The sequence below is a fragment of the Ranitomeya imitator genome, chromosome 1 (assembly GCF_032444005.1).
Source record: "Ranitomeya imitator isolate aRanImi1 chromosome 1, aRanImi1.pri, whole genome shotgun sequence".
NCBI lineage: Eukaryota > Metazoa > Chordata > Amphibia > Anura > Dendrobatidae > Ranitomeya > Ranitomeya imitator.
In genome coordinates, this window is record NC_091282.1 from 491,927,655 (window position 1) to 491,999,743 (window position 72,089).

The 72,089-nt window shown below is 44.7% G+C and overlaps 1 protein-coding gene and 1 long non-coding RNA gene across 2 annotated transcripts; both read right to left on the bottom strand.

Annotated features, from left to right (window-relative positions):
• Window positions 1-4,783: 4,783 nt before the first annotated feature.
• Window positions 4,784-31,406, bottom strand: LOC138674431 (E3 ubiquitin-protein ligase TRIM32-like). The gene is made up of 3 exons (XM_069762299.1): window positions 31,365-31,406; window positions 30,658-31,197; window positions 4,784-5,213 (listed from the first exon to the last, which is right to left on the bottom strand). Exons 1-3 carry the CDS (start codon window positions 31,404-31,406, stop codon window positions 4,851-4,853), a joined length of 945 nt encoding a protein of 314 aa, XP_069618400.1. The 3' UTR covers window positions 4,784-4,850.
• Window positions 31,407-34,463: 3,057 nt separating this feature from the next.
• Window positions 34,464-56,134, bottom strand: LOC138657900 (uncharacterized). The gene is made up of 3 exons (XR_011317246.1): window positions 55,934-56,134; window positions 37,859-38,018; window positions 34,464-35,501 (listed from the first exon to the last, which is right to left on the bottom strand). It is a non-coding gene; the product is annotated as an uncharacterized lncRNA (long non-coding RNA).
• Window positions 56,135-72,089: the final 15,955 nt, after the last annotated feature.

Sequence of the window (72,089 nt, forward strand, 5' to 3'; positions counted from 1 at the left end):
TAGGATGCTCCGTACAGTCACTTGCCCCATTATAGTGCTGCACAAGTGTTATGGCCCCATAAGATGCTCCATACAGTCACTTGCCCCTTATAATGCTGCACAAGTGTTATGGCCCCATAAGATGATCCATACAGTCACTGCCCCATATAGTGGTGCACAAGTGTTATGGCCCCATAAGATGCTCCGCACAGCCACTTGCCCCTTATAGTGCTGCACAAGTGTTACGGCCCCATAAGATGCTCCGCACAGCCACTTGCCCCTTATAGTGCTGTACAAGTGTTATGGCCCCATAAGATGCTCCGCACAGCCACTTGCCCCTTATAGTGCTGCACAAGTGTTATGGCCCCATAAGATGCTCCGTACAGTCACTTGCCCCATATAGTGCTGCACAAGTGTTATGGCCCCATAAGATGCTCCGTACATTCACTTGCCCCTTATAGTGCTGCACAAGTGTTATGGCCCCATAAGATGCTCCGTACAGTCACTTGCCCCATTATAGTGCTGCACAAGTGTTATGGCCCCATAAGAGGCTCCATACAGTCATTTGCCCCTTATAATGCTGCACAAGTGTTATGGCCCCATAAGATGCTCCGTATAGTCACTTGCCCCTTATAGTGCTGCACAAGTGTTATGGCCCCATAAGATGCTCCGTACAGTCACTTGCCCCATTATAGTGCTACACAAGTGTTATGGCCCCATAAGAGGCTCCATACAGTCACTTGCCCCTTATAATGCTGCAAAAGTGTTATGGCAACATAAGATGCTCCGTACAGTCACTCGCCCCATATAATGCTGCACAAGTGTTATGGCCCCATAAGATGCTCCGTATAGTCACTTGCCCCATATAGTGCTGCACAAGTGTTATGGCCCCATAAGATGCTCCGTATAGTCACTTGCCCCATATAGTGCTGCACAAGTGTTATGGCCCCATAAGATGCTCCATACAGTGACTTGCCCCATATAGTGCTGCACAAGCGTTATGGCCCCATAAGATGCTCCGTATAGTCACTTGCCCCATATGCTTTTGCTGCGATAAAAAAAAAAAATCACATACTCACCTCTCTTCGCTCAGGACCCCGGCACTGGCAATATTTACCTGCTCCTCGTGCGGCTCCGTCTTCGGCACTGACGTTCAGCAGAGGGCGCGAACTGACTACGTCACCACGCCCTCTGACCTGAGCGTCACTGCCAGAGGACGCTGAAGACGGAGCCACACTGGAACGAGGAGAGGTAAATATCGCGCAGCGCTGTGCTCCCCCTCCCCGTATACTCACCTGCTTCTGGCGCTGCGTCCCTGCTTCTTCCATCGCTGCATCTTCTTCCTGTATTGAGCGGTCACAGTTACCGCTCATTACAGAAATGAATATGCGGCTCCACCTCTTTAGGAGGTGGAGCCGCATATTCATTTCTGTAATGAGCAGTACCATGTGACCGCTCAGTGCAGGAAGAATCTGCAGCGCTGGAAGAAGCAGGGACTTGCAGGGACCGCGCCAGGAGTAGGTGAGTATAATTACACACCCCCCCTCCCCTGCCGACCCCCGGGTATGACTCGAGTATAAGCCGAGAGGAGGACTTTCAGCCCCAAAAAATGGGCTGAAAATCTCGGCTTATACTCGAGTATATACGGGTACTACAGAATCTGCCGCCTCCTCTCTTCTGCCGCCTGAGCCAAAGAGCTCAAATCCCCTAATGGTAGCAGCGTCAGTCACAGGCTTAAAGTACATTCAAAATCATACGCGTTTCAACGGTCGTGCCGCCTTAGTCATTGTGATGAATGACTAAGATCAGCTGTCATGGGCCGGAACAGGTGTGGGCTTATTGCTGGAGCCTGTAGCAAACAGTGGAAGGGGTCCAATGTCGGATATATCCGTCATTGAACGTTAAAGGGTTAAAAGGAATCTATCACATCAAAAAACTTAATTTACCTGCAGGTATATGGTTACTCTGCATGTAAGTGGCGTTACAATGCTTAATGTCATCCTAACGATCAGTGCAGCTGTAAGTGGATGTACCAGAACGGGGGTACCAGGGTACAGTTCCGGAACTGTCGGGACTGTCACCAATATTGCACGGGAGAGAGCTTTCTGGCCCGGACCGACCTTTACACTTGCCAACAGGGGCAGGTTGGAGATAAAAAGGATTGCGCGTGGGAGAAAGAGAGGCATTCTGGCAGGAAGACGGAGCGTGCAGCAGGGTGAGGTGCAGGCCTTAATAGCAGAGCCCCTTGTGAGTTTAGGTCCACCTAGTGTAACCCCTGTAAGTGTGTCCACTGCTTGCGAACAGCAGACAGCGGCTCCCCTGACGTCCCCCGTGCCGGGAGGTTACTTACCCGAGAGACCAGTGACTGCCGTGTGTGTGCGGCCTAGCCTTGCACCGGTGACTGAGCCAGGACGTACCGACTTCTACCCCGCCTGCACAGCGGAGCAAAGTCACGCTTCGGTGCTATCGTTTGAAGAACTGAGACCAGTATGAGGAAACCGCGGGTACGGGAACCCGCCTAGTGTGGCAAAGACTCTCTATCTGCATCGAGGAGCCGGACATCCGTCTATCCAGGATTACCCCAAGACATCACGTGCCGCTGTTGTCGGTGCCATTGTTGGAACCTGAGACGCTGCAATCAAGAAGCCGACTGACTGATAAGTTGTACTCTTCCTTTTCCCTTTTTGAACATTCGCCTAATACCTGTTTACCCCATTCTCCCCCTTCCAAGTTCCCTCCCATATCCATTTCCTCCCTGCTTGGAGTTCTCAACTGTTAATAAATTTGTTAACTCTTGTTCGCCTCCTGTCCGTGACGACATCCCGATCTCTGCAAGTCTACACAGCTATTAGGAAAGTGAGAACTTATTTTCTCTCAGGAGACTCTGGTTTTCAGACATTTGGGCATGCACGAAGAGATTACTCACCTTTCTCAGCACTATTAGCACTTTGACAGTGCACATATACAGCAAATAGTCAGTTGAAGTGCCGGGTCATGCTTACAGCCACAGTTCACAGTGTACAGTGAGTGGTTAATGTTCTTTGCACTCCATCATAACTGAAAGCCAATGGTTCTCAGGAGAAATAAAGTACATGTTATTGTGATAGCCAGATTTTCAATAAGGCAACCAGGAAACATTGTAACACTATTTACCTGCAGATTAACCATTCATCTGCAGCTAAATAGCATTTTTGAAGGTGACAGGTTCCCCTTAAAGTGAACCTGTCATGTTAGATAATGCTATTAGTCAACTGAGATAGGGTTATTACCATTGGAATGGTGCGGCTTTACTGAAAGTACGACTACACGACTACATAGAGAAAATTGATATTATTCCTCCTGGGAGCTGATGACTTTCAATCTTTCAGTAATACAGGCCTGAGGATGCAACTACAGTCTATGCTTTTCAGTGCATTCTTGCAGAGCCCGCTGTCATTCAGTGCCGGGGGGTGCCTACAGCTGCCACTCTCGGTACGGTGAGCACCTGTAATTCCCGAGAGAAATAAAGTATATTTTCCCCCAGGTGCTGTGCTTTCAGTATGACGACCTGGTACCTTTCTAAGGCCGGGGTCACACTTGTGAGTTCAATGCAAGAAACTCGCGCGAGTCTCTCGCATCAAGTCCTGGCACTCGGGAACGGAGCATTTAGCTGCATAGAAATACATGCAGCCGCACGCTCTGGTCCCGAGTGCCAGCGGCAGTGTCGGGACTTGATGCAAGTTACTCGCATTGAACTCACAAGTGTGACCCTGGCCTAATGCTATTAACTTGAAGATTAACCCTATATCTGCACGTCAATAGCAGTATCCTTCATGACAGCTTCCCTTTAAACATCCATACAGAGAAACACAGCCATGAGCATGAGCCTTGAAAATGTGTACTACATTTTACATACTCCTTACTTGTTAATAGGTGTTAGTGCTAAATTATATATTCCATTTGCATTATATGTAATTCATTCAGAACTATGAAACATACAGTTCTCACAGAAGTTGTGTTCTAGAAGTTTCCAAAGCAATTGCTTAAAGGCAAACTGTCACCAGAAAAAATGCTATTAACCTACAGACATGTTGTTAATCTGCAGGTTAATAATGTTGCTAACCTGCCCGAGGCCCACACTTACCTGAACGCTGCAGAGAGAAAATTAACTTTATTTTAGCTTTTGGATTTCAGTCACAGGAGTTGTGCCAGTGCAAGTTCAGTCACAGCTCTATATACTCAGAGCAGCATCTGTACATGCTCTCCTGGCCTATACTGACCCTGGCTGTGCATTGGGGCTGGCTGTTAGCACCCTAAAATTATGCAATAGGGCTCCTGTGCCACCTCTGCCAGGCCACAGCAGTCAGAGTACTGGTTGAGTCCGACCGGGGATGTGCGCCAGTCTTTGTCAATTGTGAGGTTAATAATAAAAATAATTAAATGGTTTGTAGAGAATACCACAGCAAGATAATCCTTCACTGAGGAGCTGGGACTCCAAACATTCATCTAACTTGGAATACAGCCAGCAAAGACTGCATGAGCCAGAAACGTATAATTAGCCTTTCCAAAGATGTGATAGGACAAACCAAAATGAGGAAGAGAAAACACCTGCATAGAAGCAACAAAACAAAGCAAAGACAAGAGCATTATCAGCAGTTGGATAGAGACAGCATAGACTGTGGTCCAACAGAGGGAAACCAACCCACAGCCAGAGGTCACTGCTTTGAGTCATGACACTGAACCTGCATTAGAATAACTAGCGCACACTGTAATACCGCACCACTACTGCAGTAGATGAACTGTTTCTTTTTTTTGTTCTTGGGAATTATTTTTCTCTTTTTTTTTATTTTCACCCATTGTTCAAACATTACAATCTCATAATCTACATAATTTTATAACTCTATCCCCTGTTTATATTTGTACATTTTCACACTGTGATTGTAACAATCGGTAACAACCAGAAGACCATTCTTTGCTACTGTGATACCACAGGGACCCTCAAGGTCCTGTGTCACAACCAGTGCAACCAAAGATGAGTCCGGATTAAACATGGTGACATTGTTCTTGCCTTTATCTGCTACAAGAAAATTGCCATTTGCATCCACACAAACTCCAGATGGGTTTAAAAAATTGAAATGGCTGCCATAAGTGGGTCCAATTGTCTTTTTAATTGTACGTTCATTGTCTATAATCTTGAGACAACAACCTGCATGTTGTCCAAATAATTGGCCTTCTGTCACCAGCAAGTCTTCATCCTATGGGAGAAAAAAATATGACAGCATGTTACTATATGGATAACTATTAGGGGGATTCACATGGCTTGAATTTACTGTTCCTGGGCATAGAATGGCTGCGGCTTGCCACCTCTTCATTGGAGAAGGAGGGGTTTATCTTGGAGTTTTGCGGACACTGTTGTCGAGGCCTGTAGATAGACATTGCATGGGGGGAGCACTCGAGTGCCTCATTCGTAGAGTTTGTTGTAAAAACAAACAAACTGTGCATTACGTACCCTTCTGGGTTGCCTTGGTCCTTGTTATATTGCAGCAGCAGTGATGTCACAATGATATTGCTGCAGTGAATCCATGAGCTCAGTGGATCTGCTCATGTACACGTCACAAACTACACAGAGCTGCTGAGCTCGCTGACTGGCTGTAGCAACTTCAATTTGACAGTACTGCAAGTAAGGCTGGTTTCACATTTGCGGTTGTGTCCACGGCGTGTATGCCCCATTTTTCCACATGCATCGTGTATTACTATCTTTAACATTAGGGATGCAGGTGCCTGCGATTGGATGCGTTTTGCTGCGTTTGACAACGCATGCGTTGTTTCGTTGTCTGCGGCTTGGCGCAGTAAATGTTACATGTTGTAATTTCAGAGCCGTGAATTTGCCGCCTAGAAATGTATGCGGTTGTTAGCAGAAGGTATGCGGCGAAAAAACGCATTTCAGTCTATGAGAACACATGCGTTTGTTTGTGTTTGTGAACGCAGGTGTTTTACCACAAGTAAACCTATCTAGACACTGATTTGCCACCTCCCACATACAAACTGATAAAACGAGGGAGTGGGCATTTGCAGTCCACAACTCTGCAGACTGGACGAAGCTGGGAGGAATTTACACTTTGGACAATGTGAGTATCAAAGCCAATGTCTGTATTTTCTTTTTTCTATCTATATGTCCTAATAATTTCTGTCTTCTTTTTCTTGCTGCATGCATCAGAATGTCATCATCTTCTTCTGAGGAGTGTCTTGTGTTGTGAATTCTGTTGTCGAACTCCCTCCTGTGGTCGTGAATGGTTTTTCGGCGAGTTCTGTCCATGGACTCCCTCTGGTGGCTGTGAGTGAAGCTGCTGCTTCTGAGGTTCCTTACACAGGTGACGTGGTTTATCCTTTGGTTGGCTGCTCTATTTAACTCCACTCAGATCGTTACTCCATGCCAGCTGTCAATGTTCCTGCATTGGTTCAGTTCGCTCTTGGATCTTTCTGGTGACCTGTCTTCTCCAGCAGAAGCTAAGTTCCTGATAGTTATTATTTGTTCATTGTTTCCTTGTCCAGCTGGTTATCATGATTTTGTCTTGCTAGCTGGAAGCTCTGGGATGCAGAGTGGCACCTCCGCACCGTGAGTCGGTGCGGAGGTCTTTTTGCACACTCTGCGTGGTCTTTTGTAGTTTTTGTGCTGACCGCAAAGATACCTTTCCTATCCTCTGTCTGTTTAGTAAGTCTGGCCTCCCTTTGCTGAAACCTGTTTCATTTCTGCGTTTGTGACTTTCATCTTTACTCACAGTCAATATATGTGGGGGGCTGCCTTTTCCTTTGGGGAATTTCTCTGAGGCAAGGTAGGTTATATTTTCTATCTCTAGGGCTAGCTAGCTCTTAGGCTGTGAAGAGGCGTCTAGGGAGTGTCAGGAACGCTCCACGGCTATTTCTAGTTGTTGTGATAGGATTAGGGCTTGCGGTCAGCAGAGCTCCCACATCCCAGAGCTTGTCCTGTGCGAGTTTAACTATCAGGTCGTGCCGGGTGCTCCTAACCACCAGGTCCATAACAGTCTTGGGACTGAACAAGGTGGAAATGACAGTGAAGTGAGTACTCACTTCTTCAGATTGGTAAGTATTCTCTGTCACATCTACACGTGACAAATTTTGCTTTTTTCTCTTTTTCAGAACAGTTCTTCAACTGCGGCAGAGGCCGAGCAGAAGCAACATGGACACAGTCATGTGGCAAGGCGGCGTGTAAGTATACCTGACTGATTGTACTCTGTTTATTGTATCCTGACTTTACTATTCTTGACTGTTCATTTCTTTACTTTGCTCTTTCTTTACCTTTTTTTCTTGACTTTGAATATTCATGCCTGTTTTCTGTCTCTGTTTTCTTTCTTTTCCTTATGTTATTGTCTCCAACATTAATGTATTTACATATATTCTAGGTTCCAGAACGGGATGAGGACCTCATTGACAATGACATCCTCATCTCCCTGGTCCATGAGCGAGTGCCGTTGTGGGACACCTGGGTTCCGCAGCACTCGGACAACATGACGATCCGGCGACTATGGAATGAGGTGGCCCAAGCGATGTGGGATGGCAGGGACAATGCCCCAGCTCGGGTCCGCAAGGCATTTCGTAAGTATTGCAATGCGATGTGATGCATCAGTGACCTTGGCCAGATTCAAATAACTGTGTGTGATGAGAGAAACTCCTGAGAGTTTCTCTCATCACACACAGTTGTGTGATCCCGTCCAAAAGTGCATTGTCTAACCATTTTTTTTTTTAAACAGTGCTCAAAGTCAAAACACATTGGCGTTCGATGAAGGATCACTTCAACAAGGACCTTCGTCAAGATAGCCGGGTTCCCAGTGGTTCTGGAGCAGGGATCAGAAAATATAAGCATCACCGCATGCAGGCATTTTTGAGACCGGTCCTTGCTCAGAGGACATAAGTATTTTTGTCTTGCATTGGCTTGTGTTGTATTGCCTAATCTGTATTTTTCAATTCCACAGGAGTTGGCGCTTTTACTATTATAAATGTTTTGTACTAATGTTTTTTTTTGTTCACAGCAGCTGGAGCAGCACTCTTGACCCTGGTTCTGGAGCGGTCCTTCATCCAACAGCCACGGACCCGTCCCAGCCATCCAGCAGCGCAGCAGCAAGTGGGCCTGCAACACAGACTGGAGACCAGCCTCTTTTTTTTGGGCTCTTCCCAGCAGCGGCAGAGGGCCTCGGACAGGTCACTCATGCCCGAGTTTTTGTACTTGAGCTCGATCTTTCATGATGGACTCAATGCGATGGGAGACAGACTGGATAGTGGCTTAAACCATATGAATACACTTATCCAGGATGTCACCAGAAGCCTTGAACAAGTGAAAGCCGACCTCCAGAGGCCAGCACATGATTTTTTTTAACCCTTTATCTACCAATGTCCTTTTTTGGGACACCTAATTTTTTGCTTCTAGCAACTAAGGTTTTATCATTTTTATATTTAGGTCCAATTTTTTGTGTTGTGTTTGTAAAATGAATGTTTTCAAAACAGGAAATCATGTCATTGTAATTTTTAATTGAATATTGGGACGCCCTTTTCTGAAAAATCCATAATTGTAAAAATTTGGCAAATTATGTTTATGATTCTTTAGGACGCAAAATCATTAAAAATCTGTCATTTAAAAAAAAAATTAAATTGCTAATTTGGCAAGTAATGGGTTTATCAAATAGAAAAGCGAATGTCGGAACACCTTACTCCTGATCTCCAGTTTAGTGTCATGCAGGCCTGCAATGCTGCTTACGTGCAGGCTATATAGCAGACTCAGAATTTTCAGCAGCCAGTGGTGGCATTTCCACCTGTGCCAACACTGTCACGCTTGACCTCAATGCCGAGCTCTGCTGCATACCACTCCACGGCCACCACCATTCCAAGCACTGCCGGACACCACTAGAGCGCCACCACCATGCCGAATGCTGTTGGACAGCCCACCGCCACCAGCATGCCAACTGCTGCTCCTGCTTGGACATCCTCCACTGCCACCACCATGCAGCAGCAGCAGCCAGATCAGGACAGGTCAGCCACCATCACCAGGTCCCAGCTGCAGCCGCAGTAGCAGCAGCCAGACCCTGCCATGGCTTTCACCACCACCAGGATGCAGCAGCAGCACCCGGACCCTGGCATGGCCTTCACCACCACCAATATGCAGCAGCAGCAGCAGCCAGACCCTGGCATGGCCTTCACCACCACCAACACCATGCAGCAGCAGCACACGGACAATGACAGGTCGGCCATCAAGAAATGAGCCCACTGAGGCTCCCCAGACCGCAGCACCGATCCTACGAAGGGAAAAAGAAAAAGATGCGGACTATCACTATCCCTCCCCCCTCACCTTCCAATGTGTCTGTGATGTCAGGTTTGTCTCGCCCTAACAGTGTCTCTGCCTTCCCATGCCTCTAGCTCCATCCCTCAACTCCCTGATCCCACTAGTTTAATTGCCTCTTCTCCTGCAACCCTTGCGTCGTCTTCAGCCAGCCAGGCCTCACAGCTACACACCCCCCAGTTCCGTCACTCTACCCCAAGTCGGCGCAGCTAATTTTTTTTAATAAATGTAAATGTTTTTTGCCCCCAATACTGATTAGTTATTTGTGTACACCATGCGCCGAATAAACACACTGTGCCATACACTTTGTTTTTTTGCCACCTCATAGCTCTAGGAGTTAAGTAGAACACTGCAGCTTTGTGTGTTTGGTATGGAGCTATGAGTTGTCAAAAACTATTACTTGTATTTTCTCCATAATCTCTTCAGTCTGCTTGAATTTTGCATTTTCAATCTGTTAAACGAGAGAGTTATGTGACACAAAATACACATGTCTACTTTACATCAGCACAATTTTGGAAACCAAATTTTTTTTTGCTAGGAAGTTATAAGGGGTAAAATTTGACCAGCAATTTCTCAGTTTTACGAAATTTACAAAACCATTTTTTTTAGGGACCACCTCACATTTGAAGTCAGTTTGAGGGGTCTAAATGGCTGAAAATGCCCAAAAGTTACACCATTCTAAAAACTGCACCCCTCAAAATACTCAAAACCACATTCAAGACGTTTATTAACCCTTCAGGTGCTTCACAGCAGCAGAAGCAACATGGTAGGAAAAAATGAACATTTAACTTTTTAGTCACAAAAATGATGTTTTAGCAACAATTTTTTTATTTTCCCAAGGGTAAAAAGAGAAGCTGGATGCCAAAAGTTATTGTACAATTTGCCCTGAGTACGCCAATACCCCATATGGGGGGGGGGGAACCAATGTTTGGGCGCACGATAGGGTTCGGAAGTGAAGGAGCACCATTTGACTTTTTCAATGAAAAATTGGCTCCAATCTTTAGCGGACACCATGTCGCGTTTGGAGAGCCCCTATGTGCCTAAACATTGGAGCTCCCCCACAAGTGACCCCATTTTGGAAACTAGACCCCCAAGGAGCTTATTTAGATGCATAGTGAGCACTTTGAACCCCCAGGTGCTTCACAAATTGATCCATAAAAATGAAAAAGTAATTTTTTTCACAAAAAAATTCTTTTAGCCTCAATTTTTTCATTTTCACTTGGGCAACAGGATAAAATGGATCCTAAAATGTGTTGGGAAATTTCTCTTGAGTACACCGATACCTCATATGTGGTCACAAACTACTGTTTGTGCACATGGCAAGGCTCGCAAGGGAAGGAACGCCATTTGACTTTTGAATGAAAAATTAGCTCCAATCGTTAGCGGACACCATGTCACGTTTGGAGAGCCCCTGCAGGGCTGGACTGGGATTAAAATTAAGCCCTGGCATTTGAAGTTACACAGGCCCACTTGTCACATGGTGACTGTAAAATATCTTTTTACACTTGTAGGCAGGGCCGGTTTTAGGCAAAGTGGGGCCCTAGGCAAAGTTTAAAATGGGGCCCAAAATGCTAACATATTGCACATCACACAAAAGCATTTCCGTTGTATTTACAAGCGCTGAGTTCAGGCCGCTAAATGAGTTTGATCGACAATACTGAAGTTGTTCAACACTTGTTTCCCGGCCTCTTTCCACCGTCTGAGAAAGAATGATGGGACAGAACGATCACTAACAGATCACTAACCGATCCCATACAGTATCATGTTATCAGCAGCACATCTACATACAGTTTACAGCAGCAATGTGCTGCTGAGAACAATGATTTTTGTTCCGGCAAAAACAATCTGAATATGCAGTATTTTACTTGTTTAGTAAAATACACCCCACAGTCCTCCATATAGTATAATACACTCCCTATAGTCCTCCATATATTAAAATACACTGCTCAGTCCTCCACATAGTATAATACACTCCTCATAGTCCTCCATATAGCATAATACACTCCATATACAGTCATGGCCAAAAGTATTAACACCCCTGCAATTCTGTCAGATAATACTCAGTTTCTTCCTGAAAATGATTGCAAACACAAATTCTTTGGTATTATTATCTTCATTTAATTTGTCTTAAATGAAAAAACACAAAAAGAGTTGTCCAAAAGCCAAATTAGATATAATTCCACACCAAATATAAAAAAGGGGGTGGACAAAAGTATTGGCACTGTTTGAAAAATCATGTGATGCTTCCCTAATTTGTGTAATTAACAGCACCTGTAACTTACATGTGGCACCTAACAGGTGTTGGCAATAACTAAATCACACTTGCAGCCAGTTGACACGGATTAAAATTGACTCATCCTCTGTTCTGTGTCCTTGTGTGTATGACATTGAGCATGGAGAAAAGAAAGAAGACCAAAGAACTGTCTGAGGACTTGAGAAACCAAATTGTGAGGAAGCATGAGCAATCTCAAGGCTACAAGTCCATCTCCAAAGACCTAAATGTTCCTGTGTCTACCGTGCGCAGTGTCATCAAGAAGTGTAAAGCCCATGGCACTGTGGGCTAACCTCCCTAGATGTGGACGGAAAAGAAAAATTGACTAGATTTCAGCGCAAGATTGGTGGATGTTGGATAAAGAACCTAGACTAACATCCAAACAAGTTCAAGCTGCCCTGCAGTACGAGGGTACAGCAGTGTCAACCCGTACTATCCGTCGGCGTCTGAATGAAAAGGGACTGTATGGTAGGAGACCCAGGAAAATCCCACTTCTTACCCCGAGACATAAAAAAGCCATGCTGGAGTTTGCCAAAACTTACCTGAAAAAGCCTAAAACGTTTTGGAAGAATGTTCTCTGGTCAGATGAGACAAAAGTAGAGCTTTTTGGGCAAAGGCATCAACATAGACTTTACAGGAGAAAAAAAGAGGCATTCAAAGAAAAGGACACGGTCCCTACAGTCAAACATGGCGGAGGTTCCCTGATGTTTTGGGATTGCTTTGCTGCTTCTGACACTGGACTGCTTGACCGTGTGCATGGCATTATGAAGTCTGAAGACTACCAACAAATTTAGCAGCATAATGTAGGGCCCAGTGTGAGAAAGCTGGGTCTCCCTTAGATGGGTCTTCCAGCAGGACAATGACCCAAAACACACTTCAAAAAGCACTAGAAAATGGTTTGAGAGAAAGCACTGGTGACTTCTAAGTTGGCCAGCAATGAGTCCAGACCTGAATCCCATAGAACACCTGTGGAGAGATCTAAAAATGGCAGTTTGGAGAAGGCACCCTTCAAATATCAGGGACCTGGAGCAGTTTTGTTGTGAATTCCGCTCTTGGGCTCCCTCCGGTGGTTGTAAGTGGCACTTTTGTGGGTTCTGCTCTTGGGCTCCCTCTTGTGGTTTCTGGTGGTATTGCTGCTCCTTGGAGTTAGCTGTCTTCAGCTGCCTCCACTTATCGTCTCTTCTGCTCTGCTATTTAAGTCTGGCTCTATCTTCAGCCAGTGCCACTTGTAAATGGTTCCTGGTTGGATTCACATCTCTTTGGAGTTCCCTGTTATCCTGACCAGTTCAGCTAAGCTAAGTTTTTGCATGCCCTTTTCTGTCCATAGATTGTGGACTTATCCATTCTGTGCTTTCTATGTTTGTCCAGCTTATCAGTGTGAATTATTTCTGTCTTGCTGGAAGCTCTGGGAGGCAGATTTGCCCTCCACACCTTTAGTCAGGTGTGGAGATTTTTTGTAAACTCTCCGTGGATTTTTGTAGTGTTTTATACTGACCGCACAGTATTCCATCCTGTCCTATCTATTTAGTTAGACTGGCCTCCTGTGCTCATCCTGGTTTCATTCTGTGTATGTCTTTTCCCTCTCCACTCACAGTCAGTATTTGTGGGGGGCTAATCTATCCTTTGGGGATTTTCTCTGAGGCAAGATAGCTTTCCTGCTTCTATCTTTAGGGGTAGTTAGCTCTTAGGCTGTGACGAGATGCCTAGGGAGAGTTAGGAGCATTCCACGGCTACTTCTAGTGTTGTGTTGAGCTTAGGGACTGCGGCCAGTACAGTTACCACTTCCTTCAGAGCTCGTTCCATGTTGCTCCTAGACCACCGTATCATAACAGTACAAGTGGCCAAAAATGAATTAAATGCATCTCAAAAGAAGGAAAAGAAAGTTCTGAACCATTTTTTTTCTGTGCTCTAGTTTGTCTTTTTTTTTTTTCTTCTTTTCCTCTTGATATCTGGGTGGTTCACGATATATGCTTTGGCATGGATGTTCAGGGTTTGTTTTCTCGTGTGGATCAACTTGCTGCAAGAGTACAGAGTATCCAGGACTATGTTGTCCAGACTCCGGCTTTAGAGCCCAGAATTCCTACTCCTGATTTGTTTTTTGGGGACAGATCTAAGTTTTTGAACTTTAAAAATAACTGCAAATTGTTTTTTGCTTTGAAACCCCGTTCTTCTGGTGATCCCATTCAGCATGTAAAAATCATCATATCCTTGCTGCGTGGTGACCCTCAAGACCAAGCTTTTTCTCTTGAAACAGGGGATCCGGCATTATTGTATGTAGATGCATTTTTTCAAGCGCTCGGATTATTGTATGACGAACCTAATTCTGTGGATCATGCAGAAAAAACCCTGTTGGCCTTGTGTCAAGGTCAGGAAGCGGCAGAGTTATACTGCCAGAAATTTAGAAAATGGTCTGTGCTCACTAAATGGAATGAAGAGGCTCTGGCTGCTATTTTCAGAAAAGGTCTTTCTGAAACCCTTAAAGATGTTACAGTGGGCTTTCCTACGCCTGCCGGTTTGAGCGAATCTATGTCTCTAGCCATTCAGATTGATCGGCGTCTGCGCGAGCGCAAAGCTGTGCACCATATGGCAGTATCCTCTGAGAATAGTCCTGAACCTATGCAATGTGATAGGATTTTGACTAGAATAGAACGGCAGGAATTCAGACGTCAGAATAGGCTGTGTTTTTACTGTGGTGATTCGGCTCATGTTATCTCTGATTGCCCTAAGCGTACTAAGAGAGTCGCTAGGTCTGTTACCATTAGTACTATACAGCCTAAATTTCTCTTATCTGTTATATGCTCATTGTCGTCCATTTCTGTCATGGCATTTGTGGATTCAGGCGCTGCCCTGAACTTAAAGGACTTAGAATTCGCCAGGCGCTGTGGTTTTTCCTTGCAGCCTTTGCAGAGCCCTATTCCTTTGAGGGGCATTGATGCTACACCCTTGGCCAAGGATAAACCTCAGTACTGGACACAGATGACTATGTACATGGCTCCTGCGCATCAGGAAGATTGCCGTTTTCTGGTGTTGCATAACCTGCATGATGTTGTTGTACTGGGATTTCCATGGTTACAGGAACATAATCCGGTGCTGGATTGGAAAACTATGTCGGTGACTAGTTGGGGTTGTCGAGGAGTACATAGTGACGTTCCTTTGATGTCAATTTCCTCTTCCCCCTCTTCTGAGGTCCCTGAGTTTTTGTCGGATTTCCAGGATGTATTTGATAAGCCCAAGTCCAGTTCCCTTCCTCCGTACAGGGACTGTGATTGTGCTATTAACTTGATTCCTGGTTGTAAGTTCCCTAAGGGCCGACTTTTCAATCTGTCTGTGCCAGAGCATGCTGCCATGCGGAGCTATGTTAAGGAATCTTTGGAGAAGGGGCATATTCGGCCGTCTTCGTCACCATTGGGAGCGGGTTTCTTTTTTGTTGCTAAGAAGGATGGCTCCTTGAGACCCTGTATTGATTATCGTCTTCTTAATAAGATCACGGTCAAATTCCAATACCCCTTGCCTTTGCTTACTGATTTGTTTGCTCAGATTAAGGGGGCTAGTTGGTTTACTAAGATTGACCTCTGAGGGGCATATAATCTTGTTCGTATTAAACAGGGTGATGAATGGAAAACTGCATTTAATACGCCCGAAGGCCATTTTGAATACCTTGTGATGCCATTTGGGCTTTCTAATGCTCCATCTGTGTTCCAGTCTTTCATGCATGATATTTTCCGCAATTATCTTGATAAATTCATGGTCGTATATTTGGATGATATTTTGATTTTTTCCGATGATTGGGAGTCTCATGTGAAGCAGGTCAGGATGGTGTTCCAGATCCTTCGTGATAATGCTTTATTTGTGAAGGGGTGTAAGTGCCTATTCGGAGTTCAGAAGGTCTCTTTTTTGGGTTTTATTTTTTCTCCCTCGTCTATAGAAATGGATCCTGTTAAGGTCCAAGCTATTCATGACTGGATCCAACCCACATCTGTGAAGGGTCTTCAAAAATTTTTGGGTTTTGCTAATTTCTATCGCCGTTTCATTGCCAACTTTTCCAGTGTGGTTAAGCCCCTTACTGATTTGACGAAGAAAAGCGCTGATGTGACGAATTGGTCCTCTGAGGCTGTTGAGGCCTTTCAGGAACTTAAACGCCAATTTACTTCTGCCCCTGTGTTGCGTCAACCAGATGTTTCTCTTCCTTTTCAGGTTGAGGTCGACACTTCTGAGATTGGGGCAGGGGCCGTTTTGTCTCAGAGGGAGTCTGATGGTTCTTTGATGAAACCGTGTGCTTTTTTTTCCAGAAAGTTTTCGCCTGCGGAACGCAATTATGATGTCGGCAATCGGGAGTTGTTGGCTATGAAGTGGGCGTTTGAGGAGTGGCGACATTGGCTTGAGGGAGCTAAACACCGTGTTGTGGTCCTGACCGATCATAAGAATCTGATTTACCTCGAGTCGGCCAAGCGGCTGAATCCTAGACAGGCTCGATGGTCCCTGTTTTTCTCCCGTTTTGATTTTGTGGTCTCGTGTCTTCCGGGATCTAAGAATGTTAAGGCTGATGCTCTCTCTAGGAGTTTTTCGCCTGATTCTCCTGGAGTCCTTGAGCCGGTTGGCATTCTTAAGGAGGGGGTGATTCTTTCTGCTATCTCCCCTGATTTGCGGCGGGTGCTTCAGGAATTTCAGGCTGATAGGCCTGACCGCTGTCCAGTGGGGAAGCTGTTTGTTCCTGATAGATGGACAAGTAAGGTAATTTCTGAGGTTCATTGTTCAGTGTTGGCTGGGCATCCTGGGATTTTTGGTACCAGAGATTTGGTTGCTAGGTCCTTTTGGTGGCCTTCCTTGTCGCGCGATGTGCGTGCTTTTGTGCAGTCCTTTGGGACTTGCGCCCAGGCCAAGCCTTGCTGTTCCCGCGCTAGTGGCTTGCTTTTGCCTTTGCCGGTCCCTGAGAGGCCCTGGACGCATATTTCCATGGATTTTATTTCGGATCTTCCTGTTTCCCAGAAGATGTCTGTTATCTGGGTTGTTTGTGACCGGTTCTCTAAAATGGTCCATCTGGTACCTTTGCCTAAGTTGCCTTCCTCCTCAGATCTGATTCCATTGTTTTTTCAGCATGTGGGGGATTTTCTCTGAGGCAAGATAGCTTTCCTGCTTCTATCTTTAGGGGTAGTTAGCTCTTAGACTGTGACGAGATGCCTAGGGAGAGTTAGGAGCATTCCACGGCTACTTCTAGTGTTGTGTTGAGCTTAGGGACTGCGGTCAGTACAGTTACCACTTCCTTCAGAGCTCGTTCCATGTTGCTCCTAGACCACCGTATCATAACACAGTTTGCCAAAGAAGAATGGTCTAATATTCCAGCAGAGCATTGTAAGAAACTCATTGATGGTTACCGGATGTGGTTGGTCGCAGTTATTTTGGCTAAAGGTTGTGCAACCAAGTATTAGGCGGAGGGTGCCAATACTTTTGTCTGGCCCATTTTTGGAGTTTTGTGTGAAATGATCAATGTTTTGCTTTTTGCTTCATTCTCTTCTGTGTTTTTTCATTTAAGACAAATTAAATGAAGATAATAATACCAAAGAATTTGTGATTGCAATCATTTTCAGGAAGAAACTGAGTATTATCTGACAGAATTGCAGGGGTATGAATACTTTTGGCCATGACTGTAGTATAATGCACCGCCATAGTCATCCATGTAGTACAATTCACTTCCCATAGTATAATGCACCCCATAGTTCTTCATATAGTATAACATATTCCCCATAGTCCTCGATACAGTATAATGCAGCCCACATATAGTATAATGTAGCCACCACGCTACAGAATATAATGCGGCAACCACAGAGTATAATGCAGCCACTCCACAGTATAATGCAGCCACCCCACAGAGTATAATGCAGTCACCCCACAGAGTATAATGTAACTCCATAGAATATAATACAGCCCACCTACCCATAATATAGTATATAACCCAACCTCCCCCATAGAATATAATTTACCCGCACAACAGTATATACCACAGCCACATAGTACATAACATGGCCTCCCCATAGAAGATAATATACTCCCCATAGTATATAGCAAAGCCCGCATAGTATATAGTACAGCCCGCATAGTAGATAACACAGCCAACACAGCAGTATACAGCACAGCCCACACAGTAGTATATACAGCACAGCCCAAACAGTAGTATATACAGCACAGCCCACACAGTAGTATATACAGCACAGCCCACACAGTAGCATATACAGCACAGCCCGCACAGTAGTATATCCAGCACAGCCCGCACAGTGGTATATCCAGCACAGCCCGCACAGTGGTATATCCAGCACAGCCCGCACAGTGGTATATCCAGCACTGCCCGCACAGTGGTATATCCAGCACAGACCGCACAGTGGTATATCCAGCACAGCCCGCACAGTGGTATATCCAGCACAGCCCGCACAGTGGTATATCCAGCACAGCTCGCACAGTGGTATAGCCAGCACAGCCCGCAAAGTGGTATATCCAGCACAGCCCGCACAGTGGTATATACAGCACAGCCCCCACAGTGGTATATCCAGCACAGCCCGCACAGTGGTATATCCAGCACAACCTGCACAGTGGTATAGCCAGCACAGCCCGCACAGTGGTATATCCAGCACAGCCCACATCTCTCCTCCTCAACCCGAGAATGTCCCCACAGTCCAGCAAAAAAAAAAAACAACACTCTCCTCACCTTTCCTCGTGCCCCACGTTGCTTCCTGCTCCTGTCTCAGCGGCTGCAGTCTGCCCGGGACACAGCAGGTGCGCGATGATATGACGTCATCGTGCACCCACAGTGTCAGAGGCAGAGCTGGGAATGATGGGAGAGGGAGCGCTCTCTCCTCCATCATTGCATTCAACTGTAGCGGCATCATAGACGCCGGTATAGTTGAATGCGATGGCAAGGGGGTGAGCCGGCGGCGGCGGGGGGAGGCGGATCGAGCGGCCCACGACTGGCACCAGCTCTTCTGACATTTGCCAGAAGTGCCTGATGGCCAGTTCGGCCCTGAGCCCCTGTGTGCCTAAACATTGAAGAACCCCCACATGTGACCCCATTTTGGAAACTAGACCCCCCAAGGAACTTACCTAGATGCATAGTGAGCACTTTGAACCTCCAAGTGCTTCACAAATTGATCCGTAAAAATGAAAAAGTACTTTTTTTCACAAAAAATTTCTTTTAGCCTCAATTTGTTCATTTCCACGTGGGCAACAGGATAAAATGGATCCTAGAATTTATTGGGCAATTTCTCCTGAGTACACTGATATCTCACATGTGGGGGTAAACCACTCTTTGGGCACACGGCAGGGCTCGGAAGGAAAGGAGCGCCATTTGACTTTTTGATTGAAAAATTAGCTCCAATCGTTAGCGGACACCATGTCGCGTTTGGAGAGCCCCTGTGTGCCTAAACATTGGGGCTCCGCCACATGTGACCCAATTTTGGAAACTAGACCTCCCATGGAACTTATCTAGATATGTGGTGAGCACTTTGAACCCCCAAGTGCTTCACAGAAGTTTACAACACAGAGCCCTGAAAATAAAAAATCATTTTTCTTTCATCAAAAATTATGTTTTAGCAAGCAATTTTTTATTTTCACAAGGGTAACAGGAGAAATTGTACCCCAATAATTGTTGCCCAGTTTGTCCTGAGTATGCCGGTACTCCATATGTGGGAGTAAACCACTGTTTGGGCGCACGTCGGGGCTCGGAAGGGAGGGAGCACCATTTGACTTTTTGAATGCAAGATTGGCTAGAATCAATGGTGGCGCCATGTTGAATTTGGAAACCCCTGATGTGCCCAAACAGTGGAAACCCCTCAATTCTAAATCCAACACTAACCCCAGCACACCCCTAACCCTAATCCCAACTCTAGCCATAACCCTAATCACAACCCAAACCCCAACACACCCGTAACCCTAATCCCAACCCTAATCCCAACCCTAACCACAACCCTAACCCCAAAACACCCCTAACCATAACCATAACCCTAACCACAGCCTAATCTTAACCCTATTTCCAACCCTGGCCCTAATTCCAACCCTAACTCTAATTCCAACCCTAACCCTAAGGCTATGTGCCCACGTTGCGGTTTCGTATGAGATTTTTCCGCACCATTTTTTAAAAATCCGCAGGTAAAAGGCACTGCGTTTTACCTGCGGATTTACCGCGGATTTCCAGTGTTTGTTGTACAGAATCCACACAAACAATTGACATGCTGTGGAAAATACAACACAGCATTTCTGCGCGGTATTTTCCGCACCATGTGCACAGCGGATTTGGTTTTCCATAGGTTTACATGGTACTGTAAACCTGATGGAAAACTGCTACAAATCCGAAGTGGCCAATCCGCTGTGGATCCGCAGCCAAATCCGCACCGTGTGCACATAGCCTAATTCTAACCCTAACCCTAGTTCTAACCCTAATTCTAGCCCTAACCCTAACCCTAGCCCTAGTGGGAAAAAAAATTCTTTATTTTATTATTGTCCCTACCTATGGGGGTGATAAAGGGGGGGTTATTTATTATTTTTTTTATTTTGATAGGTTCTATCACAGTGATCAAAATGTACCTGTAACGAATCTGCCAGCCGGCAGATTCCGCGGGCGCACTGCAAATGCGCCCGCCATTTTGGAAGATGGCGGCACCCATGGAGAAGATGGATGGACACCGGGAGGGACACCGGAGCTCGGTAAGTATGCGGGGGTGGGATTGGACAGCGGGGGGAGATCGGACTGCGGGGGGAGCGGACAGGAGGACGGAGGGGAGCGGAGGACAGCAGATGACAGGATGTAGGATGGAGGGGAGGACATCGGTGGTGGTGGCGGGGGCAGATCGCGGTCTCCAGCCATGGCTGATGCTATTGCAGCATCGGCCATGACTGGATTGTAATATTTCACCAATTTTCATTGGTGAAATATTACTATCGCTCTGATTGAAAGTGAAACATCACTTTTAACAGCCAATCAGAGCGATCATAGCCACGGGGGGCGAAGCTACCCCCCTGGGCTCAAGTACCACTCCCCCTGTCCCTGCAGGTTGGGTGAAATTATAGTTAACCCTTTCACCCGACCTGCAAGAGCGCGATCCGACCATGACGCATATGCTGCATCACAGGTCGGAATGGCACAGGTTTTCATGACGCATACGCTGCGTCAAAGGTCGGGAAGGGGTTTATCTATGTGACGCAGACTGAAGAGACAATAGCGGTAATACAAAGCAGATCTATACTCAACTGGTTATGTGTCATAAATAGTGAGTTCATGATGCACAAATTTCTGCGTCTTGAACTCATTATTTGACACCTGACCTGGTGAGTAGAGAACTGCCTTGTATAACCTCCATTTTCTCTTCAGTCTACGTAATCTATTTCACACAAACTGAAGAAACAATGGAGGTTATACAAGGCATATCTATACTCACCTGAACAGGTGTCAGAAATAATCAATTCATGAGGCTTGGCTTTGTGCATCATGAAGTCATTATTTCTCACACATGAACTCTTGAGTATAGATCTGCTTTGTATTATACCTCCATCGTCTCTTGAGTCTGCGTCCAATAGATACTGCAGAAGAGATTCAGGATGTAATGTCAACTACCTTACCACTAACAACATAAGTGGTTTTTAGAGGAAAGACATAGGAGACTCAGTACAGGTATCAAAACACATTGTTTATTAACAAAAAATATTAGTAACATTTAATACATAACTGGTACAGACCCAAACGCAGCAGCACATTTTACACAATATTAACTTGCCATGCCACACATCCGATGTCAGAAACAAAATAGGCAGCAAATTGGTCCCGCATGTGGGCAACTTCAACAGTTGACTGCAGAGTGTGATGCTGGTAATCTGGCAATGGGTTTGCAACTGGTTCATCCAGTTCAATGTTGGGTCACTCCTAAGCCATTATGTATTTCTGCAGAACCACACAGGCTTTGACAACCTCATCGACTGTCTCCATTTTTAGATTCATGGCTGTCCCAAGAATGCGCCATTTTGATACAAGAATCCCAAAGGTACTCAACTGTTCTTCGGGTCTTGGTCAGTCTGTAGTTATAAATCCTTTTAGTATGGCTTCAGTAGGTTTTCATACATCTGAAAGGCCTCATACCCAACCATAACAAATGGCATTGGTGGGCCTTCAGTGTTGGGGAGAGGTCGTGGCAGGGGAAAATTAAAATTTTTGCCATCCAAACGTCGGCCCATATCCGAGTTCTTGAAAGTCTGGGAGTCATTGCCGCGGCCATAAGCTCCAATGTTCACGGCAATAAAGCGACAGTCCGCATCTGCTATTGCCATTAGCACTACAGAAAAATATTTCTTGTAGTTAAAGTACTGATCTGGCAGGTTTGGTAATCCGTATGTGCTTTCCATCCACCGCTCCCAAACAGTTGGGGAAATTGCACACTCCCCAGAATTTGTCGGCAATTTCCATCCACATGTCCGCGGTGGGTAGGGGGATAAATTCATCCTGGAGAACGTTCCACAAAGCCGCAACTATTCCAGACAAGGTGGAAATTCCAAGCCGGTATTGAAAGTGGAGCGATGATAAGCTCTCTCCGGTAGCCTGGAATCTGAAAGAAAAAAAAAAAACAAAAAAAACAATTCTATTTATGGTAGGGTTTTGATAAACACATAAAGGAAAATGTAAATAATACATGGCAGAACAATTATAATTATGACAGGCATTTGTTTAGAATTATTACGTACCTTAGTGTGACCAGGAGACGTTCCTGTGCAGGAATCTCTCTACGGGGATGTGTGTCCTGTCTCCGTATGGCTCCTTGGACACAACCAAGTAAATCCTGAAAAGTCCCTTGAGACATCCTGGTATATTCCGGGAATTTGTCCGAGTTGGCATTAAGCTCCCATATAGCGTGTGGTAGGATCCACAGCTCTCCCGAAGTTCAATAATGGGGTGTCTCCAAAAACGCCCACGCCATGTTCTCTTTCTTTCTCGATTTCTTTGTTGCTCTCAAGCAAACGCACAGGTAAGAAACAGCTTGATACTTAAATGCCGGTTGAAATAAAAGCTCTCCATGCGAAGTTCCATTATGATACAGGATATAGTAGCAAAAGCTGTTGATTTCAGCAGTACAAGGGTCTATATAAAGATATCCCATAATACACGACCACTGTAGAACCATTGGCGGTGTCTGTTTATCGAGATTTTTCTCCTGTTAAATTATCCACCATGCACACAGAAAATGCAAACGCATGCAAAACTCATGTAAAAGCATGTAAACGTTGCATTTTTTTTAACGCATGCGGTTTATCGTGCGGCATAAACGCTGCGGATTCTACTGCAAGTGTGAAACTAGCCTAACAGAGACTTGGGCAGTAATGGGGACACTGAGATGGACCCTGTAAGGGTAAGTAAAGAAGAGTTTTTGCTCTTTTTTTTTACAACAAATTGTACGTATGAGGTATAGTTTTCTAGAAGAGGACAACCCCTTTAGAGCAGTCTTTAAAAGGAAAACATATAGTCTTTTTACTTTTAAAAGGAACATTATGTTTACTACTTTTATACCTTACCTATTATTTGCTATTTAAAATACTGGTGCCTTTATACATGGCAGATGGGCATTTGGGCCACCTCAAATACTAGGTCCTCCTATAGTAACGTTCCTGTCTATTCCAAACCCTCCCGATAGCTGCTACTTTGTGAAGTAAGGACTATGATATTAACTTTTAATGATTGTATTTCCAATTTTAGAACTTTTCTTTATTATGTCACATTTTGTGAGCAAAATACCAACAGGCATTTTGCTGCCCATCCCAAGTATGAGCTATTCCTTTACAAGTAATTAAACAAAGTTGTTTGCCAAGGTAGAAATGCTACACAAAGCAGATGGTATACAAGACAGGTTGTAACAAGTTTTCACTTTATCAAGTAGGGGCTGGTAAAAACAACAGAAAACTGCAAACCTTTTTAATCTTTCAGTTTGACAACGCCTAAAAGATTCTTTGGTCACACAAGGATAGGTCAATTGCTTTAGTCTGCATGACTAGTAGAATTACCACTTCCCATCACAACTAACCAAATATTGTGCAACAATCTATAATATAACGCTGGGAGCATCACTCTGTCCGAAGCCTTTATAGACTGCGCAGGCGCAAGCGCCGGCGCAGTCTGGGCCTCACAGAGTGACGCTCCCGGGAGATAGCGGTATGCGTTCACACTGAACGCACACCGCGATCTCCAACAGAGAAGCAGGGACCGCCAGGAGGGTGACTATCGGCCATATTCACCTGTCCTGCGTTCCACCGCTGAGCGCCGCCATCTTCCCGGTCTTCGGCCTGTGACCTTCAGTTCAGAGGGCGCGATGACGCGCTTAATGCGCGCCGGCGCCGCCCTCTGACTGAACAGTCACAGCCACAGCCAGGAGACCGGGAAGATGGCGGCGCCCAGCGGTGGAACGGGACAGACAGGTGAATATAGTAAGTGCTGAGGGGCCTGAGCTGGCGGCGATACCGGCACCTGACCCCCACAGCGCGCCGGTGTCCCCGCCTGCTCAGGCCCCCGGATGGGTGCAGCACATGACAGGATGGGGACGCAGGATGGGTGCAGCACATGACAGGATGGGGACGCAGGATGGGGACGCAGGATGGTTGCAGCACATACCAGGATGGGGACGCAGGATGGGGACGCAGGATGGTTGCAGCACATACCAGGATGGGGACGCAGGATGGTTGCAGCACATACCAGGATGGGGACACAGGATGGTTGCAGCACATACCAGGATGGGGACGCAGGATGGGGACGCTGGATGGCTGCAGCACATACCAGGATGGGGACGCAGGATGGTTGCAGCACATACCAGGATGGGGACGCAGGATGGTTGCAGCACATACCAAGATGGGGACGCAGGATGGTTGCAGCACATACCAGGATGGGGAAGCAGGATGGTTGCAGCACATACCAAGATGGGGACGCAGGATGGGGACGCAGGATGGGTGCAGCACATACCAGGATGGGGACGCAGGATGGGTGCAGCACATACCAGGATGGGGACGCAGCACATGACAGGATGGGGACGCAGGATGGGTGCAGCACATGACAGGATGGGGATGCAGGATGGGTGCAGCACATACCAGGATGGGGACGCAGGATGGGTGCAGCACATACCAGGATGGGGACGCAGCACAGGACAGGATGGGGACGCAGGATGGGTGCAGCACATGACAGGATGGGGACGCAGGATGGTTGCAGCACATACCAGGATGGGGACGCAGGATGGTTGCAGCACATACCAGGATGGGGACGCAGGATGGGGACGCAGGATGGTTGCAGCACATACCAGGATGGGGACGCAGGATGGGGACGCTGGATGGGTGCAGCACATACCAGGATGGGGACGCAGGATGGTTGCAGCACATGACAGGATGGGGATGCAGGATGGGTGCAGCACATACCAGGATGGGGACGCAGGATGGGTGCAGCACATACCAGGATGGGGACGCAGCACATGACAGGATGGGGACACAGGATGGGTGCAGCACATGACAGGATGGGGACGCAGGATGGTTGCAGCACATACCAGGATGGGGACGCAGGATGGGTGCAGCACATACCAGGATGGGGACGCAGGATGGGTGCACACATACCAGGATGGGGACGCAGGATGGGTGCAGCACATGACAGCATGGGGACCCAGGATGGGTGCAGCACATGACAGGATGGGGACGCAGGATGGGTGCAGCACATACCAGGATGGGGACGCAGGATGGGTGCAGCACATGACAGGATGGGAATGCAGGATGGGGACGCAGGATGGGTGCAGCACATACCAGGATGGGGACGCAGGATGGGTGCAGCACATGACAGGATGGGGACGCAGGATGGGGACGCAGGATGGGTGCAGCACATGACAGGATGGGGACGCAGGATGGGTGCAGCACATGACAGGATGGGGACGCAGGATGGGTGCAGCACATGACAGGATGGGGGCGCAGGATGGGTGCAGCACATGACAGGATGGGGACGCAGGATGGGTGCAGCACATGACAGGATGGGGACGCAGGATGGGTGCAGCACATGACAGGTTGGGGACGCAGGATGGAGCAGCACATGACAGGATGGGGATGCAGGATGGGTGCAGCACATGACAGGATGGGGACGCAGGATGGGTGCAGCACATGACTGGATGGGGACGCAGGATGGGTGCAGCACATGACAGGATGGGGACGCAGGATGGAGCAGCACATGACAGGATGGGGACGCAGGATGGGTGCAGCACATGACAGGATGGGGACGCAGGATGGGCGCAACACATGACAGGATGGGGACGCATGATGGAGCAGCACATACCAGGATGGAGACCATATACCAATATAAATGCTCGCCACCCGGGCGTAGAACGGGTTCAATAGCTAGTTCAATACATAAATGTATTATTCATCTCATTTAAAGAGAACCTGTCACCTGAATTTGGCGGGACCAGTTTTGGGTCATATGGGCGGAGTTTTCGGGTGTTTGATTCACCCTTTCCTTACCTGCTGGCTGCATGCTGGCCGAAATATTGGATTGAAGTTCATTCTCTGTCCTCCATAGTACACGCCTGTGCAAGGTAAGATTACTTTGCGCAGGTGTGTACTACGGAGGACAGAGAATGAACTTCAATCCAATATTGCAGCCAGCATGCAGCCAGCAGGTAAGGAAAGGGTGAATCAAACACCCAAAAACTCCGCCCATATGACCCAAAACCAGTCCCGCCAAATTCAGGTGACAGGTTCCCTTTAAAGAGAATGTACATGCTTTCCATATTTGAGCTCCCAGTCGCCAGACATTTATAAGCCATGCACCCGTTTAGCCCTAGAATAATCCTAAACCAGCAAAAATTACGTGCTGAAACATTATTATTATTTTTTATTTTCTTTTTCATATTTTTAAATGGAAACTTGTCACGTTGTACATGCAGTCCAATCTGTGGCAAGGATGGCACAGAGAAGCTGAGCAGCATGATGTCTGTCATAATGGTAAACTGAGACATAAAGGTGGAGGAAATATACACACCCTGTTCGCCTCCCTCCACACGGCCAGTACAAACTTTGAAATGATCAGTCAGACCACAGAAAAATCATGCCCCTGTCCCACAGTGAACCACAGGCAACCTAGTTTGAGAGGAGGCTTTGCCCATCTGCTTGGGTTTGTGCATCTGCACCAATGTGTTCAAATCCCTAGAAAGAACAGCAGGGGGTAGATTTTGTGTATGTCTGTTCCTGAGGCATCTATTCACCCAGATAACAAGGGCCATGGTGGCCTCCAACGACCCAGGAGTAGTATACTGCACCAGAGTATCCTGAATCCTAGCTGACAGACCCTGACAAAAATGGCTCCTAAGAGCAGGGTCAGTCCACTGAGTGTCAGTGGCTCATCTCCGAAATTCTGAGCAGTACTCTTCAGCCGGCCGGCCCCCCTGCTTGATCTTACGGAGTCAGGACTCAGCCAGGGAGACGACATCAGGATCCCCATACACCAATGCCATGAAAAACTCATCCACCGACCGCAAAGATGGTGAATCGGTCAGCAGGGAGAATGCCCAGGATTGGGGATCACCATTGAGAAGGAAGACTATAATTCCCACACGCTGTTCCTTACTCCCTGATCACCGAGGGCAAAGCCTGAAATATAACTTTCCGGCTTCCTTGAAGACCAAAAATGTATCTCTCCCTCCTGAGAACCTGTCAGGGAGAGATATTTTGGGTTCCTACTGAGCCTGGACATGAGTCGAGACCAAGAACCCCGATACCTGCTGAAACTGCTGCAGCTCTTAAATCAGCGAGTTATATCACAAAAAATACTTAATAAGTGGCATTTCCCACATGTCTACTTTACATCAGCACAATTTTTGAAACATTTTTTTTTGTTACGAAGTTAGAACGGTTAAAAGTTGACCGGTGATTTCTCATTTTTCCAACAAACTTTACAAAACCATTTTTTGAGACCACATCACGTTTGAAGTGACTTTGAGGGGTCTATATGACAGAAAAAAACCCAAAAGTGACAGCATTCCTAAAACTGCACTCCTCAAGGTATTCAAAACTACATTCAAGAAGCTTATTAACCTTTCAGTTGCTTTACAAAAACTGAAGCAATGTGGAAGGAAAAAATGAACATTTAACTTTTTTCAAACAGAAATTTACTTTAGACCCAAACTTTTTTATTTTGGCTGGAGTCGAGAGTGGACGCCATGTCACGTGTGGGGAGCCTCTGATATGCCTAAAAAGTAGCAACCTCCCATTTTGGAAACCCTACTCCTCAAGGATTTTATCCTAGTGTAAAGTGAGCAATTTAAACCCAAAAGCTATCGGGAGGGTTTGGAATAGACAGGAACGTTACTATAGGAGGACCTAGTATTTGAGGTGGCCCAAATGCCCATCTGCCATGTATAAAGGCACCAGTATTTTAAATAGCAAATAATAGGTAAGGTATAAAAGTAGTAAACATAATGCTCCTTTTAAAAGTAAAAAGACTATTTGTTTTCCTTTTAAAGACTGCTCTAAAGGGGTTGTCCTCTTCTAGAAAACTATACCTCATACGTAAAATTTGTTGTAAAAAAAAAAGCAAAAACTCTTCTTTACTTACCCTTCCAGGGTCCATCTCAGTGTCCCCATTACTGCCCAAGTCTCTGTTAGGCTAGTTTCACACTTGCAGTAGAATCCGCAGCGTTTATGCCGCAACCTGAAACGCGCGATAAACCGCATGCAAACGCAGCATTTTTTAGACACATAAGGTAATGCATGTGTTAAAAAAAACCGCAACATTTACATGCTTTTTCATGAGTTTTGCATGCGTTTGCATTTTCTGTGTGCATGGTGGATAATTTAACAGGAGAAAAATCTCGATAAACAGACACCGTCAATGGTTCTACAGTGGGCGTGTATTATGGGATATCTTTATATAGACCCTTGTACTGCTGAAATCATCAGATTTTGCTACTATATCCTGTGTCATGATGGATCTTCGCATTTAGAGCTTTTATTTCAACCGGAATTTAACGATCAAGTTGTTTCTTGCCTGTGCGTTTGCTTGAGAGCAACAAAGAAATTGAGAAAGAAAGAGAACACGGCGTGGGCGTTTTTGGAGACACCCCATTATTGAACTCCGGGAGAGCCGTGGATCCTACCACACGCTATATGGCGAGCTTAATGCCAACTCGGACAAATTCCCGGAATATACCAGGATGTCTCAAGGGACTTTTCAGGATTTACTTGGTCGTGTCCAAGGAGCCATACGGAGACAGGACACACATCCCCGTAGAGCGATTCCTGCACAGGAACGTCTCCTGGTCACACTAAGGTACGTAATAATTCTAAACAAATGCCTGTCATAATTATAATTGTTCTGCCATGTATTATTTACATTTTCCTTTATGTGTTTATCAAAACCCTACCATAAATAGAATTGTTCTTAATTTTATTTTTCTTTCAGATTCCTGGCCACCGGAGAGAGCTTATCATCGCTCCACTTTCAATACCAGCTGGATGTCCTCATATGAACTCGAGCGTGGGAAAATATTCTGTAAAGTTCCCAGGCTCGAGTTCATATGAGGACATCCAGCAGAGGGCACATCACCGCGACTGAAGGTAACTACAGGTCATTGACCTACATTCCATTTATTCCATGGGGTTTTACAGACAGGAGAATAGCTGCATTAGCAGAGCTTCTGCTTGTAAAATTAGTTAACCCCTTCAGATGGATTTACAGCGTGGGATGAAACTGATCATCGGAAGGTATGGGATATTGTTGTTTTTTTATTTTACCTTTTTTACAGAACGAGGGTCCAGGATAATAAAATATTACAACAACCTGTGTATTTATTTAATTAAAATACTTTAGTAATAATGTGCGTGTGTGTGTTTTTCTAACCATTTCATACAATTGGATTAATAATGGATAGGTGTCATAATTGACGCCTCTCCATTATTAACCTGGCTTAATGTCACCTTACAATAGCAAGGTGACATTAACCCTTCATTACCCCATATCCCACCGCTACACGGGAATGGGAAGAGAGTGGCCAAGTGCCAGAATAGGCGCATCTTCCAGATGTGCCTTTTCTGGGGTGGCTGGGGGCAGATGTTTTTAGCCGGGGGGGGGGGCAATAACCATGGACCCTCTCCAGGCTATTAATATCTGCTCTCAGTCACTGGCTTTACCACTCTGGCGGAAAAAATTGCGCGGGAGCCCACGCCAATTTTTTCCGCGATTTAACCCTTAAACTTAATAGCTAGAGCGCCCAAATTTTGCACATACACACAACTAACATTAGTAGTGTGGAATATGAGATGGTTTACTGTATGTAAACCATGTCTCATTTCATGTCGGATTTGTGAAGGAGATAGGAAAAGCCGGCAATTGAATTACCAGCTTTTAAGCTATCTAGCGCTGCATTAAATATAAATATATATATATATAGATGTCTCCCTGACATATATATGTATATATACCTATGCTATGTGTATATATCTACTCTAATCTAACCTGTCAGTGTGATTTTACTGTACACTGCGCTGAATTACCGACTTTTCAAAGGACACCGTGCGTTAAAATCGGACAGCAATACGGATGTCATACGGATGTTGTGATAAAAAAATCGCATGACACTCGCATGACAATCGCATACATTACATCCGTTTTTTCGGTCCGTAAATCGGACCGTTTTTTTTCTTACAAATGGAAAGGGGCCCTAAGAGTGAAAATTTGCTAGAGTGGAGGTCTGGATGGAGGATTGGGGGAGTTGTTTTTTGTTACTTTTTGTTATAGTTTTAAAAAAATCTTTAATAAAAATTGCTTGAATAAAAATAAGACCATTTTTAAGTAAACAGCACTTTTGCAACATACTGTACTTTGTACAGTGTCATATCTTTTGATCATAATAACTAACGTCCACATTGAGGAGGATACTAGGAAATCTGCAAAATTGTGGCAAGGGTTATATCTACTGTTGATTTATTACTTATGAACTTTCTACTTTTTCTTATTTGTATCTTGAATATGATTATGTACATTTTATCTTATTCTAAAATATAAATTAAAATTGAATTATAAAACATTAATGAAAGGCCATACCTTACTAACCGCAATATGTTCTGGCCTTCGAAGACCATCCACAACATTGGTTTTCATAATAGCATTCATTCTCCAGTCCACCCCAACAATGTGTACTTTACCCCCATCTGTCCAGTCTGTCACGGCAATACTGGTGGAGTTTAGAATTGCCAGTCCATAGGAATGTTTCCAATCTGCTTTAGAGGACTTCAAAAGATGGATCATTTCTCCTTCCTTAGAAAACACTTTAATACCTTTATATCCATTAGACACCAGTAGAAGACCTTCTCCTGTACACACCACATCTCCAAGGCAGTTGATTGTTTCAGAACCATATGTAAATGTTTGCTTGTGATGACCTTCAGGGGAGAAGATCTGAATTTTTTGATTGCCACTGTCTTTTATAACAAGATCATCATCTACAGTTATTGCCACACTGGTTGGCCAGGTAAATTTTCCATCCTCAGATCCATAACTTCCCAGCTCTTTAACTAGACTATTGTAGAAAATTCTTTGTATGCCTGAAAGCTTCCAATCCTTATGAAATTCATGCATGGCTTTCTAGAATAAAATGAATTTGATTGCAATAACCATGAAAAGTGCTCAAACAATTATGACTCATTGTTTACTAACATGCTTTATAAAATTGGTGCTATTAAAATCTAACATATACTATTGCTAAAAAGTATACAAAAATATAAAATGCATGCATGAAAAATATTTAATACCTCTTCTTCATCAAGCTCCTGTAAATAGTAAGAATCTAACATGACTGAAGCTCAGCTTCCGTAGGAGAGCATGAAGAAACACAAGAAAATGCAAACATTAATAGACAAAAATCATGTAACAACATGATGTATCTGAATATGAAGAGCATACACACTATTATTATTTTTTTTTTAGCTGAAGAGCCTGGCATTGCCCGGGCATAGTAACTAACTGTGGTTAGTTATAACAAATTATAATGATTATATTGCACATAAAAACATATATTCATCACTACATATTATTATTATTATTTATTTATATAGCACCATTGATTCCATGGTGCTGTACATGAGAAGGGGTTACATACAAGTTACAAACATCACATACAGTAAACAAACTAACAATGACGGACTGATACAGAGGGGCGAGGACCCTGCCCTTGCGGGCTTACATTCTACAGGATTATGGGGAAGGAGACAGTAGGTTGAGGGTTGCAGGAGCTCCGGTGCTGGTGAGGCGGTAGCTCCGGTGTTGGTGAGGCGGTAGCTTCGATAGTGATGTGATAGTGACATATGTTCAACACTACAGATTTGCAACACAAATTTACTAAATGATTACCCAAGTATTGATAGTATTTTATTTTCAACTCATTCAAGAGCCTTCTGGTAAACAACAGTTTTGTTTTTATCTTCCGGTGCAAAGATGAACAGATTTTTCTCCTTTAGACCTCGTTCACACGTAATTTGGTTAGTATTTTTACCTTAGTATTTGTAAGATAAAACTTGGAGTAAAGCAATCAGAGGAAAAGTACCGTATATACTCGAGTATAAGCCGACCCGAGTATAAGCCGACCCCCTAATTTTGCCACAAAAAACTGGGAAAACTTATTGACTCGAGTATAAGCCTAGGGTAGGAAATGCAGCAGCTACTGGTAAATTTCAAAAATAAAAATAGATGCTCCATACCATTCATTATTGCCCCATAAGATGCTCCATATAAAGCTGTGCCATATATAATGCTCCATACTGTTCATTATTGCCCCATAGATGTGCCATAGAAAGCTCTGCCATATAGTGCTCTGCACCGTTCATTATTGCCCCATAGCTGTCATATAGTGCTGTGTGCCGTTCAGTACTGCCCCATAGCTGCCATATACTGCTGTGTGCCGTTCAGTACTGCCCCATAGCTGCCATATAGTGCTGTGTGCCGTTCAGTACTGCCCCATAGCTGCCATATAGTGCTGTGTGCCGTTCAGTACTGCCCCATAGCTGCCATATAGTGCTGTGTGCCGTTCAGTACTGCCCCATAGCTGCCATATAGTGCTGTGTGCCGTTCAGTACTGCCCCATAGCTGCCATATAGTGCTGTGTGCCGTTCAGTACTGCCCCATAGCTGCCATATAGTGCTGTGTGCCGTTCAGTACTGCCCCATAGCTGTGCCATAGAAAGCTGTGCCATTGCTGCTGCTGCAATAAAAAAAAAAAAAATGCCATACTCACCTTTCTTGCTTGCAGCTCCTCTGCGTGCGGTTCCGGCATCTCTGCGCACTGACTGATCAGGCAGAGGGCGCCGCGCACACTATATGCGTCATCGCGCCCTCTGACCTGAACAGTCAGAGCGGAGCGACGCCGGGAAGATGGAGCGACGCCCGGCGGCTGGAACGCGAACAGGTGAATATTACATACTTACCTAGTCCCAGCGATCCTGACGCTCCCTCTGCCTGTCACAGCTGGTCTCCGGGTGCCGCAGCCTCTTTCTCTATCAGCGGTCACCGGCACCGCTGATTAGAGAAATGAATACGTGGCTCCCCCCCTATGGGAGGTGGAGCCGCCTATTCATTTTTCTAATGAGCGGTCCCACGTGACCGCTGAAGAGGGGAAGAAGCTGCAGCACAGAAGACCGTGTGACGGGCAGGGGGAGCATCAGGATCGCCAGGACTAGGTAAGTATACCTCAGCGCCCTCTCCCCCTCACCCGCCGACCCCACCGCTACCGTGACTCGAGTATAAGCCGAGAGGGGCACTTTCAGCCCAAAAATTTGGGCTGAAAATCTCGGCTTATACTCGAGTATATACGGTATATTAGAAACATGTCACCACTTCTTTATTTTTCTCCCACTCGTAGTTTTGGCTTATAAATACCGAGGTAAAATGCTGACCAAATACTGAATGTGTGAATGTGGCCTTATACACAGCTTCTACCTGCAGCGCCTTACTCTTCTCTATACACAGCCTCATACTGCAGCAGCACCTCTCTTCTCTCATCCCATAGCGCCTCTCTTTTTCCCCCTCACATCTGTTATTTTTCCCCTCACATCTCTCATTTTCTCCTCACTCCTCTCATTTTCCCCCTCACACCTGTCATTTTCCGATCACTTCAATATTTCCCCCTCACTTCTCTCATTTTCTACTCACACCTCTTCATTTTCACCTCACACCTCTCATTTTCCTCTCAGTCCACTATTTTCCCCTCGCTCTACTAATTCCCCTCACTTCTCTCATTTTCCCCTCACTCCTCTCATTTTCCACTCACTCCTCTCATTTTCACTTCAATCCTCTCTTCCTCTCACACGTGCACAGCAACTTCCTGTTATGAGCACAGCGTTGTATTCCAAGAGGCTCCTCCCTTTCCCTTGATGTCATGCCTCACAGGAGCAATTCCATTCTAGACACGACAGAGCTAGATGTAGCCTGTGTCTGCCGTGCACTGATACTCTGAAGGTGGCAGCCCTGATTGTAGCTTGCAGCTGCTGGGACATCACAGCCGGTGAGTTTTGCAGGGTGGCTTTGGAGGTGAATGTGTCTCCGCCCGTGTGCGCTAACAATGTGGGCTGTGTGGATCGGGCTTTGCATGTGGAGTGAGTGTGGTTATGCGGAGTAGGCGGGGCTATGTTGAAATGACATGGCTTGATACATACATACATATACACACATACACTCAGCTTTATATATATATATATATATATATGTATATATATAGATAAGAAAAAACGAGAACAGCACAATGCTCACCGGTGGGTGCCAAGCCTCCTGGATAGGACCATCCACATGTCCAACCATGTAATATGCCAAGCAGAAAAAGAAGGCAGCACTCCAACAACAAATGAAGGTGAAAAAAGGCTGTGAAGTTTATTTCAGACCCACATCTCGCGACGTTTCGGCTCGCACTGAGCCTTTCTCAAGCAATGGGTGGTAACAAGTTGTGTCCTTATATACAAATAATCCTCAATCATTTACATAATACATAGCCATACATGTGTTTACAGTTATTATGATCCATATACATTATACTTTAACAGTGCTCCATGTGTTGCCCTAATATATAAAGTGCATAGTGCTAAGGTGCTTTTAATTTCTCTCCTTTCCACATGCCCACGAATATTGCTGCTTTTAAAGTTATTCATATCTTATTGTTTAATGTACATAAAATGGTTCATGACCTCACATATTAATAATACATAGCGCTTACCCTGCCGAATAGATGGAGTCACATGGAGGACTAACATACCGCTGATTTTCGGCGTTCTCTAAAGCTTACTGCGCATGTCAAAACCTCCCATTCCCACATGTTGGGACGCTAGCCAGTGAGATGACAGACGCTCCTTCATTTCACCCGCGCCTGCGCACAAGGACTATGTCTGCCCCGCACTCCTATCTAAGTTGTGGCAGCGCCGAGCTAATATATTCTACAAAAGAGCTCTCTCAATTAGTGTTCCTTCATGCTTTCGCAGTTAATCTATCTTAGATATCAATAGGGCCACTATAACATTCCACCTTTGGCTAGCAGGACGGCACCTTATTCAGGCTGTCTCCCGCTGCCCATGGGCCTCTACCTTGACCTATGACCTTCTCAGACCACATAATCTCCGTAAGAGGACCCATATCAGTGTGCCATTCTTATGCCCAGTATCTAACAAGAACAGAGATACTTTCAGTATTAAATTGTTATATGCGATGTTAGATGCCAAATTGTATATTTATAGATCATATAAAGACAATCTCGACTGGCCAGCACACCAACACCAGGAAAATATAAGAGGAATATTTATAAACTAGAACAAATAAAGAAAATAAAATATATTAATAATTATATCCTCCTCCGTGAACATCCAATCCATTAGCAGCAGGGCAAGAACCTTTTCGCTGGGAGCGGAGATATATCTAAAAAAATACAAACATAACATTTGTTAAAATTGGAGCAGTAGAACAGTTTTCATTCTGCATGTTCCATATAACCGGAATGTATATACACCCAATTCATATAAACATATCCCATTAGGGTAGCACCATTGATGGATGGATTTTAAATTCTACATTTAGACCTTTAGGTTTTAGTGTATTTAACTCGTAAATCCAACGAAGTTCTAATTTTTTTAGGAGACATATTCTGTCTCCCCCTCTTCTTTGGGCTGGAACTCTATCTATGATTCTAAATTTTAGATCTTTTTCCGTATGTTTAAGCTCTACGAAATGTTTCGAGACTGGTAGGTCTTGTCTTTTTTTCCTTATTGAGAAGCGATGGTTATTCATGCGGGTTTTAAACTCGCATGTTGTTTCCCCAATATACCATAATTTGCAGGGGCATTCTAATAAATATATAACATGGTCAGAGTTACATGTAAGATATTCCCGAATTGTATATTGTTTATTTGTAACCGGGTGATCAAAAGTAGATCCCTTCATCATGTGTTTACAATTTACACATGATAAACATGGGAAACACCCATGCTGTTTGTTACCTGTAATTGTGGTTTGGCCAGTATTTTTAAGGGAACCAATATCTGATTTTATCATATAATCTCCAAGATTTTTACTTCTACGGTATGAGAAGAGTGGAGGTTCCCTAAACTCTTTAATATTGGGTAGGCATTTGCCCAACATACCCCAATGTTTCCTAATCACCTCCGAAATAGGTCCACTCTCTTCCGTATACGTCATTACACATGGGATTCTATTTAACGTTTTTTTCTCTGTATTTTTCTTAATTAATTCACTTCTATTTCTATTGAGTATCCCATGCTTAACTCCATTAAGTAATTTCTTCGGATATCCTCTTTTCAAGAACTTTTGTGCCAGATTTTCTATTACCCCCTCGATCTCATTTTCTTCTTTTACTATTCTGCGTACCCTCAGCATTTGGCTGAGGGGTATTGACCTAATCATACTACTGGGATGTTGACTATTGAACATTAGAAGGTTATTTTTATCTGTTTCTTTGACAAATAGGGTTGTAGTAAGTTCCCCGTTCTCCTGTCTTATCAAGACATCTAGGAACTGTATACTTGTCCTTGAAGATATTAGTGTGAATTTAATAGTTCTATCTATCGTATTTAGATACTCATGGAAATACGTAAGCTCTATTTCTGTCCCTGTCCATAGGATGAAGATGTCGTCTATGTATCTCCACCACACCAGCACATGCTGGAAGTGGTGGGACACATAGACGAGATCCTCCTCCAGGACACTCATTACAAGATTTGCATAAGTGGGGGCCATGCTGGCCCCCATTGCTGTACCGCGTTGTTGCGAATAGAACGTATCCCCAAAAAGAAAGTAGCTCCGCCCCAAAATAATTCCCAATAATTTCAGTACAAATTGTTTCCCTTCCATAGACACTTCTATTGTATTTAACTTCTTTTCTACTGCTTTTAATCCAGTTTGGTGTTCAATTGATGTATAGAGTGAGATGACATCAAAAGACGCCAAAATTATCTCTCCCTCTAATTTTATGTCTTCTAATTTTTTTAAAAAATCTGTTGTGTCTTGGATATATGATCTGCTTTTTCTGGCAATTGGGTTGAGGATCTTGTCTAGGAATGTTCCCATCCTGCTAAACACTGAGTCCACCCCCGACACTATAGGTCGTCCAGGAGGGTCCTTCAGTGCTTTGTGGATTTTAGGGGTCGTATATATTACAGGTGTTCTTGGGAATTCTATATATAGATAGTCCATAAGCTCTTGATCTATTACATTCTTTTTTACTGCTTCTTCTAGACACTTTTTAATTTCAGCCATAATAGTAAATTTAGGGTCACACTCCAATTTATGATACACCGTACCATCTCTAAGTTGGCCCTCAATCTCTGCAATATATTTATGCCTGTCCATGATGACGACAGCACCCTCCTTATCTGCGGGTTTAATGATGATGTCATCATCATGGACAAGCTCCTTCAATGCCTTAGATTCCTCCACCGTAATGTTCGGATGTTTGAAATTTTTAATAGCCCCATTCCTCAATTCCTCTATCTCCCCTCTTACCACCTTTTCAAAGGCATTGAAACTGCAGAATTTACTGGCGGTATAAACTCACTGCATTTTCTAAGCCCCATAGATTTTGAATTGAACTCACTATTTTCTACGGTATTCATTATATTTTTATCTTGAAACCACTCTTTCAATTTTATAGATCTAAAAAATCTCTCCAAGTCCATTTGCACATTAAACCAGTTAGTATGTGAGCAGGGAGAAAATGATAGTCCTTTACTGAGGATAGAGATCTGTGCCGGAGTAAGTACCTTTTCTGAGATGTTTACTACGAGGTCTGATCTCGTTTCTTGTTGGCCGCCTGTCTCTGTGGTTGAAGTCTGTTTTTCTCCGTTTTTTTTCTGTTCCCGGTGGTGCCGCTTGCCTCCTCTCCTCTTGTGTTTGATGGTCCTTCTGTTATTTTCTCCTGGTCTATAAGAAAAATCACCATTAAAGACATGTCCCACATTTTTATCATTATATCGGTTTCTTCCATGTCCACCTTTTTTCTTCCACATGGGTTTGTTACCCTCTCTCTGCCATGAATAAATATGTCCCGCTTCATAGTCCTCCAGATCTCTATTCCATTTTTTCCCTTTACCTCTTCCAATTCATTACGTAATTTTACACTTTCTTTGTCAACCTTTTCTTTAAAAATATTCCATTCTTCTATCGTTATTAATGCCTTAATTTTTTGCTCCACTCCTTCAGTATTTAGTTGCAATTTCTTATTTTCTTCTTGCAAATACTCTATATTCAGCAAAATAGTGTCCATGGCATATTTATTAGACAACATGACAAAGCGTGCACAATACATAGTATCACCTTGAAATATGTTTGGGCGTATGTTTGACCTCAAACCTCTAGGAATCTTCCCTTCTTTATAGTATTGACCCAAGGTTACCATATGCAGCTGTAGATTGATCATACGTTTAATATCACTTTCATACTTGCGCTTAAGTTCTGGTATAGATGATGTTTTAAGAAAAATTGCTTCTCCATCAAGTCCACCAAGGATACGCTCCTCATCCTCAGGTGTATATTTAAACACTCCATGTTCCATGGCTCCTTCCTCCATAGAACAACAAAAATGGCTTCAGAGTAAATAATCGTAGTTTATAAAGCAAAGCTTTGTTATAATTGTGCACGCTACTCCGGACAAAAATAGATAAGAAAAAACGAGAGCAGCACAATGCTCACCGGTGGGTGCCAAGCCTCCTGAATAGGACCATCCACATGTCCAACCACGTAATATGCCAAGCAGAAAAAGAAGGCAGCACTCCAACAACAAATGAAGGTGAAAAAAAGCTGTGAAGTTTATTTCAGACTCACATCTCGCGACGTTTCGGCTCGCACTGAGCCTTTCTCAAGCAATGGGTGGTAACAAGTTGTGTCCTTATATACAAATAATCCTCAATCATTTACATAATACATAGCCATACATGTGTTTACAGTTATTATGATCCATATACATTATACTTTAACAGTGCTCCATGTGTTGCCCTAATATATAAAGTGCATAGCGCTAAGGTGCTTTTAATTTCTCTCCTTTCCACATGCCCACGAGTATTGCTGCTTTTAAAGTTATTCATATCTTATTGTTTAATGTACATAAAATGGTTCATGACCTCACATATTAATAATACATAGCGCTTACCCTGCCGAATAGATGGAGTCACATGGAGGACTAACATACCGCTGATTTTCGGCGTTCTCTAAAGCTTACTGCGCATGTCAAAACCTCCCATTCCCACGTGTTGGGACGCTAGCCAGTGAGATGACAGACGCTCCTTCATTTCACCCGCGCCTGCGCACAAGGACTATGTCTGCCCCGCACTCCCATCTAAGTTGTGGCAGAACAGAGATACTTTCAGTATTAAATTGTTATATGCGATGTTAGATGCCAAATTGTATATTTATTGATCATATAAAGACAATCTCGACTGGCCAGCACACCAACACCAGGAAAATATAAGAGGAATATTTATAAACTAGAACAAATAAAGAAAATAAAATATATTAATAATTATATCCTCCTCCGTGAACATCCAATCCATTAGCAGCAGGGCAAGAACCTTTTCGCTGGGAGCGGAGATATATCTAAAAAAATACAAACATAACATTTGTTAAAATTGGAGCAGTAGAACAGTTTTCATTCTGCATGTTCCATATAACCGGAATGTATATACACCCAATTCATATAAACATATCCCATTAGGGTAGCACCATTGATGGATGGATTTTAAATTCTACATTTAGACCTTTAGGTTTTAGTGTATTTAACTCGTAAATCCAACGAAGTTCTAATTTTTTTAGGAGACATATTCTGTCTCCCCCTCTTCTTTGGGCTGGAACTCTATCTATGATTCTAAATTTTAGATCTTTTTCCGTATGTTTAAGCTCTACGAAATGTTTCGAGACTGGTAGGTCTTGTCTTTTTTTCCTTATTGAGAAGCGATGGTTATTCATGCGGGTTTTAAACTCGCATGTTGTTTCCCCAATATACCATAATTTGCAGGGGCATTCTAATAAATATATAACATGGTCAGAGTTACATGTAAGATATTCCCGAATTGTATATTGTTTATTTGTAACCGGGTGATCAAAAGTAGATCCCTTCATCATGTGTTTACAATTTACACATGATAAACATGGGAAACACCCATGCTGTTTGTTACCTGTAATTGTGGTTTGGCCAGTATTTTTAAAGGAACCAATATCTGATTTTATCATATAATCTCCAAGATTTTTACTTCTACGGTATGAGAAGAGTGGAGGTTCCCTAAACTCTTTAATATTGGGTAGGCATTTGCCCAACATACCCCAATGTTTCCTAATCACCTCCGAAATAGGTCCACTCTCTTCCGTATACGTCATTACACATGGGATTCTATTTAACGTTTTTTTCTCTGTATTTTTCTTAATTAATTCACTTCTATTTCTATTGAGTATCCCATGCTTAACTCCATTAAGTAATTTCTTCGGATATCCTCTTTTCAAGAACTTTTGTGCCAGATTTTCTATTACCCCCTCGATCTCATTTTCTTCTTTTACTATTCTGCGTACCCTCAGCATTTGGCTGAGGGGTATTGACCTAATCATACTACTGGGATGTTGACTATTGAACATTAGAAGGTTATTTTTATCTGTTTCTTTGACAAATAGGGTTGTAGTAAGTTCCCCGTTCTCCTGTCTTATCAAGACATCTAGGAACTGTATACTTGTCCTTGAAGATATTAGCGTGAATTTAATAGTTCTATCTATCGTATTTAGATACTCATGGAAATACGTAAGCTCTATTTCTGTCCCTATCCATAGGAGGAAGATGTCGTCTATGTATCTCCACCACACCAGCACATGCTGGAAGTGGTGGGACACATAGACGAGATCCTCCTCCAGGACACTCATTACAAGATTTGCATAAGCGGGGGCCATACTGGCCCCCATTGCTGTACCGTGTTGTTGCGAATAGAACGTATCCCCAAAAAGAAAGTAGCTCCGCCCCAAAATAATGCGGTATCAGCGGTAATCAGCGGTATGTTAGTCCTCCATGTGACTCCATCTATTCGGCAGGGTAAGCGCTATGTATTATTAATATGTGAGGTCATGAACCATTTTATGTACATTAAACAATAAGATATGAATAACTTTAAAAGCAGCAATACTCGTGGGCATGTGGAAAGGAGAGAAATTAAAAGCACCTTAGCACTATGCACTTTATATATTAGGGCAACACATGGAGCACTGTTAAAGTATAATGTATATGGATCATAATAACTGTAAACACATGTATGGCTATGTATTATGCAAATGATTGAGGATTATTTGTATATAAGGACACAACTTGTTACCACCCATTGCTTGAGAAAGGCTCAGTGCGAGCCGAAACGTCGTGAGATGTGGGTCTGAAATAAACTTCACAGCCTTTTTTCACCTTCATTTGTTGTTGGAGTGCTGCCTTCTTTTTCTGCTTGGCATATGTATATATATAGATAGATTATAGCGCCATTTATTCCAAGGTGCTTTACATGTAAAAAGGGGTATACTTAACAAAAATAAGTACAATAATCTTGAACAAAATAAGTACAGGAGGAGATAGGACCACCAGAGCTCACGGTCTAAAAGAGATGGATGAGGAAACAGTGGGTGTTACAGAACCCCCAACACCAAGAATATGTTATGCATTATATATTATGTATAATAGGTTCCATGTGAAATGCATCAGTCCACAGGCTGCGCCCCTGGGCAGAGAGGACAAGATATCCCCCTTCTGTCCTCCCCCACCTTTGTAATTCCCCCAGTAAATATCAGCAGGCTCCGACCCCCTGCGGCTATTGTAATGTATATCTGGCCTGCTTTTTCTATTGGCCTGCCCTGTGTATCTGTGTTATATACTCTGTGTGCTGTAAATAAAGTGAGTTAATAATAATAATAATCTTTATTTATATAGCGCCAACATATTCCGCAGCGCTTTACAGTTTAACAGTTTCAAACACAAAAGTCATAAGTAACAACGTTAACAATACAATAATTAAAGCAAAATAAGACGACCCTGCTCGTGAGAGCTTACAATCTACAATGAGGTGGGGGAGATACAAAGTACAGGTGTGTATTTACAATGATGTATTTACAATCATGGTCCAGCCATCTTCAGGGGTTGGGGAATAGATGGGGATAGTGAATGGGCTACACACACACAAACATAACATAACTTTGATTAGGGAACGTGATAGGCCGCTCTGAACAAATGTGTTTTGAGCGAGCGCCTAAAACTATGCAAATTATGGATGGTCCTAATATCTTGGGGTAGAGCATTCCAGAGGATTGGCGCAGCACGGGCGAAGTCTTGGAGTCGGGAGTGGGAGGTACGGATTAGTGCAGAGGTTAGCCGAAAGTCATTTGCAGAGCGCAGTGGTCTGTTAGGCTGATAGACAGAAATGAGGGAGGAGATGTAAGGGGGTGCCGCACTGTGGAGAGCTTTGTGGGTGAGAACAAGTACTTTGAATTGTATCCTGTAATGAATGGGCAGCCAGTGTAACGACTGGCGAAGAGCGGACGCGTCCGAGTAACGATTAGCCAGATGGACGACCCTGGCTGCTGCATTAAGGATGGACTGGAGAGGGGAAAGTCGAGTGAGGGGGAGGCCAATTAATAGAGCGTTACAGTAGTCCAGGCGGGAGTGGATCAGGGCGACCGTGAGGGTTTTAGCTGTCTCCATGGTGAGAAAAGGGCGGATTCTAGAGATGTTCTTTAGGTGTAAGCGGCACGAGCGGGCAAGAGATTGTATATGGGAGGTGAAGGAGAGATCGGAGTCAAACATAACACCCAGACAGCGTGCCTGCTGCCGGGGTGTTATTATGGTGCCACCCACGGAGAGGGAAATGTCAGATTTAGGGAGGTTAGTAGATGGCGGGAGCAGAAGAAGTTCAGTTTTGGAGAGGTTGAGTTTCAGATAGAGAGCGGACATGATGTTGGAGACTGCGGACAGACAGTCAGTGGCATTCTGTAGTACAGCGGGGGTAAGGTCAGGGGATGACGTATATAGTTGTGTGTCGTCGGCATAAAGATTGTGAGTTCTTTGAGACTGGAAATACGTGGGGTAGCAGTCAACTTTTATATGCTCTCACGTAACCAAGGAATTCCAGCCAGCGTCCTTCATTCAGAATCCAGCAAAAGCAGAATGGACCTCCTGAAACACGGGGTGGTACTGAAAGAGGTACCCCAGCTTGGTAGACCCCGTTACTCTGGTGGCAGCAGTGGGATCTGATACCCCTTCTACAGGAGAAAAGGAATGAATGGAAGACAACTACCAGAAGTTAAAGAGGACTACATTAAAAGATCTGGTGGAAGCCCGAGGGTTAATCGCCAGCAACAAACCAAAAGCGGATTTGATAGCAGCCATCATGGAACACGACAGTGCAGCTCCCCCCAATGTGAACGTGTAGGAGACTGAATTCCAGAGGGAGGTAAAGAACAGAGTGGCGTTCTGTGGCCCAAACCCTGCAGTAGAGATCATACGAGAGGTGATGGCTGATGTGCGTACTGATCTGAAGGAAAAGATGGCCGAGCGGACCAGGATAGGGCTAGCCAAGATGGAGATGGCAGAGCGGACCAAAGTGGAGCTGGCCAAGATGGAGATGGCAGAGCGAAGAGAGGAGAGTCAGCGAGCAGGGGGAGCTCTGGCTTCCGCCCAGGTACCTTCAACAGTAAGCCACAAAAAGATCCAGTATAATGCCTTCCGACAGTTGGGAGAGGCAGAGGAAGACATTGATGGCTTTCTGCAGGACTTTGAGCAGCAGTGTGCCCTTCATCATGTGAAGCCGGAGGAATGGGTTCAGATTCTGGCCAGCAAGCTGACAGGCCGGGCAGCAGACGCCTATCACACAGTACCTGATGATGACTGTATGGACTATGAGCAGATCAAAGAAGTGATCTTGGCCCGGTATGCGCTGACACCAGAGGCATACCGCCAAAAGTTCTGCGGACTTATAAAACAGGCTGAAAGGTGGCAGATGAGGTTTAACAATGATAAATGTAAGGTTATACACATGGGAAGAAGGAATCAATATCATCATTACACACTGAACGGGAAACCACTGCGTAAATCTGACAGGGAGAAGGACTTGGGGATCCTAGTTAATGATAAACTTACCTGGAGCAGCCAGTGCCAGGCAGCAGCTGCCAAGGCAAACAGGATCATGGGGTGCATTAAAAGAGGTCTGGATACACATGATGAGAGCATTATACTGCCTCTGTACAAATCCCTAGTTAGACCGCACATGGAGTACTGTGTCCAGTTTTGGGCACCGGTGCTCAGGAAGGATATAATGGAACTAGAGAGAGTACAAAGGAGGGCAACAAAATTAATAAAGGGGATGGGAGAACTACAATACCCAGATAGATTAGCGAAATTAGGATTATTTAGTCTAGAAAAAAGACGACTGAGGGGCGATCTAATAACCATGTATAAGTATATAAGGGGACAATACAAATATCTCGCTGAGGATCTGTTTATACCAAGGAAGGTGACGGGCACAAGGGGGCATTCTTTGCGTCTGGAGGAGAGAAGGTTTTTCCACCAACATAGAAGAGGATTCTTTACTGTTAGGGCAGTGAGAATCTGGAATTGCTTGCCTGAGGAGGTGGTGATGGCGAACTCAATCGAGGGGTTCAAGAGAGGCCTGGATGTCTTCATGGAGCAGAACAATATTGTATCATACAATTATTAGGTTCTGTAGAAGGACGTAGGTCTGGGGATTTATTATGATGGAATATAGGCTGAACTGGATGGACAAATGTCTTTTTTCGGCCTTACTAACTATGTTACTATGTTACTATGAGTAACCGATACCCACGCTGAATGGGCCTGTAAATTACGGCGGTCACTGCTACAGTGGGTACAAGGGAGCCAAGCAAACACAAAGGAGGACGTCCTCCAGCTCTTCTTGTTAGAACAATTCTTTAATGGACTAACCCCCGAGACACAGGAATGGCTTCGGGACAGGCGGCCAACGACTCTTCATGACGCCAGGAGGCCTCAGTTGTCTGGATCAAAGATGGTCATTAGGGGTCCGCCCATGGACCTGGAGGGCCCCAAACCACCGAAGATTGTAGGGGGACCAACTAGAAACCCGGCCTACCACAGTTCCCCTGGGGCGCGATGCCACACCTGCAGTCAGCTGGGCCACCTGCAAAGACAATGTCCCAACCGGACTCAGCATACCCAGTGGCCAGAGGCGGGAACAGCTACCTTCCGCCAGGCCGCTGTACACTGCTACCAAGGCAAAGCTGACCCGGCATTGGGGGCTACAACTAACCAAGGGGTGGAAGACATGGAGGAAGTGCTGCATGAAGTAGACCTCGTGCAGGCAGCCCGGGCAGATAATCAACAACAGCATCGACAGGTCGTGTGGGTTAATGGGAAACGCATGCAGGGACTAAGAGATTCCGGAGCAACTTTGACCCTTGTGAAGCCTCATCTCGTCCGGGACCAAGAGAAGACGGACCGGACAGTGGCAGTCCGTGTAGCAGGGGGAGCCATACATCGACTGCCCACTGCCAGGATTCACCTGAACTGGGGAGTTGGGGAGGGCCTTGTTGAGGTCGGCTTGATGGAGGATTTGCCTGCAGACGTTTTGCTGGGAAATGACTTGGGGCCCATGTTGTCTGCCTTCTCGGTTGCCCCTCTGGCTGAGACATATCCTGTGACCACCCGGAGACAAGCTCGAGCTGCGGAGGCGGAATCACACTCAGGAGGCCCAGGTAAGACATCCCAGCCCTACACGTATTCCCATAGCCAGACACATTTCTTGGGCCACCCCAGATGAATTTAAGAGGGAGTTACTTGAGGATCCTTCATTGGAGGGATATCGTGGGAAGGCACAGGAGGGGAGAGGGGTACTGGAAGGGGAACAGTTTATATGGAAGCAGGGATTCCTCTACCGGATAACAGAGCAGCACCACACAGGGATGAGCCCCACTATAAAACGACAGCTGGTAGTTCCCAAGAAGTATAGGCAGGAGTTACTGCGAATCTCTCATGACATACCCTTGGCCGGGCACTTCGGCGTCAGTCGCACCAGGCATCGTCTGACACAAAACTTCTTTTGGCCGGGGGTAACCTATGATGTTCGTCAATACTGCCAGACCTGTGACAGTTGCCAGCGCATTGGCAAGAGGGGAGATCGATGCAAGGCCAAATTATGCCCCCTCCCCATTGTGGAGGAACCATTTAGCCGAGTAGCGGTCGATCTGATAGCCAAACCCAGTCTGTCAGGGAAAAGGTATATATTGACAGTGGTAGATTATGCCACAGGGTATCCAGAGGCGGTTGCGTTACCTAACATACTGGCAGAAACAGTGGCGGCTGCCCTGTTCCAGGTTTTCTCACGGGTTGGATTTCCCTGGGAGATTATCTCAGACCAGGGTACCCAGTTTACAGCAGAGGTGACCAACCAACTGTGGAAGCTGTGCGGCGTAAAGTCCATTAGAAGCGCCCCGTACCACCCGCAAACCAATGGGTTGTGTGAACGCTTTAACGGGACGTTAAAACAACTCATTGGGACTTTTACCAGGACCTACAGGGAATGGGAGAAATTCTTGCCTCACCTCCTGTTTGCCTATCGAGAGGTGCCCCAAGAATCCACAGGGTTCTCCCCATTCGAACTGGTATACGGGAGACGGGTAAGGGGACCCCAAGACTTAGTGCTAGAACACTGGGAAGGGGAGGGCATCATAGAAGGGGTACCTATTGTACCCTATGTGCTGGAATTCCGGGACCGTCTACAGGAGCTGACCCAGGCTGTACATGGGAACATGCAGGTGGCCCAGCGGCGGCAGCGCGTATGGTACGATCGGAGGGCCAGAGAGCGCACCTTGGAAATAGGGCAGAAGGTCCTGGTGTTAGAGCCCACTAGGCATAACAAGTTTCAAGCTGCATGGCAGGGGCCCTACCAGGTAGTGGAGAAAATAGCCGACACAACCTATAATGTCGCCGATTGTGACGACCCCAGGGTTATCCGCATGTTCCACGTGAATATGCTGAAGCCCTATCGGGAGCACCCTGAAGAGGTAGTGGCCATCTGTGCACCTGAAGCAGAGGATTTAGCCGGACTTCCCTTGCCTGATGTCTTAGGGGAGAGGACTCAGTCTAAAACATGGGACCAGGTACACTGGGGTGAAGACTAAGGTCCCCGGGAGAGACAGCAGGCGGAGGAGTTGTTGAGACAGCGACAGAGGATGTTTTCGGGGAAACCCGGGTACACTCACCTGGCACAACACAAGGTTGAGACCCAGGATCAGACCCCTCTGCGACAACCCCCCTTCCGTGTCCCTGAGTCTGTACGAGAAATGATGCGACAAGAGATACAAGAGATGTTGCGTTTTAGGGGTCATTGAAGAGTCAGATAGTCCCTGGGCATCCCCAGTAGTGTTAGTGCCCAAGAAGGATGGGAGTACACGGTTTTGTGTAAACTATCGTAAGCTCAATGAGAAAACAGTGACGGATGCGTATCCCATGCCGCGTGTGGATGACTTGTTAGACCGGCTGGCAGGGGCAAAGTATTTGACCACCATCGATCTATGCAAAGGCTACTGGCAGATTCCCCTTAGTCCTGATGCTATTCCCAAGTTGGCATTTGTGACCCCGTTTGGCTTATTCCAGTTTTGAGTCATGCCATTCGGGATGAAGACTGCCCCGGCGACCTTCCAGAGGCTGGCTGACCGGCTTCTGGATGGTCTCCAGGACTATGCGTGTGCCTACCTGGATGACATCGCCATCTACAGCGTGACATGGGAAGAGCATCTAAGTCACCTAGAGACAGTATTAGACAGGATCCACAAGGCCGGAATCACCCTGAACCCAAACAAGTGTCACGTGGGCAAAGCAGAGGTTCAGTATTTAGGGCATTGGATGGGAAGTGGGAAACAGAGACCAGAACCAGCCAAGATTGAGGCCATAGCCAAATGGCCCACCCCACGCACTAAAACCCAGGTCATGGCGTTTCTAGGGACAGCGGGGTATTACAGGAAATTCGTTCCCAATTACAGCAGTGTGGGCAATCCCCTCACTGATCTGACCCGTAAGAACCAACCCCGCCAGGTAACCTGGACCCCAGAGTGTGAGGAAGCCTTCCGCCAGCTAAAGGACGCCCTCACCAATACCCCTGTATTGGCCGCACCCGATCCAACTAAACGTTTCCTTGTTCACACAGATGCTTCTATGTTTGGATTGGGGGCAGTACTAAGCCAAGTCGGGCCAGACGGCCAAGAACACCCGGTAGCTTATCTGAGTCGGAAACTACTGCCCCGTGAAGTGAGCTATGCGGCCATCGAGAAGGAGTGCCTGGCAATAGTATGGGCACTCAAAAAGTTACAACCATATTTGTATGCACGACAGTTTTCCCTCCTAACGGACCATAATCCCCTAGTCTGGCTTAATCGGGTCTCCGGAGACAACGCCAGATTACTGTGGTGGAGTTTAGCGCTACAACCTCTGGACTTCACCATCCACTACAGACCCGGCAAACAAAATGGTAATGCCGATGGACTAAGTTGACAAACGGAACTTGTACCATCCCCAAACCGATCCGTTAAGGATCAGACTGTGTATGCCGATCGCGTCGCTGAAAAGGGGAGCCGTGTTACAGAACCCCCAACACCAAGAATATGTTATGCAGTATATATTATGTATAATAGGTTCCATGTGAAATGCATCAGTCCTGGGCAGAGAGGACAAGATATCCCCCTTCTGTCCTCCCCCACCTTTGTAATTCCCCCAGTAAATATCAGCAGGCTCCGGCCCCCTGCGGCTATTGTAATGTATGTCTGGCCTGCTTTTTCTATTGGCCTGCCCTGTGTATATGTGTTATATATTCTGTGTGCTGTAAATAAAGTGAGTTCTTTGAGACTGGAAATACATGGGGTAGCAGTCAGCTTTTATATGCTCTTACGTAACCAAGGAATTCCAGCCAGTGTCCTTCATTCAGAATCCAGCAAAAGCAGAATGGACCTCCTGAAACACGGGGTGGTACTGAAAGAGGTACCCCAGCTTGGTAGACCCCGTTACTCTGGTAAGAACAGAGCTTGTCGTGTAGCGGTATGGTGAAACGAAGGTTACTGCAGCTTTTGAAGAGTTCCAGAGTATGCGATTGTGGGAAGAGGAAATAAAAGGGCAGTAGAGAAGAAGATCTTGTGAGGATCTGAAGTTGCATGCAGGTAAGTACCAGAAGACTATGTCACAGATGTATGGAGGGTACAGTTTGCGGATGACTCTGTGTGCCAAAGTTAGGGTTTTGAACTGGAGACTCTGGGCAATGATGAGACAGAAAAGGGATTGATAGAGAGGAAAGGCAAGGGAATAGCGGGAAGATAGGTAGATTAGTCTGGCAGGGGAGTTTAGGATAGACTGGAGGGGTGCGAGAGTGTTAGAGGAAAGGACAAAGCAGGAGTTTGCAGTAGTCGAGCCAAGAGATGATGAGGGCATGAACTAGTGCTTTGCAGATTCTTGGGTGAGGAATGTGTGGATCCGGCTGATATTTTTGAGTGGAACTGGAAAGGGTTTGGGTGTGTGGTTTGAAGGCAAGATAATAGTCAAGGGTTACACCCAGGCAGCGAGCTTTTGGGACTAGGGAGAGTGGGCAGCCATTGACTTTGAAGAATAGGTCTGATGAGGGTGCAGCGCCCCAGAGTCCTGGTCGTTGCAGTAATGTCATTCTTCCACCAGGGAAAGTGGTGTTACGTCTGAAGGCAAAAAAGGAGATCACTTTACCAGGTATCACAAACCATTCAACACACTTCACACTCCAGTCCACCAGGGGGAGCTATGCTCCTATGTAGTAGGACTCTCTTCACAATTAGGTAAAACTGGTGGTCTGGATAGGAAGTTAGGCAGAAGCTGACTGGGCTTCACCCAGGCAGCACCTGTCAAGCCGCCAGTGGAAAAGGAGGAACATTTAGCAGCTGCAGACAGGAGGGTCCCTGACAGGGGTGGGATCCTGTCAGAGGCCTAGACAGAAGGCCACAGAGCTGCGTCGGCACGGCGTGCGGCAGCATCCTAAGGATGGACACGAAAGAGAATTGTATTGTAGAGGGTGAGAAACGAAGTCATAGCAAAAGGAGAGGAAACCAGGAGTTCTGCCCTGTAAAAGGCTGCCACCTTCTGAGGCGCAGGATCCGGTGGCCGGAACACCGAGGGAGCAATCGCCTTGCTCCAGAGACCGGCAGGACAGATAATTCCTCGTTATGTGCCCGACCTATACCCAGGAGGCACGGTGGCAACTTGTAGGGGATGGGGCGTGCTAGAGTCCCTGTAAAAAGCCTCAGGCCATCAGTCATACGGGTTTGTTCCTATCCATCTGGGGGACAGACATAACATCTAGAACACCAACAACAGTTGTGAGGAACTTATGAGAGGCTCAGCAGTAAGGTACTACAACATCCAGGTGCTAGAGGAAGGCTACTGATTTCCACCTGGATAACGGGACTCTGGATTTGCCTTCACACTGGCCAGACTCTGCCAGCCATGTGATCTGGTGCCCTGGACTGTGGGCGCTGAAGCCTTCAGTAAAGGTAAAGAGACTGCAACCTTGTGTCCTCGTTCTTCACTGCGCCTCACACAATCCACACACTGGGAAGCCCTGGGGACATACTTCACCTGTGGGAAGGTATACCATCCAGCTGCCATAACATCACCCCAGTGTCTGCGTGTGTCTGTGTGGGTTGCGTGTCTGTGTGTAGGTCGTGTCTCTAGTGTGTGGGTTGTGTCTATGTGTGTGTCTGCGTGTGTGTGGTCTGTGTGGGTTGCTTATCTGTGTGGGTTGCTTGTCTGTTTATGGGTTGCGTCTCTGTGTGTCTGTGTGTGGGTTGTGTATCTGCTTGTGTGGGTTGCGTATCTGTGTGGGTTGTTTGTGTGTAGGTTGTGTTTTTCTGTGTGGTGTGTGGGGTGCGTGTCTGTGTGTGGGCTGTGTGTCTATGTGTGGGTTGTGTCTCTGTCTTTCTGTGTGGTGTGTGGGTTGTGTCTGTTTGTATCTATGTGTGTCTGCGTGTGTGTGAGTTGTGTGTGTCTGTGTAGTTTGTGTCTCTGTGGTGTGTGGGTTGTTTCTGTTTGTGGGTTGTGTCTGTGGTGTGTTTGCCTGTGTATGTGGATTGTGTCTCTCTATGGTGTGTGGGTTGTGTCTGTCTATGTGGTGTGTCTGTTGTGTGTCAGTGTGGGTTGTGTCTCTGTTGACTGTGGGTTGTGTCTGCGTGTGTGTGTGTTGTATCTCTGTGTGTGGGGGGCTGTGTATGTTTGTGTGTTTAGATATCTTGTGAGAATACTGAGGTGTGTATGTATATACACTTGTCCTGCATGCATGTTCTGTGTATATGATGTGTACCCGCTGTGCATCTGTTATATAGCATGTGTGTACTAAGGACATGTATGATGTGTGTGTCAGTGACTGTATGATGTGTATGTAATGAGTATGTGTTGTCTAGTACATGCGTGCTGTATATAATGTAATTTAACCCCTTCACCACCTTTGACGTTCATATACGTCAAAGGTTGTATCCTTGCCTTTGATACAATCTCGCACACTGGCAATATAATATATGGAGGACTATGGTGGATGCATTATAATATATTGATAACTATGGGGTGCATTATAAAATATGGAGGACTATGGGGGGTGAATTATACTATATGGAGGACTATGGGATGCATTATACTATACGGAGGACTATGGGGAGTGCATTATATTGATGACTATGGGGTGCATTATACTATATGGAGGACTATGGGGGCGCATTATACTATATGGAGGCATATGGGGGTGCATTATACTATATGGAGGACTATGGGGGTGCATTATACTATATGGAGGACTATGGGGGTGCATTATAGTATGTGGAAGACTATGGGGGGGCATTATACTATATGGAAGACGATGGATGGTGCATTATAATATATGGAGGACTATATGAAGCCAATTATACTATATGGAAGTAATTATAATATTTGGAGAGCTCTGTGGGGGGCATGATAACACTTGAAGGGCTATGAGGAAGCCTTTATACTTTATGGAGGGCTGTTTTGGGGGCCATTATACTGTATGTAGTTCCTTTATACAATATGGAGGGCTGTATGGGGCTCTCACCTGGGGATCATACTGTGGCGGGATAGTTGAGGGTTTACAGTAAGGTTATCATACTGTGCGTGTGGAGGAATCATTGTGGGGGGTCACAGTGTTTGCGGGGCACCTTTGTTGGCATCATACTTTATGGGGCAATGAAAGAGGAATCTGGGGGCTTCACTAGGAGGAAAATTTCTCTGTAACAGCAGCAAAGTTGTGAGATATGTACATATGTGATCCAGACAAATTCTATTTTTTGGGGGGGGTTGTGGGGGAGCAATAAGAGCTTGTGGTTTGGGGCCCCATGATCTCTTTGTACGCCCTGGTGCAGGATGCATTGTCCTTTTCACAAACATCTCTGCTGGAGGACTGATGGCCCATAACTTCCACACCATGTCCAATGCTGCCCTTCGGTACCTACAGGCATTCAGCCATATTTTTCTTGAGCGTCGGTTGTGCTTGCTACCCTTCCCACTCTCACATCCCTTACTCAACCCAATAGGAAGGCCCCTGCTATTAGCTACGGACAGCCCCCTGTGCGGCGCTTGTGATTGGCTAAGCGTTTCGGGAGAAGGAGGCGTGATCTGTTTGGACAGCTTTTTTCTATATCTCTAAATTAAAATGTCCACTATCGTCCTCATTTTTACAGTATAGATATAAATCTGTATGAACCAGCTTTATTCCTACCGATTTAAACAAATTTACTATGGGGGGGGGAGCTGCACTTCACCTCAGGCAGCACGGAGGCTAGGTTCACCCCTGTTCCCGGGACACCCAACAGAGCTGTGACAGGGAGTATGTATCACTTATACGTACCCTCTGGTCCCAGCTCAGAAACTGAAGAATTCCCGCAGTGCACAGTGTATGCGCTGGAGGGTTTCATAAGTCTGCAGACACACAGAAGCCAGGAAACGAGCAACGAATCACTTCACTATTATCAATCGAGTGTGTTTAACTTGGCGCACGTAAATGCAACTGAAAGGTTTGTGTGGTGCACTATGTCAGCTTCAAGGACCTCCTTTATCTGGAAGTATGATCCTATATCCAGCTTAGCACTTAATTTATATCTCCTACCCCAAGGCCAGTATGAACACATCCAGATCTGTTCATCATAGCTGTCAGATCTGGTGCTAATGCACAATGTTACCAGACAGCTGTGAGCCACATATCATGGTCCCACATGGCTGGGGATCCCTGGGGTATGATCACTGATCACATGTTGCATTTTTGTCAGCTATTGTTTTACTGTACCAACAAAGTGAATACAATTTCTGAAATCTCAGCTGCTTATTTTTTACTTTTTTAGCCAGGGGGGGTCCTATAACCATGGTCCCTCTCTAGGCTATTAATATCTGCCCTCAGTCACTGGCTTTCCCACTCTGGCGGAGAAAATTGTGCCAATTTTTTCCGTGATTTAACCCTTTATTTTAACAGCTAGAGCCCCCAAATTTTGCACACAGACACTTGGAACATTATTAGTGTGGAATATTAAAACAAATAAGGGATCTGAAATGGTTTACTGTATGTAAATCAGGTCTTATATCCTGTAGGGTTTAGAGATAGCAATTGAGTTACCGGCTTTTCTGCTATCTAGCGCTGTATAAAATATAAATAAATAAATATATATATATATATATATATGTGTGTGTCTCACTGACATATATACAGTGGGGCAAAAAAGTATTTAGTCAGTCAGCAGTAGTGCAAGTTCCACCACTTAAAAAGATGAGAGGCGTCTGTAATTTACATCATAGGTAGACCCCAACTATGGGAGACAAACTGAGAAAAAAAAATCCAGAAAATCACATTGTCTGTTTTTTTAACAATTTATTTGCATATTATGGTGGAAAATAAGTATTTGGTCAGAAACAAAATTTCATCTCAATACTTTGTAATATATCCTTTGTTGGCAATGACAGAGGTCAAACGTTTTCTGTAAGTCTTCACAAGGTTGCCACACACTGTTGTTGATATGTTGGCCCATTCCTCCATGCAGATCTCCTCTAGAGCACTGATGTTTTTGGCTTTTCGCTTGGCAACACGGACTTTCAACTCCCTCCAAAGGTTTTCTATAGGGTTGAGATTTGGAGACTGGCTAGGCCACTCCAGGACCTTGAAATGCTTCTTACGAAGCCACTCCTTCGTTGCCCTGGCAGTGTGCTTTGGATCATTGTCATGTTGAAAGACCCAGCCACGTTTCATCTTCAATGCCCTTGCTGATGGAAGGAGGTTTGCACTCAAAATCTCACGATACATGGCCCCATTCATTCTTTCATGTACCCGGATCAGTCGTCCTGGCCCCTTTGCAGAGAATATATATATATAGACTGTGTATATGTTTTCATGAATATTTGAGCCCATGGATCCATTGTATGTCCGTTTTTCAAGCCGGCAAGAAAATCTCGCTGTACGGATGCCATACGGATTACATACGGAGGTTTACATACCCAAAATACGCTGCCACACCCTGCCTACGGATGACATACGGATCACTGTTTTGGGATAATTTCTGCGTATTACACATGTAAAATACGGACCGTATTTCCCTACGCTGAGTGTGACCCCAGCCTTACAAGTAATGGAAGTAATGGCAAGTAATCATTGAGCATTTAACTTCCAGAACATGAGGTAATTATTAGTGATGAGTAAGTATACTCGTTACTCGAGATTTCCCGAGCACGCCCGGGTGTCCTCCGAGTATTTTTTAATGCTTGGAGATTTAGTTTTCCTCATCTCAGCTGAATGACTTACATCTATTAGCCAGCTTGATTACATGTGGGGATTCCCTAGCAACCAGGCAACCCCCACACGTACTCAGGCTGGCTAGCTGCTGTAAATCATGCAGCTGCATCAACAAAAACTAAATCTCAGAGCACTAACAAATACTCGGATACCTCCCTGAGCATGGTCGGGAAATCTCGAGCAACGAGCATACTCGCTCATCACTAGTAATTATCTTCAGAAAGAAGTTGTGGTGCCACTGGAGCTCTGTTGAATATCCCTGGATAATGCATAGCCATGACTGCGGCTTTGCAGGAAAAAAGCCAAAGGGGCAAAAAATTTTCTCTTTACAGGATCCGGGGGGAGGTGGGGGGTGATCTTAGTGATATGCAATTGCATTATATGGTGGGAATATCTTTGTCACCAAACATCAATACTTTTCTCAAATAGTGGATCCCAGCAGCCATAGAGCCAATGCAGCTATACATTTCTTAGTGGTGCCTACTTTTATGGATTGTTTTCTATTAATGTCAATAATAGGTATAGGTAGGTCAATAAAAAATGAGTGTTTTTGGTTTTAAAAAAAGAATGTGCAGTAGCTATTGGAATTGTCTAATAAGCTCCTATAGTCTAAGGTTATGTCCTGTTTTTCAGACACATAAAATATTATTAGGGGTTTTACATATTTTGTATACAAGCAACACACTACAGACAGTTGGGATTCAGTCCAATTTACAGTATGACTTTCCTGTAAAACAAATTAAACTATTTCCTAAACAGTTCTGTAAAGACAAGCATTCAGTCAATACAGAACTAAATTGTGACTATCATATTCTTAACATTTTAACATTTCATAGGTGGTCTAAGGGCTATACCCACTGAACTAATGACAGTTTTTAGGCCATGCTGTTTTTAAAAATATAGTTACCGTATATGCTTCAATGTAATGACCATATAAAATATTTTTGTAGCATTCTACAATATTTTCTGCTACAAACAATGACTTGCAATGCTTACCTATGCTGCTGCCACCGTCCCCAAAGACAGAAGTAAGACAGTGAATGAGCCGGCTGGTACAGTGTCTCCGTCTTATCCCATTGCAGTTACCATGGAGCAATACCCATGGCCCTGCTCAGCGCTGATACACAGCAGAATATCCAATTTGTTCAGCTCAGATAAATTTCACACTCCACACTGGCAGAGTAACAACTTGTTTGTGTTCTGTTCTGCTCATGGTTCCCTGGAAACTCACAATGTTGTATTCTCTGATAGCAATGTCAATGTGGAATTATTTGCACAAAATGAAGTTTTCAGTAAACAAGAATAAACCAGGGAGTGATGGGGTGTTGGCTTGTTACCATGTGTCAGGATTATAAATGCTGCTAATATACATTGTAGCGTTGTTCGTCTGGAGACTTACTGCATGCTTATTTCCTCCAGTGCAGGATATTACTGTGAATGCCAATACAGTCTCCACTACACTAAAACAGGACACTCTCAGCCAAACTCATCAGTTTTGGCCAAAAAGCCAACTCTCTAATGTCAACTTGGGTGCTCACAACTGTTCCCCAACAGCAAATGTTGGGGGAGTTACAGATCAGGTGCCCTAACCGCTGCCCAATCCTTTTTCTCTTGGGAAATTAAGCCACTGCCAGAGGTTTGTAGTAGCAGCTTACTCCACTCTGCTCCTACTGAGAAAACATGCTCAACGGAACTGAGCATACATACATATGGAGGAGTACGGAGAGATAGCTTTCATTTAGCCAACATCTGATGTTAATGGACAGGTTAAAACCTAAATCTACTATATAAAGCTGAATGTGTGTGTGTGTGTGTATGTCCGGGATTGGCATCTGCACCGTCGCAGCTACAGCCACAAAATTTTGCACAGTCACACGTCTGGACCCCGAGAGCGTCATAGGCTATGTTGTGAGGCGAAATTTTAACCCCGCGCGTTCCAATTCACCAAACAATTTTGCCCCTATCTACATAATGGGGAAAAAAGTGAAAGGAAAAGTGTTGGAAGCGTCGCAGCTACAGCCACAAAATTTTGCACAGTCACACGTCTGGACCCTGAGAGCGTCATAGGCTACGTTGTGAGGTGAAATTTTAACCCCGCGCTTTCCAATTCACCAAACAATTTTGCCCCTATCTACATAATGGGGAAAAAAGTGAAAGGAAAAGTGTTGGAGGCGTCGAAGCTACAGAAACAAAATTTTGCACAGTCACACGTCTGGACCCCGAGAGCATCATAGGCTACGTTGTGAGGAGAAATTTTAACCCCGCGCTTTCCAATTCACCAAACAATTTTGCCCCTATCTACATAATGGGGAAAAAGTGAAATGAAAAGTGTTGGAGGCGTCGCAGCTACAGCCACAAAATTTTGCACACTCACATGTCTGGACCCTGAGAACGTCATAAGCTATGTTGTGAGGTGAAATTTTAACTCCGCGCTTTCCAATTCACCAAACTATTTTTCCCCTATCTACATAATGGGGAAAAGTGAAAGGAAAAGTGTTGGAGGCGAATTGATAGCTGCCAGATGTGAACAACGGGGACTTAAAGAATGAGAGCGATGGCGCAAAAGAGTATATACCGATCAGTTGCTAAGGTGGGGCCCCGACATGAGATACTCACCACACATGGGGATATGAACACACACACAAAATGCGCCACACACTACCACGTGCTTGAACACATATACCACCCTCAGCACACATTTCACCACACATACACCAAACTCGCCACATAAAAGTCGAAACACAAAAGTCGCCACTCAAAACTCGCCACGCGCAAAACTCGCCACATGCAAAAACTAGGCTCACGCAAAACTCGCCACAAGTGCAAAACTCACCTCATGGAAAACTTGCCACACGCAAAACTTGCACACGCGGAAAAATTGCCATATGCACAAAATTTGCAACACATGCAAAAGTTGCCTCACACAAAACTTGCACATACTCAAAAGGCACCAGACATAAAACTCACCACGTGCAAAACTCGCCATGCGCAAAACTTGCTGCACACAACTTGCTACACTAACCTGTTACATGCAACTCGACACACAAAAAGTTGCTACACGCATGTTGCCACACAAAACTCATCTCACAAAAGTCGCTACATGCATGTCGCCACACACAACTCAACACACACAACTTGACAAACGAAACTCGCCCTAAAACACACACAAATTTGGTATTAGCCTTCAAAAATAAAAATCTGATTAATAAGCAGACAAACTACAAGAGCAACAAATGTACCATATAGGAAAGACAGCAGCTGTCAGTCACATGACCTGTCTATTATGTGTATGTGTGAGCTAATATATACTGCCTGGGGGAGGGCTCCCTGTTGGCTGGGGATATATCAGGCTGCCAATTTATCTTACAAATACTGAGGTAAAAATACTGAGCAAATAACGTGTTAACGAGGTCTAATACAGGAGATCACACAGGTATATACTATATACAGGGGAGATGACACACAGATATATACTATATACAGGAGAGATAACACACAGGTATATACTATATAGAGGAGGAGATGACATACAGGTACATACTATATACAGGAGATGACATACAGGTATATACTAAATGCAGGAGGAGATGACACACAGGTATATACTATATACAGGAGCAGATTACCTACAGGTATATACTATATACAGGAGGAGATGACATACAGGTATATACTATATATAGGAGATGACATACAGGTATATACTATATATAGGAGGAGATGACATACAGGTATATACTATATACAGGGGAGATGACACACAGCAGGTATATACTATATACAGGGGAGATGACATACAGGTATATACTATATACAGGAGATGACATACAGGTGTATACTATATATAAGGGAGATTACAAACATGTATATACTGAGGTGAAAATGAGAGGTGTGAGGTGAAAATGAAAAGGTGTGAGTGCAAAATGAGAGGAGTGAGGGAAAATAGTGTAGTGATAGGAAAATGACAGATGTGAGGTTGAAATGACAAGTGTTAGGGGGGAATGAGAGGAGTGAGGGAGAAAATGAGAGGTGTGAGGGAGAAAATGAGAGATGTGAGGGGAAAAATGAGAGACGTCATGGGAAAATAAGAGAAGTGACGTGCTATAACTAACCACAGATATTTACTTTGCCCAGGCAACGCCGGGCTCTTCAGGTAGTCAATAAATAAATAAACAAAACCCACTGGTGTTCGACAATGTAATTGGAACTTAGCTGTTTTACTTGGTGACAACTACCACCCGTTGGTGAAGAGATATTAAGACCAAACGGCGCTTGGAGCCAATGAATTGTAATTGCAATTGCCCCCCTTATGGTTGCTTCAGATCAGCGTGGCAAAGAGGGGGTATAATCTAATGAGAATGTAGTGACAAATTTATTTATTTTACTCATTTATATATCACCATTAATTCCACAGCGATTTACAGACATTATTGGCACTGTCCCCGATGGGGCTTACAATCTAAACTCCCTATCAGTATGTCTTTAGAATGTGGGAGGAAACCGGAGTACCCGGAGGAAACCCACGCAAACACAGGGAGAACAAACAAACTCCTTGCAGATGTTGTCCTTGGTGGGATTTGAACCCAGGACCCCAGCTAACCACTACAGAGTAATTTAACACTATCGTGCTGTGCCACAAGTAATAAGGAAAAGTATTGCCTGTTCTGCTAAGTAGCGAGAGAGTAGGATGCGTTTGTACCAACCGGCACAGAAGAGATGTGCCGTGTAGTATGAAGCCTGGCATGGAGCAGGTGAGGTGTTAGCTAATGCATGCAATGTGGGTAAGTATATCCAGGATGTGTGCGTTATTGCACAAACCGTCGTGGAGCCGCGTACATGAAGGAAAAGGCATGGTCCTTTGAGTCCTGCTGGAGCCTCGCACCGGAGGTAGATAGTAGTTGCGATCTGTACAGTATATACCACGTCAAGGTGATCTCCAAGGGTGCCATGGTGAGTAGATCCTGGGTGAGAAAGTCCACTAAACTGCGGGGTGAATGAGGATGTGGCAAGGAGCCACGTGAGGATGTTCAGAGGAGCTGTTGTGTAGAAATTCCAAATAGACCAGCGCTGCCCTGGCCGGTGGCAAGCGTGGATGGAATCACTGCCGGTTGACCCAAGGGGTGAAGCACCGCTTAGTAAATTGGGGTAGTGACGTCACTTGCATACGGATGTAGAGAGATTCTAGTTTCTGTTCCTAATCCAAGATGTTTTGAATGCTTGCAGCTTCCTTCATCAGGGATGTTACAGCCCCAGTTAGATAGACTCTTAAATACCAGTATAAATTATTCTACATGCACATATGACCAACAATAAACACGAACATCTGCGCAGAAGAAAGGGCTTGGTTGTCATGTGTTGAGAAATGAATAAATGGCCAATAGTAATCACCATCAAAAGAAGAATAAGAGACTAATACAGATGATCAAAAATAAATATACAAATTTTAAAAAATCCAAAAGATGACTGCTCAGGTCTAAAAACCTAGTTGATCTTTGGAGAATTTAAGGTGTAAAGTATGATAGATTGTAGTGTCAATAAAGTGAGAGTAATGATACTTTTGACTAGTGTTTTGCAATATTTCCTCTATACATGAATTCTACCTCCAATCATTCATGTATATACAGTGCTAATTTAATGTTAATTTATTTTCAAATTAGAGTTATATTAAAGGGAGCACAAATTTACTCCAACGATTTAGACCATTTGTTCGAGCAAATTAAAAATGAAGAGGATTTTTTGTATTGGGAATGACCTTTTATTAATTGTTATTGAGAGAATTTGTGGTTGAAAATATTTTTAGTCAAAAGGACTAATAGTCAGAAGGGTTTTTTATGAGATTAGGGAGGAGACAGCAATATCATTGAGTGAATCACGCCGCAGGTTCAGAGGTGTAGAGAGTTGAGTGATCAACCTCATTTTTCAGACCATGCGGATTTAGGATGTTGAGGTCAAAGATTCATTCGGTCTCTTTGCGAGACATTTTTTTAATATAATTTCCACCCCTCCAGTCTCCCTTGACAACTTGCATACCCCATATCTGTGTCCCCACCAAGTTACCCCCATAGTCCTCCATATAGTATAATGCATGCCATAGTCCTCCATATACCATAAAGCACCCCATAGTCCTCCATATATAATGCACAGCCCATAGTCCTCCATGTAGTATAATGCACCACATCCACTCTAGTGGCAGTGAACTCTTCTGCGAGATAATAAACCGTGCTTTACTGAAAAAAATGTTCATGAATGGTGTGAAAAATATGACAAGAAGTTCAAGGTGTTCATGATCTGTTGCTAACACTGAGGTGTCCGATGCCAGAGAAAGCTTTCGGCAGATGATTTTAAAGTTATGCCTGATTGTTGTACACATCAAATCTCCTTTATCGCAAATGTATGTCGACAGGTTGCAGTCCGCTTTGTGAAGACCATTAACAAGGGGTGCTGTGCATGAAATGTCTGTAAGCTGAATGCTGTATTATGTGACTAGTACCTTTCAGACAACAAGAAGCATGATAAAATAGCGTAATAAATACTAACATAATAAATAATGTGGCTTCAGTATTAATAAGCGCAGAGAGAGGTAGATTGTAAATAATATGCCAAATGAGTACTGTGGTGACATTGTATAGCAAGCTGACATAGGTTTTAAATCATTCTTGTTTGACACTGAGTGGCATATGGCGAGTGCTATACCTGCTTGATTTGGTCCATTAACCAGAGTAAAGGAGCACGTTATACATGGCTGAATAGAGAAGAGGTTGATAAGTAGATGCTACTTTGATGAATCCTCTTTAAAAATCTACTCTAGGTATCTAGTGGCACTTCCCTCTACTAATTAATTGTCTCATGGTGAGATCATCTGACAGATTGTACTTGCATAAATAATGACAGGTGATAGTTCCTAGAAACCATGAAGTTTTAATGTATGACTAAGTAGCTAGAACATTTAGAAGGGTGAATAAGAATTATTTTTTTCTTTTTTTTCCCCCCTAGATCTTTATTAGGGTCTACATTATCTATCTATCTATCTATCTATCTATCTATCTATCTATCTATCTATCTATCTACCATCTACATGTTTTTATCAATATCTGACATGAAATCAGTATAAGCCTTTCCTGTTTTAGGTCAATTAGGATTACCATAATTATTAATATATGCCAAATGCCAGAATAATGAGAGAGAGAGAGAATGTTTTAAGGCATTTTTATTACTTACGGAAAGTCAAAAGTTTGGGATATCCTTCCACAAGCTTCTCACAATAGTTGGTCGGTATTTGGGTCCATTTCTCCTGACAAAACTGGTGTAACTGATCCAGGTTTGTAGGTGGCCTTGCTCGCACCTGCCTTTTCAGCTTTGCCCACAAATTTTCAATAGGATTGAGATCAGGGCTTTGTGATGGCCAATCCAAAACAATGACTTTGTTATCCTTAGGCCACTTTGTTATCATTTTGGTAGTATGTTTCAGGTCAATGTCCATTTGGAAGACCAATTTCTGCCCAAGCTTTAACTTCCTGGCTAATGTCTTGAGATGTTGCTTTAGTATTGCCACATATTCTTCTTTTCTCATGATGCCATCTATTTTATGAAGTGAACCAGTCCCTCGTGAAGCAAAACAACACCACAACATGATGCTGCCACCCCCGTGTTTCACAGTTGGGATGGTGTTCTAAGGCTTCCAAGCTTCTCCCTTTTTATTCCAAACGTAACGATGGTACTTATGCCCAAAAAGTTCAATTTTAGTGTCATCAGACCATAGGACATTTCTCCATAAATTAAGGTCTTTGTTCCTGTGTGCATTTGCAAACATTAATCTGGCTTTTTTATGCTTCTTTTGGAGTAATGGCTTCTTCCTGGCAGAGTGGTCTTTCAACCCATGTTGATACAGTGCTCATTTCACTGTGGATATTGGCACAATCTTACCAGCTTCCGCCATCATTTTCACAAGGTATTTTGCTTTTGTCCTTGGGTTGATATGCACATGTCAGACCAAAGCACATTCATCTCTGGGACACAGAACCCGTCTCCTTCCTGAGTGGTATGATAGCTGGACATTCCCATCTTGTTTGTACATGCGTATAATTGTAGAGATGAACAAGACACCTTCAGGTATCTTGAAATTGTACCCAAAGATGAGCCAAACTTGCACAAGTTCACAATTTTCTTCCTGATATCTTGGATGATTTCTTTAGACTTTCCCGTGATGCTACAAAAAGAAGCAATGTGTTTCAGGTGTGTATTGAAATACATCCACAGGTGTGTCTCTAATTAACTTATATATTGCAAAAAAAAAAAAAACCCTATCAGAAGCTTCCAAACACATGACATCATTATATGGGCAGTCCAGAATTGTTTACAGGTATATTAATCTTAGTGTAAACAAACATTTGCCTTTGCAGTAAGTAATAAAAAAGTATTAACACATTCTCTCTCATTATTCTGGCATTTGGCAAATATTAATAATTATGGTAATCCTAATTGACCTAACACGGGAAAGGTTTATTCTGATTTCATGTCAGATATCGAGAAAACATTCATATGTGTCTTTTTATATAGTGTATGTAAACTTCTGGTTTCAACTGTACATTATTATTTATTATCCCAGAACACTATATTCCTTGGTGCATTACATGTGAAAAGGGGTATACATAATAAAAAATAAGTACAATAATCCTGAACAAAACAAGTCACCAACTGGTAATGGTAAATGAGATCTTCACTGAGGCGGCTTGTTTCTATGCTAAACAAACCCAGCTTTTCCAACCTCTTATCATATGACAGGCCTTCCATCCCTTGTAATAATCTAGTTACTGACTCTGACTTCTAAATATCCTGTGCAATAACGGAATGAATATGTGGGTACATAGCCTGCAAGTTGTACTGAGCAGATACCACTATATGGTATGGAAAAGAATAAAATTGCATAAACTAATATATATCTAATAAACAATGATGCAATTAATGATCTAGAGACACAAATATCTATGATAAATACATACATCTAGATACTTGGAGCATATTAATGTGACAAAGACAAGGTTAAAGGTAAGTGTAAAGTTAGAAGGGGTAAACAACCTAATACTCTGTGTTGGCATCCATAAAATCAGCCCACCAGTCCTTCCTGTATCTTTAACAGTGAACTGAAGAGAAAAACTGATCAAAATGGAAAGCTCCTGTTAATTATACATCTTGTTTACATCCGTAAAATTGTGTATTTCAGACGCCTTTGAAAAATACAGTCACAGACAGGGCTGGACTGGGACTAAAATTCAGCCCTGGCATTTGAAGTTACACAGGCCCACTTGTCACATGGTGACTGTATAATATCTTTGTACACTTGTAGGTTACAAGAAGTGAGTGGAGTGTAACACGACTATATAACATATAATTACAGCTGTATCCAGCGTTACAGCTCAGTCCTATTTATTGCTTTTAGTTGCAGTACCAAGAAAAGCCTCTACTTTACCTACGTAACTTGATCTCGTAGATAATGAAGGGATTGAGACGACCAAAGGCTACAGAACCTCATTCTGATGCTCCATAAACTTTGCATACAGCCACTTTTGGTTCCGCTGCACAGCACGAGACCCGGTGACTCTGAAGAGCGGTGACATCAGTAACGTCACCGCTCTTCAGATATTCCGGGTCTTGCGCTGAGCTCGGCGACTGTGAAGAGCGATACTGTTACTATCGTCACCGCTCTTCAGAGTCGCTGGGTCTCGCCAGGTCTGGGCTAGTAGTGGGTTAGTGTGATGGACACCTCTCCATTACTTACACCAGGGATTGATAGCAGCTGACATCAACCCCAAAAATCATTACACATATCATAATTAAATGCTTTGGCGGCTGGGAAAAGCAGTAGAGTTAGCGCTATTCCCTGGCACCGGGTGCTAACTACAACTGTCATCATCCCTGCCTGGTCTCGCTGCGAAGCATTTCTGCTGTATTTACATGCACTGATCTCAGGCCGCTAAACGAGTGTGATCGACAATGCTGAAGTCGTTCACTTGTTTCCCGGCCTCTTTACACCAACTGAGAAAGAATGATGGAGACAGAACAATCACAATTAGATCAATTTGTCCCCATACAGTATCATGTTATCAGCAGCACAACTACAGTTTACACCGGTGATGTCCTGCTGAGAACAAGGATTTCTGTTCCCACATAAACAATCCAATCACTCGATGAATAGGCAGCATTTTGCTTGTTTAGTATAATACACCCCATAGTCCTCCATATATTATAATGTGCACCTCAGTCCTCCATATAGCATAATATACTCCTCATAGTCCTTCATATAGTATAATACACTCCTCAGTCCTCCATATAGTATAATACACTCCTCAGTCCTCCATATAGTATAATACACTCCTCAGTCCTCCATATAGTATAATACACTCCTCAGTCCTCCATATGGTATAATACACTCCTCATAGTCCTCAATATATTTGTAATAATTATATGGATACTATGGAATCTAATAGCATGGGATAAAGCCAGTCCGAGAACAAAGTTGCAGAAAAGAATATTTTTACTCAAAACAGAAACGTAAACAGAGTAAACACAGATATTTCTGCAATTGTAATGAGGTCATCAGCTCTATATAGTAAATAATAGCAAACAGAACATAATACAGATATTCATGCTACAGTGACGAGGTCCTCAGCACAATATAGTAAATCACAGCAAACGGAGAGGCAAACAGATATTTAATTAAGGAAGTCCGATAAGGTTATTAGTGCGCATGCACACAGTACTTAAATGATGAAGTCCAGCAAAACTTGAACACACATGTGCACAGTACTTGTTAGTAGCATTCCAATAATTCGCAGATGAGGCGTTGTGTGAACGCAGTCCTGGGAAAGAGGATGAAGGAAAAAGAGGGAGAGCGCTATCTAAGCGTAGCAAATGAGTAAATATTCCTGGATGAGACAAGCACAACTTGAATCTTGCTCACCTGGTGTGGTTGTGCAAAGAGGCACAATACTGGGGAAAGTTTTGCAAACAAGGAAGATACTTCCACAGGTACGCAGCCCGTTGCAGAAGTTCCAGAGGTAGCTGAATGCAGACCACCGAGTAGTGAACAGAAGAAGCAGGGAGTTCCCCAGCAAACCAGCAGAAGCTCAGGAGCCAGCAGCACAAAATACTCAGGCACCTTAGCACACATGACCCGGACTTAATCAGGACAGACAGGAAGTTCCATGACAGGGCGAGATCCAAGACTCCATCTTGGATCAGGGCGAACAGGCACCAGGAAAGTCCAGAATCCTTACAATATTAAAATACACTGCTCAGTCCTCCATATAGTATAATACACTCCTCATAGTACTCCATATAGTATAATGCACCGCCATAGTCATCCATGTAGTACAATTCACTTCCCATAGTATAATGCACCCCATAGTTCTTCATATAGTATAATGTATTCCCCATAGTCCTCGATACAGTATAATGCAGCCCCAGAGTATAATGATGCCACCCCAGAGTATAATGCAACCACCCCACGGAATATATTGTAGCCCTGAGTATAATGTAACCTGTTATGATATGGTGGTCTAGGAGCAACATGGAACGAGCTCTGAAGGAAGTGGTAACTGTACTGACCGCAGTCCCTAAGCTCAACACAACACTAGAAGTAGCCGTGGAATGCTCCTAACTCTCCCTAGGCATCTCGTCACAGCCTAAGAGCTAACTACCCCTAAAGACAGAAGCAGGAAAACTATCTTGCCTCAGAGAAAATCCCCAAAGGATAGATTAGCCCCCACAAATAATGACTGTGAGTGGAGAGGAAAAAGACATACACAGAATGAAACCAGGATGAGCACAGGAGGCCAGTCTAGCTAAATAGATAGGACAGGATGGAATACTGTGCGGTCAGTATAAAACACTACAAAAATCCACGCAGAGTTTACAAAAAATCTCCACACCTGACTAAAGGTGTGGAGGGCAAATCTGCCTCCCAGAGCTTCCAGCAAGACAGAATTAATTCACACTGATAAGCTGGACAAACATAGAAAGCACAGAATGGATAAGTCCACAATCTATGGACAGAAAAGAGCAAGCAAACACTTAGCTTAGATGAACTGGTCAGGATAACAGGGAACTCCAAAGAGATGTGAATCCAACCAGAAACCATTTACAAGTGGCACTGGCTGAAGGAAGAGCCAGACTTAAATAGCCAAGCAGAAGAGACGATAAGTGGAGGCAGCTGATGACAGCTAACTCCAAGGAGCAGCCATACCACTAGAAACCACAAGAGGGAGCCCAAGAGCAGAACTCACAAAAGTGCCACTTACAACCACCGAAGGGAGCCCAAGAGCGGAATTCACAACAGTACCCCCCCCCTTGAGGAGGGGTCACCGAACCCTCACCAGAGCCCCCAGGCCAATCAGGACAAGCCAAGTGAAAAGCACGAACCAAATCGGTGGCATGGACATCGGAGGCAAGAACCCAAGAATTATCCTCCTGGCCATAACCCTTCCACTTGACAAGATACTGAAGCCTCCGCCTTGAAAAACGAGAATCCAAAATCTTCTCAACCTCATATTCCAACTCTCCCTCAACCAACACCGGGGCAGGAGGGTCAACCGAGGGAACAACGGGCATCACATATCTCCGCAACAAAGATCTATGGAAAACATTATGAATGGCCAAAGAGGCAGGAAGAGCCAAACGAAAAGACACCGGTTTAATAATTTCAGAAATTTTATAAGGACCAATAAACCGAGGCTTAAACTTAGGAGAAGAAACCTTCATAGGAACATGACGAGAAGACAACCAAACCAAATCCCCCACACAAAGCCGGGGACCAACACACCGACGGCGGTTAGCAAAACGTCGAGCCCTTTCCTGAGACAACGTCAAATTGTCCACCACATGAGTCCAAATCTGCTGCAGCCTGTCCACCACAGAATCAACACCAGGACAATCAGAAGGCTCAACCTGCCCAGAAGAAAAACGAGGATGAAAACCAAAATTACAAAAGAAAGGTGAAACCAAAGTAGCCAAACTAGCCCGATTATTAAGGGCAAACTCGGCCAACGGCAAGAAAGACACCCAATCATCCTGATTAGCAGACACAAAGCATCTCAAATAGGTCTCCAAGGTCTGATTAGTTCGCTCAGTTTGGCCATTAGTCTGAGGATGAAACACCGAAGAAAAAGACAAATCAATGCCCATCCTAGCACAAAAGGCCCGCCAAAATCTAGAGACAAACTGAGAACCTCTGTCAGACACAATATTCTCCGGAATGCCATGCAAACGAACCACATGCTGAAAAAATAATGGAACCAGATCTGAGGAGGAAGGCAACTTAGGCAAAGGTACCAGATGGACCATTTTAGAGAACCGGTGACAAACAACCCAGATAACAGACATCTTCTGGGAAACAGGAAGATCCGAAATAAAATCCATGGAAATATGCATCCAGGGCCTCTCAGGGACCGGCAAAGGCAAAAGCAACCCACTAGCGCGGGAACAGCAAGGCTTGGCCCGGGCGCAAGTCCCACAGGACTGCACAAAAGCACGCACATCGCGCGACAAGGAAGGCCACCAAAAGGACCTAGCAACCAAATCTCTGGTACCAAAAATCCCAGGATGCCCAGCCAACACTGAACAATGAACCTCAGAAATTACCTTACTTGTCCATCTACCAGGAACAAACAGCTTCCCCACTGGACAGCGGTCAGGCCTATCAGCCTGAAATTCCTGAAGCACCCGCCGCAAATCAGGGGAGATAGCAGAAAGAATCACCCCCTCCTTAAGAATGCCAACCGGCTCAAGGACTCCAGGAGAATCAGGCAAAAAACTCCTAGAGAGGGCATCAGCCTTAACATTCTTAGATCCCGGAAGATACGAGACCACAAAATCAAAACGGGAGAAAAACAGGGACCATCGAGCCGGTCTAGGATTCAGCCGCTTGGCCGACTCGAGGTAAATCAGATTCTTATGATCGGTCAGGACCACAACACGGTGTTTAGCTCCCTACAAGCCAATGTCGCCACTCCTCAAACGCCCACTTCATAGCCAACAACTCCCGATTGCCGACATCATAATTGCGTTCTGCAGGCGAAAACTTTCTGGAAAAAAAAGCACACGGTTTCATCAAAGAACCATCAGACTCCCTCTGAGACAAAACGGCCCCTGCCCCAATAGCCGAACAGAAGAGACGATAAGTGGAGGCAGCTGATGACAGCTAACTCCAAGGAGCAGCCATACCACTAGAAACCACAAGAGGGAGCCCAAGAGCAGAACTCACAAAAGTGCCACTTACAACCACTGGAGGGAGCCCAAGAGCGGAATTCACAACAGTAACCCCCCAGAGAATATAATGGAGCCCCCTCATATAGTATAATGCAGCCCCTGCATATATAATATATGGCAGCTCCCTCATAGAGCATAATGCAGCCCCCCATAGAATATAATGTAGCCCCTCCATAGAATACAATGCAGCGCTCCTCATATAGTATAATGCAGCTCCCCATAGAATATAATGTAGCCCCCTCATAGAGTATGATGCAATTGCAGCGCCCCGGAGATCTGGTCGTTGCAGTAACATCGCTCTGCCACTAAGGGGAGTGATGGTACGTCTGATGGCACTAAAGGAGTTCTACTGACCAGGTATCACCAAGCACACACTACACTTCACACTCCGGCCACTAGGGGGAGTAAAAGGCTTTATTTATTGGGCCACTCCTCACATTGGTAAAACTAGGGGTTGGACAGGAAGTTAGGCAGAATGAAGCCTGGGAGAGCTCCAGGGAGGACCTGTCAGAACTGGGAAATCTGGCAGGTACCTAGCGAAAGGACAGATTGTTACGGAACCGCGCCTGCACTACCTTGCGGCGGTATCCTAAGAAAGAGACTCGAAGTGAAGGATATTGTGGAACAGTGAGAAACGAGATCAGCACAAAGGAGATCCAGTAGGAGTCGTGCCCCAAGAACGGCAACATCCTACTGAGGCGCATAGCCAGTGGCCGGAGCACCGAGGAAGTAACAGTCTCCATGCATTACTTCAAACAGCGGCAGGACAGTTAATTACAGGTTGGCTGTCTACCATACAACACCTAAGAAGGATATAGGAGGTAATCGTGGGAGAGGGGCGACACTAGGGTTCCAGAATAACTCCAGGCCTACCTGTCATAAAGGTGCGTCCTAGCCATAACATACCTGGGGACGGAGAAGAGAAAGATCTAGAAAGAACGAGAACAGAAGTTGTGAGGACTATCCTGAATGCTCAGCAGGGAAGCACTACAACACACAGGCGCTAGTGGGTAGACACTGATTTCCATCTGCAAAGGGAACTCTGGATGTGCCTTCGGACCGGCCGGTCTCAGACAGCCCTGTTGACAGTGCCCTGGATTGAGGATCCTGAAACCTTCAGTAAAAGGTATAGAAACTGAACCCTGTGTCCTCGTTATTCCTCGCACTACGCACCATCACCCTTTATTGGACGCCCCTTAGCAGGGTCACGGACCGGGTCCAGCCACCGTGACATCCACAGAACTGAGCCAGCAGAGGACCGGTACCGAGTAACCCGTGGCCCTGCGTCTGGGGGCGATCAACAATCACCACCCATAGAATATAATGTAGCCCCCAGAGAATGTAATACAACCCCCATAGAATATAATACAGCCCCTCATAGAATATCATACAGCACCCCATAGAATGGAATACAGCCCCCATAGAATGGAATACAGCCCACCTCCCCAGAGAATATAATACAGCCCCCCATAGAATGTAATACAGCCCCCCCACAGAATGTAATACTACACATCCCCCATAGAATGTATTCCAGCCAGCCCCCATAGACTGTAATCCAGCACAGCCCCCATAGAATGTATTTCAGCCAGCCCCCATAGAATGTAATGCAGCCAGCCCCCATAGATTGTAATCCAGCCAGCCCCCATAGAATGTAATCCAGCCAGCCCCATAGAATGTAATCCAGCCGGCCCCCATAGAATGTAATGCAGCCAGCCCCCATAGAATATAATACAGCACAGCCCCCATATAATGTAATGCAGCCAGCCCCCATAGAATGTAATGCAGCCAGCCCCCATAGAATGTAATGCAGCCAGCCTCCCATAGAATGTAATGCAGCCAGCCCCAATAGAATGTAATAAGTCCCCCCCATAGAATGTAATACAGCACCGCCCCCATAGAATGTAATACAGCCCCCACAATCCAGTTATCACTCATTGATATAATTTTAAAAAAACACTGTCCTCTCCTCGTGCCCTGTGCTGCTCCCAGCTCCGGTCTCAGCAGCTGCAGACTGCCTGCCCGACACACAGCAGGTACACGATGATATGACGTCATCGCGCACCCGCAGTGTCAGAGGCAGAGCGGGGAATGATGGGAGAGGGAGCATCGCCAGACGCTCTCTCCTCCATCATTGCATTCAACTGTACAGGCGTGATAGACACCGGTATAGTCGAATGCAGCGGCGCTGGCGGGGGGTGAGTCGGTGCTGGGGGGAGTCGGCCCTGGCGAGCGGCCCACTACTGCCACTGGCCCTTCTGGCATTTGCCAGTAGTGCCCGATGGCCAGTCCGACCCTGGTCACAAATCACAGCTTTACTCTAGTACATGAGCAATGAACTCATGAAACGCACATTGGAGGTGGTAAACATGACAATTAATGTATCATCTGGTGGCCTGGAGTTCCAGAGGATGGTGAGGTCGGGTTGGGCACTGTTTGTGCTGCTGCTTGAAATCTAGAGAACTGCAGTGAGAGTTCCTGCTGCTCTCCACCAGAACCAATGATGATATTATACCACCCATGAGAAGAACTCTAAGATATGTTTTCATTATGGGGGATTTTGTGTCTGTCAGTTTACTCCATTTAGTCCTAATTTAGGCATATTTTGATAAGAAAAGATTTTAAATTTTTCTTTCCTTACAGCATTTACTGTAGACGTTAATTAATTTTAGATTTTGAGAGATCTGAAATTTACGGACATTGATACCAAAGATATTTATTTTTTTAATTTCTTTATTTTTTAATGACACTTAAAAGGAAGTGATTAACTGTTTTATATTTTTAATTAAAAAAATTTAAAAAAATGATTATTCTGTAATGAGCTATATGACATGAACCTATGATTATTCGATTGCCTGTACTATATACTGCAAAAGATACCATAGAATCGAGG

What these genes read in the sequence shown, in the direction of transcription:
- LOC138674431 (XM_069762299.1), bottom strand. Translation starts at nt 31,406, where the DNA reads ATGTTAGATTCTTACTATTTACAGGAGCTTGATGAAGAAGAG. An exon ending in AGGAGCTTGATGAAGAAGAG is followed by an intron (nt 31,198 to 31,364) that starts GTATTAAATATT and finishes ATTTTATTCTAG; the next exon opens with AAAGCCATGCATGAATTTCA. An exon ending in AACATATTGCGGTTAGTAAG is followed by an intron (nt 5,214 to 30,657) that starts GTATGGCCTTTC and finishes TTTCTCCCATAG; the next exon opens with GATGAAGACTTGCTGGTGAC.